The sequence below is a fragment of the Balaenoptera borealis genome, assembly GCF_965194805.1.
Source record: "Balaenoptera borealis genome assembly, chromosome: 1".
In the NCBI taxonomy this organism is placed as follows: Eukaryota; Metazoa; Chordata; class Mammalia; order Artiodactyla; family Balaenopteridae; genus Balaenoptera; species Balaenoptera borealis.
This window is the reverse complement of record NC_138860.1, coordinates 29,807,769-29,879,857: the sequence shown is the minus strand read 5'-3', so window position 1 is coordinate 29,879,857 and position 72,089 is coordinate 29,807,769. Positions and strand designations below refer to the sequence as shown.

At 38.2% G+C, this 72,089-nt stretch overlaps 1 long non-coding RNA gene across 1 annotated transcript; it reads right to left on the bottom strand.

The window, feature by feature from the left end:
• Positions 1-42,802: 42,802 nt before the first annotated feature.
• LOC309605626 lies at positions 42,803-56,452 on the bottom strand. Its single transcript, XR_014231451.1, has 2 exons — positions 49,070-56,452; positions 42,803-48,915 (listed from the first exon to the last, which is right to left on the bottom strand). It is a non-coding gene; the product is annotated as an uncharacterized lncRNA (long non-coding RNA).
• Positions 56,453-72,089: the final 15,637 nt, after the last annotated feature.

Genomic DNA, 72,089 nt, shown 5'->3' with positions numbered 1-72,089 from the left:
ATATATGACAAACCCACAGCTATCATTATACTTAATGGTGAAAAGCTGAAAGCATTTCCTCTAAGATCAGGAACAAGACAAGGATGTCTACTCTCACCACATTTCTTCGACATAGGTATGGAAGAAATCCTAGCCACAGCCACCAGAGAAGAAAAAGAAATAAAAACGATTCAAATTGAAAAAGAAGAAGTAAAACTGTCACTGTTTGCAGATGACATTATACTATGCATAGAAAATCCTAAAAATGCTACCAGAAAACTACTAGGGCTCATCAATCAATTCAGTAAAGTTGGAGGATACAAAATTAATACACAGAAATCTGTTGCATTTCTATACACTAACCAAAAAAGTTCAGAAAGAGAAATTAAGGAAACAATCCCATTTACAATTGCATCAAAAAGAATAAAATACCTAGGAATAAACCTACTTAAGGAGGCAAAAGACCTGTACTCTCAAAACTATGAGGCTGATGAAAGAAATCGAAGATGATACAAACAGACAGAAAGATATACCATGTTCTTGGATTAGAAGAATCAATATTGTCAAAACGACTATACTACTCAAGACAATGTACAGATTCAATGCTATCCCTATTAAATTATCAATGGCATTTTTCACAGAATTAGAACCAAAAATTTAAAACTTTCTGTGGAGACACAAAAGACCCTGAAGAGCCAAAGCACTTCTGAGAAGGAAAAATGAAGCTGTAGGAATCAGGCTCCCAAACTTCAGACTATACTACAAAGCTACAATTATCAAAACAGTATGGTACTGGCACAAAAACAGAAATATGGATCAGTGGAACAGGATAGAAAGCCCAGAAATAAACCCACACATCTGTAGTTAATTAATCTATGACAAAGGGGGCAAGAATATGCAGTGGAGAAAAGACAGTCACTTCAGTAAGTGGTGCTGGGAAACCTGGACAGCTACATGTAGAAGAATGTAATTAGAACATTCGCTAACACCACACACACACACACAAAATTCACAATGGGTTAAAGACCTAAATGTAAGACTGGATACTCCTAGAGGAAAACATTGACAGGACACTTTAACATAAATTGCAACAATATCTTTTTGGATCCTTCTCCTAGAATAATAGAAATGAAAACAAAAATAAACAAATGGGACCTAATTAAACTTAGAAGCTTTTGCACAGCAAAGGAAACCATAAACAAAATAAAAAGCCAACCTACAGAACGGGAGAAAATATTTGCATATGAAGGGACTGACAAGAGATTAATCTCCAAAATATACAAACCAGTCATATAGCTTTATATCAAAAAAGCGAAGACATTTCTCCAAAGAAGACATACAGATGGCCAAAAGGCACATGAAAAGGTGCTCAATATTGCTAATTATTAGAGAAATGCAAATCAAACTACAATGAGGTATCACCTCACAATGGTCAGAATGGCCGTCATCAAAAAGTCTACAAATAATAAATGCTGGAGAGAGTATGGAGAAAAAGGAACCCTCCTACACTGTTGGTGGGAATGTAAATTGGTACAGCCACTATGGAGAAGAGTGACTAAAAATAGAGCTACCATATGATCCTGCAATCTCCTGGGCATATATATGGAGAAAAACATAAGTTGGAAAGATACATACCCCCAATGTTCACTGAAGCACTATTTACAATAGCCAAGACATTTGCCTTATGCATTGAGGTGCTCCTATGTTGGGTGCATAAATATTTACAATTGCTATATCTTCGTCTTGGATTGATCCCTTTATCATTATGTAATGTCCTTCTTTGTCTCCTGTAATAGTCTTTGTTTTAAAGTCTATTTTGTCTGATATGAGAATTGCTACTCCAGCTTTCTTTTGATTTCCATTTGCATGGAATATCTTTTCCCATCCCCTCACTTTCACTCTGTATGTGTCCCTAGGTCTGAAGTGGGTCTCTTGTAGACCGCATATATTCAGGTCTTCTTTTGCATCCATTCAGCCAGTCTGTGTCTTTTGGTTGGAGCATTTAATCCATTTACATTAAAGGTAATTATCAATATGTATGTTCCTATTACCTTTTTCATAAAGTTTTGTGTTTGTTTTTGTAGGTCTTTTCCTTCTCTTGTGTTCCCAGCCTAGAGAAGTTCCTTTAGCATTTGTTGTAAAGCTGGTTTGGTGGTACTGAATTCTCTTAATTTTTCTATGTCTGTGAAGATTTTTATTTCTGTGTCGAATCTGAATGAGATCCTTGCTGAGTAGAATAATCTTGGTTGTAGGTTTTTCCCTTTCATCACTTTAAATATGTCCTGCCACTCCCTTCTGGCTTGCAGAGTTTCTGCTGAAAAATCAGCTGTTAACCTTATTGGGATTCCCTTGTATGTTATCTGTTGCTTTTCCCTTGCTGCTTTTATTATTTTTTCTTTGTATTTAACTTTTGATAGTTTGATTAATATGTGTCTTGGCATGTTTCTCCTTGGATTTATACTGTACGGGACTCTCTGCGCTTCCCGGACTTGAGTAGCTATTTCCTTTCCCATGTTAGGTAAGTTTTCAACTATAATCTCTTCAAATATTTTCTCAGACCCTTTCTTTTTCTCTTCTTATTCTGGGACCCTTATAATTTGAATGTTGGTGCGTTTAATGCTGTTCCAGATGTCTCTGAAACTGTCCTTAATTTTTTTCTTTCTATTTTCATTATTCTGCTCTGTGGAAGTTATTTCCTTTATTCTATCTTCCAGGTCACTTATCCATTCTTCTGCCTCAGTTATTCTGCTATTGACTTCTAGAGTATTTTTAATTTCATTTATTGTGTCGTTCATCATTGTTTGTATGCTCCTTACTTTTTTAGGTCCTTGTTAAACGTTTCTTGTATTTTCTCCATTCTATTTCTGAGATTTTGGATCATCCTTACTATCACTATTCTGAATACTTTTTCAGGTTGACTGCCTATTTTCTCTTCATTTGTTTGGTCTGGTGGGTTTTTACCTTGCTCCTTCATCTGATGTATATTTCTCTGTCTTCTCCCTTTGCTTAACTTACTGTGTTTGCGGTCTCCTTTTCGCAGCCTGCAGGTTCGTAGTTCCTCTTATTTTTGGTGTCTGCCCCCAGTAGGTGAGGTTGGTTCAGTGGCTCTTGTAGGCTTTCTGGTGGGGGAGACTGGTGCCTGTGTTCTGGTGGGTGGGGCTGAATCTTGTCCCTCTGGTGGGCAGGGCCATGTCCAGTGGTTTGTTTTGGAGTGTCTGTGAACTTCGTATGACCTTAGATAGCCCCTCTGCTAATGGGTGGGGTTGTGTTTGTGTGTTGCTTGTTGTTTGGCATGGGGCATCCAGCACTGGAACTTGCTGGCCATTGGGTGGAGCTGGGTCTTAGCTTTGAGACGGAGATCTCTGGGAAAGCTGTCACCAACTAATACTATGTCGGGCTGGAAGTTCTCTGGTTGTCCAGTGTCCTGGACTTGTCTCTTCCACATTGGAGACTCAGGCCCGACACCTGGCTGGATCACCAAGTCCCTGCCAGCCATGTTGCATGGAAGAAAAGTAAGAAATAGAAAACCCAAAGAACCCCCCAAAAATGAACAGACAGAACTCCAAGACAAATGGTTAAAGCAAAAGTAAACAGACAAAATCCACAAAGAAACGTACACACACACACTCACAAAAAGAGGAACAAAAATAAAGGAAGAGAGTAACCAAACCAAAAAACAAACCCATCATTGAAAACAGGCACTAAAAACTAAACTAAGGGGCTTCCCTGGTGGCGCAGTGGTTGGGAGTCTGCCTGCCAATGCAGGGGACACGGGTTCGAGCCCTGGTCTGGGAGGATCCCACATGCCGCGGAGCGGCTGGGCCCGTGAGCCACAACTGCTGAGCCTGCGCGTCTGGAGCCTGTGCTCCGCAACAAGAGAGGCCGCGATAATGAGAGGCCCGCGCACCGCAATGAAGAGTGGCCCCCGCTTGCCACAACTAGAGAAAGCCCTCGCACAGAAACGAAGACCCAACACAGCCAAAAAAAAATAAATAAATATATAATAAAAATAAGTAAATTAAAAAAAAAAAAAGGAAAAAACTAAACTAAGATAAACATAAAACCAGAAACAAATCACATGCAGAAACCAAATCCCGAGTCTAAAGTTGTTCCCAAAGTCCACTGCCTCAATTTTGGGAACAATCATTGTTTATTCGGGTATTCCGCAATTGCAGGGTTTATCAAGCCGATTGCAAGGATTTAATCTGCTGCTCCTGAGGCTGCACAGAGAAATTTCCCGTTCTCTTCTTTGTTTACACAGCTCCTGGGGTTCAGCATTGGTTTTGGCCCCACCCTGCATGTAGGCTGCCCTCAGGCATCTGTTCCCTGCCCAAAGAGGAGGGAGTTAAAGCAGCGGCTGCTTAGGGCTCTCTTGGTCACTGAGGCTGGGGATAGGGAGGGGTATGGTAGTCATAATTGGAATGCAGCGTGTGTCTGTGGAGGCTGGTGTGACATTGCAACAGCCTGAGGCACACCGTGTGTTCTCCCGTGGAAGTTGGCCCTCGATCACGGGACCGTGGAAGTGGCATGCTGCACAGGCTTCAGGGGGTGGACAGTGTGGGTAGTGACCTGCGCTTGCACATCAGATTCTTGGTGGCAGCAGCGGCAGCGGTAGCGGTCCATGCGCACCTCTGGGGTCCAAGATGATAGCCGCAGCTCGCACCTGTCTCTGGAGCTTGCTTAGGTGGTGCTCTACCTTCTGTGTGCACACAGAGCAGGAAGCCCTCTCCTCATGCACCCTGAAACAATGGTCCCTTGCCTCTCCGGCAAGTCCAGAATTTTTCCCAGACTCCCTCCCGGCTAGCTGTGGCGCACTTGCCCCCTTCAGGCTGTCTTCATGCAGCCAACCCCAGTCCTCTCCCTGGGGTCTGACCTCCGAAGCCCAAGCCTCAGCTCCCAGCCCCCACCCACCCCAGCAGGTGAGCAGACAAGCGTCTCAGGCTGGTGGGTGCTGGTTGGCACCAATCCTCTGTATGGGAATCTCTCTGCTTTGCCCTCTGCACCCCTGTTGCTGTGCTCTCCTCTGTGGCTCCAAAGCTTCCCCACCAGTGACTCCTGTCCCCACCAGTGAAGGGCCTTCCTAGTGTGTGGAAATTTTCCTCCTTCACAGCTCCCTCCCAGAGGTGCAGGTCCTGTCCCTATTCTTTTGTCTGTTTTTTCTTTTGCCCTACCCAGGTATGTGGGGATTTTCTTGCCTTTTGGGAAGTCTGAGGTCTTCTGCCAGCGTTCAGTAGGTGTTCTGTAGGTGTTGTTCCACATGTAGATGTATTTTTGATGTATTTGTTGAGAGGAAGCTAATCTCCCCTTCTTACTCCTCTACCATCTTGAAGGTCTTCTCAGGAACTGAATTCTGCCAATAACCAGAATGAGCCTGGAAGAGAACACCAAGCTCCATATGAGAAACTAGCCCTTGCCATCACCTTGACTGCAATCTTGTCCTGGGCAGAGGACCCAGTTAAGCCATTCTCAACTTCCTGATCCACAGAAACTGTGAGATAATAAATGGATGTTGTTTAAGCAATAAGTAATTTATGGTAATTTGTCATGTAGCACCTGAAAAATAACACATCATATTGTTCAATAATAAGACAAACAATTCAAGTTTTTAAAAATCAGCAAAAAATTTAACAGATATTTCACAAAAGAAGACATACAATGGCCATAAGCACATGAGAAGATGCTCAATATCATTAGGCATCAGTGAAATAAAGATTAAAATGAAAATTAGGTATTATTACATGCCCACAAAACACCACTTTTTAAAAAAATAGATTAACTGGGAATGTATGAATATAAAACATTACAACCACTTTGGATAATGGTTTGACAGTTTCTGATAGAGTTAAACATGAACCTATTCTATGATCAGCCAATTCCACTCCTAGGTATATATTTCCAAGAGAAATGAAAACATATGTCCACAAAAAGATTTATAAATAACTATTCATAAAAAGTTTATTCACATTAGTGAAAACCTGGAAATAATATCCACCAGTAGGAGAATGGATTTAAAAAATTGTGAATACTACTCAGCAATAAAAAAAGTCACATACTACAGATACATGCAATAATGTGGATGAATCCCAAACACATTATATTGGGCAGAGAAATCATACACAAATGAGCTCATATCATGTAATTTCTTACATAAGAAATTCAATAATAGGTGGAAGGAATATATGGTGATAGAAATCAGAATCATAGTTGCCCCTAGGAGAAGAAAGGCTAACTGGAAAGTTGCACAAGAGAATTTTCAAGAGTGATGGAAATGTTCCATATCTTGATTGGCTACCTAGGTAAATACATTTGAAAAAATATTTGCCTTTGTGTACATTATACTTTTATTTTTTTTAATGTTTAAAAAACTATGAAAGGAAAAAGAATGAGTAGCAATGATCATTGATGTTTTATTGAAAAAGAGAATAAGGAAAGTAGAAAGTAGCTGTAGCAAGACATGGGGCCTAGTGAGGAATTTTTTTAATGTTTACAAATAGAGCAGCGTATTTGTATGCTGACTGCAGTGCTCCAGTAGATGGGGGAAATCGATAATGCAGGAGAGAAAGGGGAGATCAGCTGGAATCATGGCCTTGAGTGGGTGAGAGAGAAGGGGATCTAATGCCCAAAGGGAAGTTTGGCTTTAGACAGAAACATAATTCATCTGAAGTAAGAAGGCAGAAGGCAGGGAATATATTAAAGAATGAGGGAGAGTGGTGCGGGGCCCAGGGTGCTAGTTTTGGAGTCAATACTCCAGGATTTCTGCAATTTACAGTTACTAGATGGATAAAGTAATTACTGCCCTACTTTCCTCACAAGAATGTAGTGATTATTAAATGAGACTAAGTTTGTGAAGTAATAGTGCCTATAAAAATAATAAAACTTGCTACAAATGTTATAATAGATAATGAGACTTGCACTGGAGTAGACGGGCTTATCAGGTCATGGACTCTGCATCTTGGATTGTTTACAGAGGGGATCCCTTTGATGTGTGGAAGGTTGGACTAGGTGATTTCTAAGGTACCTTACCCATCTTGGCTGTTATGAGTAATGCTGCAATAAACATTGGAATGCACATATCTCTTAGAGATCCTGATTTCACTCCTTTTGGGTATATACCCAGAAGTGGAATTGCTGGATCATATGGTAGTTCTATTTTTAACTTTTTGAGGAACCTCCATAATATGTTTTCCATGGTAGCTGCACCAATTTACATTGCCTCCAACTGTGCACAATAGTTCCCTTTTCTCCACATCCTAGCCATCACTTGTTATTTATTATCTTTTTGATAATAGATATTCTAAGAGGTATCAGGTGATATCTCATTATGATTTTGATTTGTATTTCCTTGATGATTATTGAGGTTGAGCACTTTTTCATATACCTGTTGGCCATTCATATGTCTTCTTTGTAAAAATGTCTATTCAGTTTCTCTGCCCATTTTTAATTGGATTTTTTTTTTTTTGGCTGTTGAGTTGTATGAGTTCCTTTTATATTTTTGATATATGTTTGGCAAATATTTTCTCCTATTCCATATATTGTCTTTTCGTTTTGCTGATGGTTTCCTTTGCTGTGCACTACCTAAGTGTCCATCAATGAATGAATGAATTAATGAAGAAAATGTAGTACACACACACACACACACACACACACACAAAATAGAATACTCTTCAGCCATAAAAAGGAAATCCTGCCATTTGTGATGACATAGATGAAGCCAGAGGACTATCCTAAGTGAATTAAGCTAGACAGAGAAAGACAAAAGGCTATATGATCTCACTTATATGTGGAATTTTAAAAAGTCAGACTCATTTAATCAGAGAGTAGAACAGTAGTTTCCAGGAGTTGCGGGGGTGTGGGGTGGGAAAAGGTATTGATCAGTTAAAAGATGAATAAGTTCTGGGAATCTAATGTACAGCATGGTGATTATAGTTAATAATACTCTATTGTATAGTCACTGAGAGTGGATTTTAAGTGTTCTTACCACACACACACACAAAATGGTAATTATGTGAGGTGATGGATATATTAATGAACTTCATTGTGGTATCATTTCACAATGTGTATATTTGTTAAATCATCACACTGTACACCTTAAAGTTAAAAATAAATAAAATTTTTAAAAGGATAGAATTTGAAAAAATTTTTTTAAATAAATAAATAAATAAGATACCTCACTGATCAAAATGAAAAAAAGCAAGACCTAAAATGCTAAAATGATGTAAGAGTTTGGTGTGACCACTAACCTTCCTGTGAGGCATCATTTCAAGTAGTCCTGCACATGGCTGGAAGACTTCAGGCTGTATATGTCATGGGTTAAACACCCATTCCTCCTGTGCATTATGGCTTTGTCATTCACCAGCTCTATAAGTTTTGAAGAACTTTTGTTTCCTCATTTATAACCTAAATAAATAAATGGATAAATCTCTCTCTCTCTCTCTCTCTCTCTCTCTATATATATATATATACACACACACACTTATAAATATATTAAATATAAAACAAATAAATCCCAAGTGTTGTAAAGGTTAAGCAGTGCAGTGTTCATAAAGTGTTTGGATTAGAGTTCAGCACAACTAGACCTCAGCATGGGTCGTGATGTTGGAGAGAATATAGGAGGACCTGGGGGAGGAAAACTTATAATAAGGTGAAGGAAAGACTAGCAGCTCCCACTCCTTTTTCATTCAGATTCAGCTCCTTGTGATAAATTGCAGAAAAGCATCTTATTGTGAGGTGAAATCTCAAAAGTGGTGGGAAAAATATTCATAAAATTTTATAATCTCCCTTCCTCAGAGAATCTTCTCTATCCACAGCCATACACATCAGAAATTCAACTCCACTGAAGTTTCTGTAAGTCCCAGCTTACAGTTGGTTCTGAGGAAGAAATAAATTCAAAATATTACCTTTGTTATAAATATTGTTCAACAATTTTCATTTATAAAAAGTAGCTATATAAGCATCTGTCTGAAAATAACTCTCACCTTCTTGAGTAAAGAAGAAGGGAAAGAAGTAAAATTGATCAATGGATGAATGTAAGTGTGTATATTTATATTAACGATGAGTTGAGGAAAGTGTAGGCAGATAGGAGAAATACATTATTAATAACTCAGTTACTAAACCAGGTTCCTATTGGCCCTAGCATCGCTCTAAGCCAGGGGTCTACAAATGTTTTCCAAAAAGGGCCAGATAGTAAATATTTCAAGCTTAGTGAGCCACAGAACCTGGGGTGCAAGTATTTAACTCTGTCTTGCAGCAAGAGAACAGCCATAGACAGTAGGAAATGAATGGGTGTGACTGTGTTCTAATAAAACTTGATTTACAAAAATAGATGGCAAGCCTGGTCTAAGCTTTGGTGATAAGCACCAAGGTCAAAGACTGTTTCTGCTATGTGAAGCTTAGACTATTGATAAAGAAGGTGAGGAAATGAGGGTAACTCAAGTCCCTGATAACAAAGGTGTTTTGTAATAAAGCTGGCTTTAAAAAAGTCAGATCTTCAGAGGAACATTGTGAGGGTAAACAGAAACAATGCATATGAAGAGCTTAGCTTCATCCTTACTATTCATAAAATTATCCATGTGACCTCAGGTAAGTGAAAAATCCTTTTCAAACCTCATAATATTTATCAGTATAAGTAAATATCTCCAGGTTGCAGGAAAGATAAAAAGTGATGACATAAACAAGAGTCACTTTTTGTTAGAAGAAAACTTTTGAAAAAAGAAAATGAATAAACTTCAATATATATGCATCCATATGGTATCTGTGATTACTGTTTGATAAACATTTGTAAAAGTGGTGATCTGTGCAAAACACTTGATAAAATACAAAATTATATATAAATATTTAGTGTCGTTTTTATTCTCACATTCACCATGACTATTTCCAACATGAAGATGTCCATAAAAAAGATGATCAGAGAAGGACACAGAGTAAGATGATCAGGGACAACATAAGGGCTGAATCCAAGGGAGAGGAGTTTCAAAAAAATAGCAAGTACAGTTGACGTTTAAACAACATGGGTTGAACAGTGGGGATCCATGCATACATGGATTTTTTTCGATGAATACGTGCTACAGTACTACAAGATGGGCAGTTGGTTGAGTCTTTGTATATGGAACCACCTATATGTAGGGTCAACTGTGAAGTTATGTGGATTTTCAGATGTGTGGGAGTTGGCACCCCTAACCCCTGTGTTGTCCAAGAGTCAACTGGACGTGCGTGTGTATGTATGTACGTAGGTATTTATTTTGGTTTTCAACTAATTTTATTTTTTAATTGAAATGTAGTTGACTTGTGATGTTGGATTGGTTTAGGGTGTACAATATAGTGATTCAACATTTAAATACATTACAAAATGATGACTGTGATAAGTCTACTCACCATCTGCCTTCATACAAAGTTATTACAATAATATTGACTATATTCCTTGTGCTATGTGTATTTAATTTTATCAGTCACATTAAGTAATACTAGAAAAAAACAGATTGCATTGCTACAAATGTATTTGTTCATTTATACTACTCTACTGAATGGTCTCTGTTAAAAAATATAAACAAATTATTCCACATGGCAAAATAGTATTGAAAAGAGAGAGAACAAGAAAAAAAGAGGAGGAAACTTAGAATTCTGGGAAAAGACTTCTTCCAAATTTTTATTTTAGAAAAAAAAAAGAGAGGTACTTTCTTTAAAAAAAAAAAAAAAATCATATAGAGCAGAGTTCCTCCATTATCTGGGCAATGTTCTGCTCCAGGACAAAAATACCTTCCAATGGAGCCTCCACTGAGGTATGCCAGTGGAGGGCAAGGGCAAAATCAAGAGGCCCAGGGAGGGTGCTCAGTGTTTCCACTTCCCTAGTAGACATTTCTTTGTGTTCAGGGTCCTGGTTCTTTCCTTACCCACTTCAATTTCCCCTATGAAAAGAAGCCAATGTCTGGTATTGGTTGCTTTTTCCTTATGTTTTCAGTGGCCACCGGCTCCCTTTCATGCCATCTTCCTCTGCCAAGATGACCTTATGGACCTTAAGGCCTTACTTCCTAACTCATTGCCCCAGAAAGATGAAAATTACCTGATATCAGTCAGTCATGGCTGTTGATCCATGTCCAAATTCACTTTAAGATCCACGTGATACCTCAACAGGCACCATCATTTTAAGTTATTTTGTCAAACTGTAGATTTCAACAGCCACCTAATAAATATTTGTTATCCCTCACCTAGAAATACCAGGAATCAGTGAACAAGTAGGATTTGAGGGGAATAGGTACTAGGGATAGAATAAGATAGTTACACAGCTAGAAATCCCACTAGGGGAAGATAGAGAGGAACTTCAGGACATCACCATAAGCTAGACACCAACCAGAAAATGCCCAGAACATCTGGTAGCTAAGCAACTATCAGAAACTAAGCAGACTTACTTAGGCCACTATCACAGAAAAATGGATACAAGACCTGCATTTGGCCTTGGGAGGTCTAGAAGATAACAGACCCTGAAAAAAACTGCATTCCTGCATGTAACCAAGACAGGAATATCAGTGAAAGGTGACAAAACTAGGGGAATTGGGGGCATTATACCAAAACCTGAAATGGATTACCATATTTTAGTATATGTTGTCACGCTTGTGCTAATACATATATGATTTAAATAGCACTACAACAGTCCCTGTTAGACCATCTAGGGTTAAAGGAGGAACTAATGATGTGAGCCTTGACATCTGCCCAAGAATGAGGAAGAAGGTGGTCTTCTCCCCTTCCTACTTTTTCTTTGATTATAAAAATGAAGCCCTCTTTGTTCCTGGGGCTGCATCCCCCTGACAGCCCACTTGTATCTCTCATGATGCTAATAAACTCACTCTTTGCCTGTCACTTTGCCTCACACTGAATTCTTTTTTGCATCGGGACAAAAGAACCTGAGCTTCAGAAAGTCCTGACAACAGGTGAGTGGTTTCAATTAAAAGACAGTGGGTACGAGACCCCTCCTAAGTCAGGGATTATGGGTTCAAGTCCCAATCTGAGGTGCGGCTGTGTTGGAATCCCAACCGAAGGAGTGCAGTTTCATAGGTAAGTCCTTAAATTTACAATGCTGATTTCCTTCAGACCTTAGAGATGTGAGTGGGAGAGGTAAGGCAGTATTGAAAAGGGAGAGGGTGGAGTACAAATGAATAATCCTTGACACCTCTGAACCCAGTTTCTCCAGAGGAGCATGGGTGAGGAATGGGACCTGAGCAAACAGAGCTCTGGTAGCTGCAGACATGGAGGGGACACCGAGCTTGAAATTGACAACTGATTTAGCTCAGGTCTAACTAAAGGCCCGCTGCCTCTATATGAGAGGCTGGACTGGCCCAAATGGTCCCTTCCAGGCTTAACATCTTCTGGTACTGCCTAAGGAGAGGTTGAGCCACCATCCTTGATGTTTCTTCTGCTTCAGGACTCCCTGGCATATAGGAGTTAATTTGGGGTGCTGGCAGTGTGATGCAGAGAAGACTACACCTCCTTTTACTGCCTGTCCCTTAACGCCTCACCACCCTCCGACACAAGGCTGTACTGGCTGGAACTTTCCTTCATGTTTGGGGTTCTCACCTAGGAAATGGGGGAGTGGTGTAAAAAGAGCAGAGCCCAGGCCAGGAGACAACTTAAACTGCAGACATTGCACTTCTGGAAATTTCCTCAGGTATCCCCTTCCCTTCTGGAAATGTTTCCCTGACTAGCTTTTCTCCTCTGTCTCTGATCTGCTGCCATGCTGCTGGCCTCTCTCTCTCCTGGGACTTTCTTCTTATGCTTATCTCTGAAAGTGTTATTAGATTTATCAGAGCCATTCCTAGTGATCCTGAATCTGTCTGTAAACATTCAGAGGCAGGTATCCATAACTGAACCCATATAGAGCATATAACCAACTCCTGTCCACTGAGCAAAGGTTGACTAAAACTGTCAGTTATCATAGATGACCCCCATAAGGTAATACAAAGTATAATTATGATTAATGGAGAATCAGTTTCACCTAAAGCAACCTGCTCCTAATGAACATGGAAGCCCCAAAGTTTCAGACTTCAATTTATGACAAAGGACTCTCACACATAATATAAATGGAATGTCTAGTAAGCTAAATAAAAGCCGTGTAAAGGGGGTGGGCCAGAGAAATGCCCCTTAAAATAATTGGTTTGACCACATTGTGGTTCTAACCAGTGGTGAATACATCCATAGATGGACTTTATGGTGATAAGCAATTTGTCAAGGGTTAAAGTTCATCACTTAGAACAACTAATGTAGGACTTGCGTAGAGGAAGAAAATCTTCCTCGGGTTCTTTACTTCATCTGTACTTCTAGTCAAATGTCCAATAATGTTCAGAGTAGGTGGCCTTGATGTCTAAATCTAAGAAAAATAACCCCCTTTTGGCATCAAATGTAATCTAGGTTTGTAGGACCTTGACTACCAGATTTAAAATTGGTAACCACGTCCCCTGCTTTACCAACATTATGGGGTCTGAAAGCATAATTCAAATTTTCCCTCTAGGAGTGATACCATTAGTAAGCTGGAAGGGTTAAGGATATTAAAGCCTTCAGGGTAGAGATATACGTAAAATTTTCCCAAGATTTACACACTTGCTACTTTCTGCACTACTAGGGATCGCTCGTATATAAATCTGGTAGAGAAATTTCCATCGTTGTTGACAAACACGTCCCTAGAGGAATGGCCCATGGGAAAACAATACTACTCCTCCATGACTCCAGGCAGTACCCATCAATTGTGCTGCCAGCCCGGAAATTGGGGTCCCAGAAATAATTAATTGCACTGCCAGAGTACACCGAATAAATAAAGGCTAAAATTAATCAAAATGATCAGAGTCTCAATCAGGCAGCACAAGACTTGACAAGAGGGATGTAAATGTTGCTGCAAAGTCACACCAAACCTGTCAGCAAATGAAATCCACATCCAAAGAAACTGATTCCTTCCAGAGAAGAAGCTGGAGGAGGGCCCCTGAGGCTGAGGAAGCTCAGAGCAGTCCATCTACTCTCACCTCTAAGATGTTTCAGTGAGAAAAAAAATCAAATCTTTACACGTGCGGGAATTTTTAAAAAATTCTTAGATATATATAATGTACAATGCTACACTCTTTCAAGCTCCCCTTTAGAGGGATTCATCTTCAGGGTCCCAGCCAATCCTACTCTAGGAGAGAAATCGTGGACATGACAAAACGTACAGAACATTTTGTCTGTCTTGAGGGCAGGATCTGCAGTGTCTTATTTGCGCTTACACACAGGAGGCACTTGATGCATGATTGTGAAATAAATGAACCGGTTCAAGGACTTAATAAATCACAAAAAGTCCCTCAAGCACGGAACATTTTGTTAGGTTCTATGGATCAGTTACCACCTTACTAGAATAACACACCACACTAGCGGATGAAAACTATTAAGCTTGAGAATTAAATCTCCTACTTAAAACAAGGATAAACAGGATTAACAAATTCGGGTGCACAGGTGCACCACAGTCTTAAAAGCCAGACTGCATCAGTGTTCCGCGTGAGGTAGTTTCGCTGCCTGTTTCCCTGCTCGTCCCCGTGTTCAGGTGGCGGCCAGTAGAAGCTCCTCACAGGCCTTGGCTGACATCATCTGGGAGTCACACCCCCACCACCGGCTGCTCCCAGCCAATGCTTGAGCTCTCCAGAACCTGAACTCAGAGGGAGAAACACTCGACCAGAGATAAGGGACTCCTCTGATGACTGACTTTGGCTTTATTGCTTCCCAAGGCTTTGCCGAGCCTTCCTCAGACAGCAAGGCAACAGTCAGGGCGCTTCTACCTCCCTGCCTTCCTCCTTTTCACTTCACTCGGGATCAGACTGATAATTCTCCCAGCTTCTCTGCCTCCCTGTTTTCCTTCCCACCGGCATTACACCTAATCGCATCCCTGCACATTTAATCCCACCTTGGCATGCAGGCTAACACACCAAAATGAAGGGAAGACTCTTCGGTAGTGCAGCAGGCATAGCCCATGAGCCTTTTCTCTGACCCTAATAATTACCCAGGCTTCCACATGCCCTGCTGTCCCTATAAAGAGATATCAGTTGCTCTTTGATAAAGGAAGATCTATTGCTTTAAGGAAAGACAGGAACAATATAACTATTAACATATTATTATATGCATAATATTCATAAAGGCAGAAATTAATGAAATTTACTTAAAGTATAAAATCTGAGCACTACCATATAAAACAAGAGAGAACACATTTTACATTTAAAAAGGGAACAGATAATTAGAGATTAATATTCATTGCACTGTCTGTGTCACTGTGCTAATTCATGAAAGTACTTGAAACCATTTCACTTAATCCTCTCCTCCCCTAGGATTTACTACTGTTATCACCTCAAGTTTACAGATAAAGACACTGAAACACAGATAGGTTAAGGGACTTGTCCCGGGCCCTACACAGCCTGTAATTTTGGATTCCGCAATTCTGGCTCCAGGAGCTGCACTCTGAACTCCTCTCCTCTCCAGCCTCCTGTTTTATTATCTGCATCAAGCCGGGTAAATGCTTACCTGAGCAACTCTCCAATTCCCAATCTTGGCTTGCTTATCCAATTCCAATTTCCTGATTGGCCCTGGCCATTTATGCCTTAGGTTCTGCCTCTCATGATTTATTTCAGTAGCTAAATTTGGAAAGAATAAATTGCAGGGGGATTTTGCTTCTAGGAGTACAGTAGATTCTGAAGCAGTGCCACTGCCCACATAACAGCTAGGTGTATGTGGAGCAGAGACTTTCTAATACATCGCTGAACTGATAGGTGAGGACACACTCCAAGTGCCACATCCCAAATAAAAGGAAATCAAAGGGAGGCAGAGTGCACCTTCATTGGAAACATGAACAACTCTGGAATCAATTCCTCAAAAAAATGGGGATTAGAGATGCTGATGTCTGGAGAATGAGCATTCAGCAGAAGAAATTGCCAGAACAGAGGTCTTGAGGGTGATCTGCCTTGCCTATTCACACTCCATTCTCAACATAGCAGCCAAAGAGATGCTGTTAAAGTTTAAGTCAGATCATCTCTCACCTCTTCACAAACTTCCCCTGGCTGTGCATCTCATACAGAGTAAAATCCAAAGTCCTTTCGGTGGCCTACAAGACCCTATGTTATCTGCTTCCTGCTACCCCGTCCTCCTCTGTCATTGGCAGTCTCTGCCCAGGATAACGTATTCTCATGTCCTTAGCTTGAATGTTGTAGTGGATCCCAAAGGCATTGTGTTAGAAGCTGTTAGCACATTGTGATCTTTTCAACAGTTCCTCTCTTGCAGAGGGTCTGAGTGGCTCACCCCTATGGCTGCCAGAATTGGCCAGGCTGAATTAATCAAACTCAAATGAAGAGCAGATATTTTAACATCTAATTTTTTTGTTTTAGGCTTCATGCATATTCTGTAATCCATTCTCCCATAAATTCAACTTAATTGGGATAAAAGATCTTTTAATTATTAAAAATATAAATTATTAACTATTTTTTAAAAATTAATTTGCGTCTTTCTCTCATACTCACATTAACTAGCCTCAGGGTAACATTATGTTAACAAATAGAGGTGATTAGGGAGAGAACTTAAGAAAAAAATATAGTCTTTTACATTTACCCCATGTTTATGAATTCTAGTACTCTTCATTCCTTCCATTTGAGTTTCTATTTGGTGCCATTTCTATTCAGCCTGAAGAACTTTATTTTAACTTCTTTAATCTTAGAATGTTTTATTCCATCGTCATTTTGTTTCTACATTAATACTTTGAATTTTTAGAGCAGTTCTAGGTTATAGAAAAATTGAGAAGAAAGTAATGGGCGTTCCCATAAACCCCCTCCTCCTTCCCCTCACCTGTTGTTAACATCCTACTTTAGTTCAATACATTTGTTATAGTTAAGCCAAAATTGATACAGTATTCTTAACTAAAGTCCATAGTTTACATTAGGGTTCATTCTTTGTTGTTCGGTCTATGGGTTTTGACAATTGTATAATGACATGTGTCCAAAATTATAGTATCATGTAAAATAGTTTCACTGCCCTAAAAGTATCCTGTGCTCTACCTATTCACTCCTCTCTCCATCCTCCTGAACCCCTGACAATCCTGATCTTTTTACTCTCTCTGTAATTTTGCCTTTCCCAGAATGTCATCCGATTGGAATCATACAATGTGATGGTTAATTTTATATGTCAACCTGACTGGGCCATGGGTTGCCCAGATATTTGGTTAAACATTATTATGGGCGTGTTTGTGAGGATGTTTCTGGATGATATTAACATTTAATTTGATAGACCAAATGAAGCAGATTGCCCTCCCCAGTGTGGGTAGGCCTCATCTAATTCATTGAAGGTCTGAATAGAACAAAAAGACTGAGTGAAGGAGAATTTGCTCTCTCTGCTTACTGTCTTTGAGATGGGACTTTGGTCTTCTCCTGCCTTTGGACTTGGACTTGGACTGGAACTTATATTATCATCTCTCCTGGGTCTCCAGCTTGCTGAATTCAGATCTTGGAACTTGTTATCCTCCATAATTGTATGCGCCATAATTCCTTATAATAAATCTCTTCCTATTTGTGTGTGTGTATATATATATCCTTTTCAGATTGGCTTCTTTCACTTAACAATATGCATTTAAGATTCCTCTTTGTCTACTTGTGGCTTTTTGACAGCTCATTTCTTTTTATCATTAAATAATATTCCATTGTCTGAATGTACCACTGTTGTGCCATTCACATTTTGGTTGCTTTCAAGTTTTGACAACTATGAGTTATATTACTATAAATATCCATGTGTACATTTTTGTGTGGACATATTGGGGTTGGCCAAAAAGCCAAAATGTTCATTTGGGTTTTTCCATAAGATCTTATGGAAAAACCCAAATGAACTTTTTGGCCAACCCAATACATTTCCAACTCCTTTGGGTATATACCAAGGAGTGAGATTGCTGGATCATATGGTAAGAGTATGTTTAGTTTGTAGGAAACTGCCAAACTGTCTTCCAAAGTGGCTGCATCATTTTTCATTCTCACAGCAATGATCACCTTCATTTTGAAAAATACTTTGTTGGACATAGAATTCTGGGTTGAAAAATTTTTTTCTTTGTATGGAAAGATGTCATCCCCCTGTCTCTGTCCTCCATTGTTTCTTACCAGAAGTCAGCAGTCATTCACATTGTTGTTTCTCTGGGTGATTTCAAGACATTTTCTTTATCTTTGGTTTTCAGTAGTTAGGCCATGATGTGGCTAGTTGTAGGTTTCTTTTTATTGCCTGGATAAGTTTCTTGCCTGGATAAACTTCTCCTACAATTAAATGACTAGATAAGAATGTTTTGAAATCATCATGTCAATTATTTTTAGGTAAGTGAATTTATATAAAGCATTTAGAAGCATCCTTGTCACATAGTCCCAGCAGTTATTATAGAAACATGTTTTCAAGTTGCCTTGAAAAATATGCAAAACTAATTATTTCATTTACATATTTTAAACTATAACTAGGAAATATTTATTATGTAATTATTTTTTAAGAAAACATTGTTCCTCATAGAGCAAATGTAAACTATATAAGAAAGCTATAAACTATAAAGGTAAAAGGTAAACTAGAGCAAAAGTAAACTAAGCACTACTCATAATTATTACAAATTCAAAATTAAATGAATATAAATTATATGGATTTTTCTGCATGCTAGTTCCGCAAAGAGAGAGGTGCAAATGTAATGGTTTAGTAAAGACTTTAGATGAATAATCTCAGAAAAGGAGGTGAGTGGAAAAGGGTTAAAGCTCAGGAAGAGGCTGTTCACATTCTTTGAAGTAGAAAATACAGTGGCTTTACTGTGAATTGTAGAACACTTGACAATTAGGTCATGGGAAGCACTATGAGGAAGAGAATATGTTAGTTTTGCTTCTTAGAGGAATGACCTTTCTGACGGCTCCTCCTAGAATTGTTTCCTTTTCTCCAAAATAATGGTTTATTTTAAGACAATAATAACTAATTTATGTGTGGTGCTTTCCTAGTATATGAAGAATTTTTAACACAATTTATCTCAGTTAATCCTTATAAAAGTTAATAAGATCATTATTTCTCATTTATTTGCAGACTCTACACACCCAGTTAGTGGCTGATCTGGGCATTGAAACCATGACTTTCAATCCCAAACCCCATACAGATGAACATCCCACCATATTGCTGTTGCAAATAAATACTAATTAAATAGCCTCCCACATTGTGAAGTGAATCCACAATAACTAAATTCCAAACAAACACCAGAATTCATTGGGTTGAGTTTTAACCGAGGTCTGAAGCACTGAAAGGAGTTCAAGAGACATAGGAGAGAGTTACAGGTTTAGAGTAAACAGCAGCAGGACCTACAGAAGAGAAAGAAAGCACAGTTTTGTGCAGGTACCCTAAGGGTGGATCCAGAGAAAGAAGAAAGTAAACAGGAGAGAGGGAATGTAATGCAGACCAGAGAAAGCAGAGCAGGGGAAGAGAAATTTCAGGAGAAATGACAGAGTGCAAAGAAGTCATCAGGGGAGAGAGAGAGTAACACAAAACATGAAAGAATGATCACAAATACTAGTTATACTGGTACCACAACCACAACAAAGAAACATTTAGTCCATGCCTGTAATATGCATTACTTCCTAATAACACAGAGGGATTGAGTAACAAGTCCCAGAGCCACAGCTTTATAAGAGATGATGCAAAATTTAGAACAGGTCGGACTGACTCCAGAATCCACTCTCGTAACGACTCAGAATTTAGAATTGTTCATGACAATGCCAACAGATTAGGATATTTGGGCATTGAGTACATCACAGAGCAGGCTGTAAATCCATGAGTGGGTACAAGAAGAGAGAAAATGAGGCCCAGGAGGCCAGGGAGGAAGGCACTAGGGACAGCGGAGTAGCACTGACACACTGACCTCTTCACGCCTGACAAAAGCTATTAATTGGGAGAAGCAGGTAGTAAAAAAGTCATTTCAAATCTGGAACTACTGAAACATCTTCAGTAAAGATGTTTCTAGGTTTGCCCAGAGTATGACTGCTACTCTCAAACAACATAATTTTTATTTAAATTTGCAGTAAAAAACCTAGTCTGGTATTATCTGAAGCAGTAATAACATTTAATATTTGTACATTCCTTTTAAAGTTTTCAGAGAGGTTTTGCACACATCATATCATTTGGTTCTCAAAAATTCTGTGAAGAAGTTATTGATCGTTCGAGTTTTTTTAGAAGAAAAAAATAATCATCTCAGTGAGGCACCGTGGTAGAAAAAGCATGGACCAGGTATTAGACAGACTTGTGTTCACATCCCAGCACAGCCTGATAATTATTAATTTGTGACACTGGATGAGTTACTAACTTTTCTAGACCTCAGTGTCCTATATGCAAAATAAAGATTATGGTTTATAGTTTGCAATGTTTCTAGTTAATATCATGTAAGATAATAGGTACAGGTAAAATACCCAACCATGCCTGAAAAAAGGTGGATGCTCAATAAAGATTTTATTTTGATTTGTCAGGATTCTTGGCTTCAAGTGACCAAATTCTAACCCAAATTATTTATTTATTTTTTATCTTAACCAAACTGTAGGAATAGCAGGGATACAGTTGAACCTTAAAAACTACAATCAGCAATATGAAGGCAGCTGAGATATCACTCCATCTTTTCTCCCAACTTTTCTCTGATGTCATTTTCATTCTTTCTTATTACAGATTGTTTTCCTTCACGTGGTGGCAAATATGATGGCTGCTAAGTTCTATATCCTCTGCCACTGAATAGAATTAGAACTTAACTCTCTGGGTCCCTGATCTGGCATCAAGTGCCCCCCCTCCCCACCTCCACCCCCATTCCACTCACCTGTAGCCAGAGGGCAGACATCATGTAAGAACATGGCAGCTCCATGCAGCCATGTGGGTGCAGGGGGCCAGTATGGGGGTGCAGGTGCCCAGGAGAAGGTAGTGATGGAAAGCAACCTCATGGACGTCCACTAAGTAATTACAATTTCCCAAGGTCCCAGATGAAGTGTTAGAGGTGAGCTTAAACTCAAATCTGACTTCAAGTCAACTTTTTTCTACTCTGAGTGCTGAGGAACTGATGACAGCTACCAGCTCTCTGGCGACTGGATGGCATACAGATAAGACAAATGATCATCTGGGATCTGCTCTGCTGCAGTAGTGCATAGGGTGTGGTTCACAAGGCAGTGGTAGAGAAGGGACTGAAGGCTGGGGTATTTGTGCACAAGAGCAAGTACCAAGGGCTCAGCCCACTGGGTGGGGCTGCTCTGCCCTGAACCCGTGTTCTCTACTAGGTGTATCTTTAATGACTCCTCTTCCCCTTCAGGGTTGAAATGTTTATGCATTTTGGGGGTCAGGACTCCTTTTATAGTTGCTGCTGCCCTTTGAGTTCTTGAAGGAACTCACAGATAGATAAAGGCCAATTTGGCTTGCCATAATTTTGGAGGTTTCATTTTTGGCTCTCACCTTTAGGATATGTGACATTGAGCAAAAATCACTTTCTGAGCCCATGTTTCCTTACCTGAAAACTGGGAATAGCAATAGAACCCACTCTGTAGAGTTTCTGTGAGAATTAATGAGTGCAATGCACCCGAAGTGCTGACATCGTGACATTGAGCAATGTCCTTTTGGAGAAGGTGGTGACTGACTGGCTTGTGCTTTTGGCCACAGCTAACAATCAACTTAAGACACATTCTTTGAGAGCCTATAATCTCTGTGCTTTGTTCTTCTCTCCTAAATCCTGCCCAAGGGGCACAGGAGGGAAGAAGAAAAATAGACATTAAAGGGACTTTCCACATCGAAGGAAGCTCTGTGGAGAACGTAAGACAACCAGTATCATGTTAGCTGGTGAAATATGTTTTTCCCTGATTAGAAGGCTTAAGAATGAATTCTACTTGGATGGTTTCTTACTATGCTCAGGGGGACCACTTTCTTCAAAGAGATGTGTTGCCAATTCACTTTATTCTCAGCTCTTGGGAATTCAAGAAACAGATTTCTTCTAGGAAAATTTCCAAGGTAATGCTTGGAATTTCTTGAATAAACAAATAGTGCTGGGATATCTGTGTGTGTGTGTCCTTGTTTTTTTAATCTATTTAATGTCACATTTTTGAAAATGTGTCAGCCTCTTTTTCACCTGTTTGTTTAAGCCAAGTTTGTCTTTGATGTCAGGAATGTACAAGAAGTAAAATACACAGCATGAGCATTTGGCATATCTGGCACACATCACTATTCAACTTCAACAAAGGAAAATGTATTCTTTGTGATAAGAAAGCTCTATTTCTATATACTAAATATTATTAAGGAATGTTCTTGGGAAAATATGTGTTTCCATGTGTTGTTTTCACTTTGGATAGTGTGCTTGTAGAGCTGACTCCCACAGATAGCATTTCCTAAGGAACAATGGTGGTTAGAACAATAGACATTATCTTGGTGGCAGTTACAATGAGAAATGCATTAACTTCTTTATTCCAATGAAGTTTAGTAAATGAAAACTCTTCCATTTGTACTATTCATGACAATGCAGAAAAGAGAAGTTATGTGAAGCAGAAAGAGATTAAATATAGGGAAGTAGAAAGGAGCTGATTCCATCTGGGTCTTCAGGACTGTCCTGCTAGAGGGGATGCTACCTCTGAGGACATCCCTGGAGCTGTGCTGGCAGTAAGAGGCTGCTGCCGCCTCAACTGTTTCTCATCTAGTAGGGAGATGGAGAATGAGCACCTAAATCCAATCCAGGGATTAAGGAGCCAGATCTTGAAACTGTTGCTGCTTCCACGACTTCCCGACACCCAGGAAACTGGAGAATGCACACAGGGACACTGCTATAGGGAAACCTTCCACTTTCTTGATCTCACGGTCATACCAGTAGAAAGGGCCAATAATTGCAAAAGAAGGTCCCACCCAATTCTGCCTTCCACATCTCATGAATGCATCTAATTGAGAGTCTAATTTGCATTCAGAATCCTTGTTGCAAGGGAGTCTGAAAAGTGTAGTTTTTAGATGTTTAATTTCTCTAACTACCACGAGTGTGGTGTAGTGGTAGAATGAGTTAATTCAGAGTCTCCAGCACTCTATTTACATAGCAGGTGCATCATAGCTACTTCTTTTCCCAATTGCATTGTTCACCTATTTCTGGAATAGCATTTATATTCCAATGTGATTATTTAAGTATGCCTTTCCAGGATTGTATGTATACTCTCTGAAAAGGTTACTTATATCTCTAGTACCTGGCACATAGTAGAGATCAAACAAATGTTTGTTTAATGAATAAATGAGTGAATGAATTATCTCTTTTGCTAGAATTTAGCTTCAAAGGCAGGGTCTATGTCTTATCCACTTCGGTATAACCAGCTCGCAGCACTGGACTTTGTCTATATTTAAGAAAAAGGAAGGTGACTTAAATAAATATTAAATATATGTTTTATTATTTCAATACCCAATTGGAATGACATTCTAACTTCTTTGTTCCAAGATTACCATTTCTTTGAACAGATTCCAATTTAAATTCTTGTTATGTACTACCACTACCAGTTGCTAGTCTGTGCTTACTATATTCCAAGCATGTTACTATATTCCAAGCATGAAAGAGCTTTTCATGTATTATCAATATTTAGCCTCATCCTGGGAGGTAGGGGCTATTATTGACCACAGACCCTTATATACAATTATCTGAAAACCAAATATTCAGCTTAATGAAATATAAACTCCTGTCTAACCACAGCCAAGGTCAAGAAATAGATCATTGTCTGCATCACAGAGGCACACCCTTCTTTCCACCCACTGCCCATTCCTAACCACAGCCCCCCTTTTCACCCCTGATTCAACTGCTCCTCCAATATCCATGGTTATCACTTCCTTGCTTTTCTTCAGACTTTTATCTCCTTAATTTGCATTCCTGTAAACTATAGTTCAGCTTTAACTAATTTTGAACTTTATATAAATGGAATCATACTATAGAAATACTATTGTGTTTTTCAAAGTGTTTGGCTGTTTTATTATTGTTGTTGTTCAATATTATGTTTGAGAGAGTTGTCCATGTTGCTGTGTGTAGTTCTAATTTGTTCATTTAATTGCATTGCATTGTATTAATATTTACAAACTACTTATGCATGCTACCCTTGAACGACACTTGGATGATTTCTGTTTTGGCATATTATAAATAATGTTTCTAAGAACATTTTTGTAAGTCAGTAAGAACTTGTAAGAACTTTCCTGAAGTCAGCAGTATGTTGGTAAATATTTAACAACTGGCTCTCCAGGGAGAAAAGCCCTGATTGTAGAGTCTGCCTATTTCCATCGTGTAAATACTTCCACCATGGCCAATTTCAAGCTACCAATGTCACTGAATGTGGCACTGGAGAGAGCTGCACATCAACAGCTCTCTTGAACTGGTGCAAGCTGGTTCCAGCACACCCCTACCTGGAGCTTAATGTGCCTCTATGTCTTTTGGGTGTATACGTAGGAGTGAATTGCTGGAAGGAGTGTATATTTAGCTCTAGAAGATAATGTCAGACTGTTTCCAAAGTGATATTGTACCCATTTAGCCTCCTTTTGGCAGTGGGTGACAGGTCCAGTTATGCTACATCTTTGCCAAAAATGTGTTATTTCCATTCATTTTCTTTTTGCAATTTCTGTCATCTCATGGTGGTTTTAATTCACATTTTCCTGATATTAATAAGGTTGATATCTTATCATATGATTGTTGGCTATTTGAACATCCTCGTTTAGGAAGTTCTATTCAAATCTCTTGCCAAATTTTCTATTGGATGTCTGACTTTTCTTATTAAATTGTAATTGTTTATATGTTCAGGATATTAGCCATTTAGTTGGTTATATATTTTGCAAAAGTTTTTCTCATTCAGTAGGCTTGCCATTTCTCTTAATGATTAATTTTGATTAATAGAACTACCTTATTTTAATGTATTCAGTTAATTTTTCCCATTATGTTTAGTACTTTTGTTTAACAATATCTCTTTATCATGAGATTCTAAAGATGTTCTCCTATATTATTCTCCAAAAATTTTATTGTTTTGCTTTTCACCCTTGGTTCTGGACCTGATTTTTAGAGTGAAGTAGAGGTCTAGATGGATGATTGTTTCAGCACCATTTATTTTTATTTTTTCAGCACCATTTATTAAAGAGAGTTATTCTCTCTCAACCGCTCTGCCATCCTGCATTTGTCATAAATCAAGTGTCAATATATTAAGTGACATTGTGTTTGGGCCTTCTGCCCTTTTCTATTATTTTATTTGTCTATCCATACAATAAGAGATTGCCCCACTTTTAAAGAACGTTGCTATCTACTGGAACAATTTCTCTCATACTGTTGTTCTTCGGTTTAGTTTATTCTTGGCTGTGTATTTCCCCATGTACTTTCATATTAGTTGATCAAGATATGCAAAGAAACTTTAAATATTAGTTGGGGTTACACTGAGTTTATAGGTTAATTTATGGATAATTAATGTCTCTAAAATACTGAGATTTCAATACAGGGAGGTGGTGTATCTCTCAATTTATTCAGATCATTTAAATTTTACCTTAAAAACATTTACAGTTTTCTACATAGAAAGTTTGCCCAACTTTTGTAAAATTTACTTGTAGGTATATGATATTTTCAGTGTTCTTGAAAACATTTAAAAATTTTATATTCGTTGATAGTACTAATACAATTGAGTTTTATATTGACCATGAACCCATAAATTTTGCTAAACTCACTAATTTAAGAATTTGTCAGTTTTTATATTTTTTCTATGTGCCCAGTCATATCATTTGTGAATAATATATGGAGTTAGTCTAACTTGAGGTTAAGACTAAGAAGTCCTCCAGACTGCTAAGTCTGGCCAAGATCTCTGACACCTAGTAAAAGTTCAGGAGTTTCCCAAAACCAGCTGCAGGTTTGAAAATTTGTAGAAAGACTCAAAACTCACTGAAAGCTATTCTACTGACAGTCATTAAGGTTAAGGATACAAATTAGAAGCATTTAAAGGAAAAGACACAATGCGTGAAGGTCTGGGAAGGTGTAGAGCTTCTGGCTGTCAGGAGAGCCCTGTGGAGCCATTGATGGCATTACCTCCTCCTGGCCATATGAGTAGCAACATGTACAGAGTATTCCTGCCAACCAGGGAAGCTCACCTGAGCTTCTGTGTCCAGAACTTTTGTTGAGGCTTCATTGCATAGGCATGATTGATTGAATCATTCCCATGCGGTTGAACTCAATCTCCAGCCTTCCCTCCTCAGAGACTGAGCTGGCATTACATGGCCCAAAGGGCCCATCAAGAATCATCACATTAGCACAAATTATCATGTGGTATCTGAGGAGCTCACCATGAATAACGAAGACACTCAAGCACTCAGGAAATTCCAAGTGTTTAGAACTTACCTCTCAAGAGTCTGGGCAAAGGCCAGACCTCTCTTTGGAAGACAAATTCCTTACTACGATTTTTTTTCTTTCTTCTTTATCTTTATTCATGTTTATTTCTTTTTCTTGATACACTGCACTGGATTCCAGTATACTGTAAAATAGTAGTGCTAATCGTGGGTACTACTGTTTTCTCCCTGATCTTAAAGAGGATGTTTTCGATATCACCATTAAGATATCCTGTATCAGGTTAGGAAACATTTCTTCTATTCCTAGTTTGTTAAAAATGGGGATTTTGTGAAAAACAAAGTAGAATTTTTTACTTTATTTGCATCTGATAAGATAGTTGTATAGTTCTCCTTTAGTCTGTCAATGTATATAATTACATTGATTTTCTAATGTCAAAAACATGTGCATTGACAGAATAAACACAATTTGGTTATGATTCATCCTTTTTAAATGTTATTAAATTCTGTTTGCTGATTTTTTCCATTTTATTCATGAATTAAAATTTTCTGGAATGTTTTTACATGTCCTTGTTGGGTTTTAGAAACAAAGTTCTGCTAGCTTCAAAATACAAGTTTGTGAGTGTTCCCTTTTAAAAATTTTTCTGGGAGAGTTTATGTATTATTGGTATTAGTTGATCCTGAAATGTTTGGCAGAATTCCGTAGTGAAATGATTTGGAACAAATTTCAATTATGGATGCAATGTCTTTAATCATGATAGGAACACAGATTTTCTATTTCCTTTTATGTCACTTCTATTAAGTTGGCGCTTTAATATGCATATTTGTTACTTTTAATTTAAGTCCCTAATGCATTGGTATAAAGTTGTTCATAGTATCCTCTTACTATTTTTCAGTGACTGCATGATCTATAGTTATATCTCTTAAGTTAGCAGTTATTTTCTCCCACCATTTTGAAGATCTCAGTTCGTTATCTTTTGACTTCAGTTTCTTTAGTTGAGAAGTCAGGTGACAGTTTTTACTCTTTTTCATGAAATCTGAATTTTTTTCTCTGGCTGCTTTTTACATTTTCTCTTTAACTTTGTTGCACTTCAGTTTTACTGTGATGTGTCTAGATTGTGTGTATTTGTGTGTGTGTGTGTGTTTGTGTGTGTGTTTATCTTGCTAGGGGGTTACTGGGTCCTTTGTCTTTCAATAATTTTGGAAAATTTTCTCAAATATTTCTTCTCCTCCATTCTTTGTCTTATTTCTTTCAGGAAGTACTATTTTGTATATATTATACCATTATTACTGTATTCTCTCTGTCTCTGTCTCTCTGTTGTGTGTGTGTGTGTGTGTGTGTGTGTGTGTGTATGTGTGTGTGAATTCTTTTTGTCTCCCTATGAGTCATTCTGGATATTTTCCTCTGACCCAACTTCCAGCCTATTCTCTCTCTAGCCATGTACGGATTGTAATCTGCAGTTAAACCCACTCATCATTTTTAATTTCTGTTACTATATTTTTTTAATTTCAAAGTTTCTATTTGATTCTTTTTCAAATCTATATCACTTTTTATTGTTTTCAGTTCTTGGCTAAAATAGTCTACCTAAACAAGAACATAGTAAGTATAGTTTAAAAATGTGTGTGTGTGTGTGTATGTTTTGATGTGCCTGGTTATGCTTTGTTGTGTCTTAGGTATAGTTATTGGAATTTTATTTGTAAGAAAAATTTAAGGACTAGGATAAATGTGAAGGTTTGGTTTACTTGTAGTTCAGGTAGTTTGTCTAAATTACCTAGTCTGCTATTACTGGAAAAAGACGAGCTAGAGTGATCTTTTAAATATATAATTATGCCACTTCCCACTTTAAATCTTTCCAAAGGCTTCCCATGAAGCTTAGAATGAAATCTAAGTTCTGTTCGTAGTTAGGATAACTTCTTCTTCAACCTCATTATGTTTATCAGTTTTTCGCAATTCAGGGAGCTTATTTTTGTTTCCATTCATCCCTGGCTCTTTGAATGGCTTGTTCTAACTTATCTTTTAGTTTTCAGTGAAATATGACTTCCTCATGGGGAAACCAGACCTAACTAAATTAGCTTGTTCAACTTAATATTCTCTTTCACTCTGTTTACTTTCTTGATAACATTTACCAAAATCAGTAATTATTTGATTATTATTATTATCTGCTTATTTATTATTTTTCCCCTACCACTTGAATGTACACTTTGAGAACTGGGACTGCTTCTCCAGTAGCTAGCATGAAGCCTTCCACATAATTCAGTAAACAGAGTTTTAATGAATGAAGGTCGTATTAAGTGCTGAGAATATATTTAAAAACAGAAGTAATCATTGTTTTTGTCATCTTTGTAGTATAGTAGTAGTAGTAGTAGCAATAGTAGTTGTATTATGGTTAAAAATAGTAATATGACCTTGAAAAGCAGTTAGAGTCATACTGACTGACTTTGAATCTTACTCTGGCAATTACTACCTGTGTAAACTTGGACAAGTTAACTAACTTCTCTGTCCTTCAGTTTCCTCAACTTTAGAAGAGTGATAATCAAGTCTTCATCCCTTATCCAAATCTTGAGGCTGAATATGTTTTGGAATTCAGAATTTTCCTTATTTTAGAAAAGTAATGTGGTACATATACCATGTATTCTATAACAATCACAGCAGTGTCTTAGGCAGCTGCCATAATTCAACACATTAATATTTTTGCAGTAAAACATATTAATCATAAGTGAAATAACTAGACTATGAGTGGGTTTATATCAGTAAAGATCAGATTTTACTACGCAAACTTTGAAAACTTAGTTTTCAGAGCTGATCTTTGGGAACACAAATGCACAGAGAACCATAGAACTCTAAAAATGGGAAGAATCCTGGTGGTCTTTTTTTACAACTTCTCCAAATTTAATGATGAGGAAACCTAAGACACAGAGATATCAGACAACCTCCCTAAGATCACATAGCTAGTTTCTTGTAGTGTTGGAGACTGACTTTCAGTTTAGTGTCCTTTTTGCTACACCATGTTATAAAAAAAAAATAGAAGATAATTTTATTTCAGACTTGAAAACTAGAACTAATGGATTGTTCACGTGATTCTTTCCAATCTTGAAATTCTAAAATGTGGACTGACTTTCTCATGATCAGTGGATAATTTTTTTGATCAACAAAAAATATGTTTCTTAGTAGATGGTGATAATGGGAAGAAGAAATGCCCTTGCATCAGTACTTACAAGACAGTGAAGAAGACATCTACAGAAAAGATGAGTAACAAATAGAAGTTAGCATGTGATTTTCCCAATGGATAATAAATGTGATATTATTGATTTCGTATAGAGAATATTATGATAACCTAATAGGGACACTAGAGTTGGTGAATTGAAATATCTGTAAAATTCTATGGATAAACCCCTTTTTCAAAATGGTAAAAGAGCTTCCAGTCTTTTTACTCATTATCTCATATAGCAAATGATATTCTGAAAAATGTGCAGAGTTGACTGACATTTACTTTAGCTATTGAGAATCAAGTCATTATTAGTGGTAAGCATATCAAGTACTAGATAATCTTCATTCAATGAAAATACTAAAATTGCCTATGCGGGAAGTTAGTGTATGTTTTTGTAAAGATAAAACTGAATCTCAATTTACTTATAAAAATTTCAGAACCCACCATTCTACAGAGAAAGATTTTAAAGTTTAACCTGAAATTGCATTTATTGGCATGAACATGGAGCTATAACCTCTTAATTAGCAGTGGCAGTCATAGGACAATTGAAACACTAATGCCACACAGACTGCAGAAATATTTTTCTCTTAGATTCCTTAGAAGCAGAAAATTCTCTGAAGACAGTACCACATACTGTCTGAGAAGTGCCTGAAGCAGCTGTTCAGAGAAGGTGTTGGTAGAAAGAAGGGGCAGTAGGGTTCCAGAATGACATTGCAATTAAAAAAGAAAAATGGATGCAATTCTGCCTTACAAGTACATTTTTTTTCCTTTTTAAATAATCCATGAGACTTGCCAAAGGCCTCCTGGCATGAGCAGTATGTATATTTGCTTGCATGGAAGGCTGGTTTCTTGAACACAGAATTTCTCATTTTTGTAAGTGTAACTGAAGACATAGTTTCAGTCTCCCTGATGAGCTACAGGAGCATAAAACTCTAGGACAAGTAAAGACTCATCTATAAGCGATTTGGCTCATGCTGTACATCTAATCTAAGTTTAACTGTTATCTTTTCTTGATAGAATTGTATTTTATTATACAAAAATCCAGAAAAGCATACATTGAAGGTTATCATTGTCTACATTTTGTTGTACCTTCCAGATTTTTCTATGCATATATTTGTGATTTTTAAATAATAAACCTTTATTATACCAAGCAAAGAGTTTTGAAGCTTCTTTTTCATTCAAAATAATAATGTGAATAGCTTTCTATGTCAGTATATATTTTTATGCATGATTTAATGGCTGAAAAAAGTAAAATGTTTTCTAGAGCCAGCCATGTGCTAAGCATTTTAAATTATCTTTTCAAAATTTAATCCTCATAACAACCTTAAAAGGTCAGTATTATTATTATCCTCATTATACAGTTAAAGAAATCAAAGTCTAGCTTAAGTAATATATCCAAGTACACATATCTAGAAAGTAAGAGAAACAAGGTACCTGGGCACTCTAACTCCAAGAGTTTATGCCCTGAATCATATCACTCAGTTTTTCCTTTGCATGCACAATCTGCAATATATTTAACGCTTCTCTAACTGTTAGACCTCTAAATCATTTCCTTTTTTTCTTCTTTTCTTCTTTCCCTCTCTTCCTCCACCCCTCCCCTCCTTTCTTTCTATTATAAACAGCTCTTTGATGAGCATCTGTGTAGCAAAATCTTAGGGACATGACCTCAAAGTTCAAATGTGAGTTAACAACTGGTTCACAAATATCTGGGATCCATTGTCCTCCAAATTCTCACCCTCTGATGTTCAGTAGGTTCACGTGACAAGTTCTGGTCAATGGGCAATGTCACTTCGTGGACAAGTGACAGAAGACTCAACTCAGAAGACTGGCTGAGTTCTCCATGAGCTCTCTTGCCCATCTCGTGAAATTTGAGTGTTGAGATGGCAGAAGCACAGAGCACACAGCTCCCATCAGCCTGGGTCCCTGAGTGATGACACAGCTCAGCATACCCATCTCCCACTGATCTGTTTTGAACCTGAAGCTTGAACTACAAAACAAAAATATCTTTATGTTAAGTCTCTGAGTTATTAGGTTTAAACTGTTACCACACATAATAGGAATTAGGTGATATGTAGTAAAAATTATATCCATTTGCCTTCTGACTCAGCAATCCTATTTCAAGGAATCTTCCCCAGTCATGCTGGCCAAAATGAGAAATAATGTAGGCACAAGGCTATTAACTGCAGAGGAAATGACTTCTGAATATTTTTGAACAAACACACATCAAGAACACTTACTTCATCTTTTACTTTTGCTTTTTAGGGATTGTTCTGTCCTCTACTTGAAAAATGAAAATACTATCTACTGAATTCAAGTTACGTTCTTGTTGACATTTGTGTTTATGCTTGCCTGTTTGCTCATTCATGCATACATGCATGCATCTTCCTGATTCTGAGGGAGGTCAGAGCAGTTTCCTAAAGTTCATTCACGGATGTTCAGATGGCATCAAGGTGAGGTGCATAAGAAGTAGATCAGATCCTGAATTATCTGTGGGAAAAGCAGGTTTTATCATTAGGAACCTAGGAGTGCAGGATAATTTGAAGATAAAAGGGGAGGGAGAAACATTTGTCCAAAGTCCTTTCATGTGAATGCTTAGTTTCAAGCAAAGGGAGATGTTTGAAGCAAGTTAGAACACTTAACTGAGGGGCCTTAAAATGCTTAAGAGGACCCTAGAGACTGTGGAGGACTGTACATTTTGGTTGTTGACACAAAGTAAGATCTCTTTATTTTTACGTATACAGCATATAGTATTTTAATTTACTCAAGGGATTTAGCTTCATTTGCATTTGAGAGAGTGCAATTTTGCAAGATCTCTTCTTTCCCTTTTGGGTAAATATTCGGCGCAAGTGCATTTCTTGAGAACCTTCTGAAAGATAAAGTGCTTTTCATGTTTCTCTCAAGGTCTCAATAAACGAAGCATCTGAGGAAATGGGAATCTATAATGACACCCACCTCCTAGCACTCGTGTGTGTGTGAACATTTTTCAGTGAACTACTGCTTTCAGGGGCCGTTTCCACGTGAGTGGCCACACCTGGGCCTTGTACTGCATTCAGAAAGGGACCCGTGACCGGCACACTGAACTGGAAACGTCGCCAGTGTGATGAGAATGCCTAATGTCCCAGAGCGGCCATGCGGCAGAAGCAGCCCTGACAAATCAAAACGTTACTCTGCTGAGCACAGCGACATGGAAATTTTTGAAGAGGGAATCTCTGTCTTACGCAGTTAGTGGCTGGGGCGTGAGCGCAATGCACAAGGAGCCTGCAGCGCGGAGCCGAGGCCGTGCCACGCCCTGTGCCTGTACTGCTATCCATCTTTTCCTGGGCAAAGCTGGTAGCTGAAATGGTAACCATAGGGCAATAATCAAAACGCAGAACGTAAACAGTAAGGCTGCTACCACACGTTTGTAATAAATTATCCAACGCTGGTCACAGAAGGTGTTGTATAAATGGGGATGAATGAAAGAAGGAAACTGCCACCCCAGAAACGGCTGCAGGAGGGCAATCTGCAGACTGCAGAAGAGAAACTTAATCGGTGGAGGACACTTGGGTCATTTAATCACGTGGGAGTCAGCAGAGATAGAAAGGTGTTGGGAAAAGCTGTGTTTCTCTGCCTCTGCCACGTTTCTGGACAGTCTAATGATTTGCATGCAGAGAAGGAAGCCACCAGGTTACTGCAGGTCGACTGGGGGTCCTGGACAATTCCCAGGTTTGAAGCACAGCACATTGGAGTGTCATCCAGTGATGGGGAAATTAGAAAGGAGGAATTAGTAATGAGCATCATTTTGGACGTGTCCGTTTTAAACTTATTAGGGGACATTCCAACGGAGAGAGGTGTGTTAAAGGGATAGGATCAAAGAGAGGGGGAGAGATCTGAGCTGGAAGTGCCTCAAAGTGAGCTCCTTAGGACTTAGAACTAGAGCTCTAGGCTGGTTCCTGAACATAAAGAAGCAATGGTTTTCCAAAGGAAGAGAGTCAAGGAAAGGAAGAAAATACAGACAGGGGGAGATTTCTGAGAGAGGGAAGGGGCAGTGTATTTACAGGAGTGAAAAAGGCTGGAGGTGGAGGTTGTATAGATTCACAGTCAGGGGACAGGCTTTGGAGAGTGACAACCTGGAGTCAAATCTTCTCATTCTCACCAAGCCTCAGTTTCCTCATTTGCCAATTGGACAATAATAATAGCTCCTTCATAGAGTTTGGGAAAAGAAATTGAGAAAATATATAAAAAACACTTAGCACAGCGCCTAGAATATAGTAATCCCTCAATAAATAGTAGCTGTTTATTTATTAAAACATAAAAAATAGAAATAAAAAATAGAAGCTAATGGCATTATTTTAGAATGTAGAAGGGAGATTAAGTGTGAAAAGGAGAATTCTGGGTAAGGATAAATCCACGGTTGAAGGCATAGGAATACATCAATGGGCTTTGGAAGGAGCAGAGGAATTTCCATATATACATTCTATAGTTCTTTATATATATGTATCTTATAACCTCTTGAAAACATTCTGTCTGCTATCAAAGGGAGAAATATTTTTATACACCTTTTCTATATCCAGGTATTCAACCAAGATTAACTGGAGAGATTAAGTTTTCTTAATCTGCACACTGCACATTTTGCATTTCCAATGATATCTAGACTGCTTCAAGATTGAGGAAGAGGAGTGTTGGAGTAGCTACATTGCAGCAATATTCCCTGGAAAATTGGTTTTTCATGCACATGGGTGGACCCTGAGCCCTATTCTGTTCTTTTATCAGCCCTAGAATGAAGTCTTTCACCCACACAGTGCCACTCACTCATGCTCAGGGATGTCCCCCAACACTTCTGCACAGATGATGCCCCTTTCTTGGTTTATGTGGGCTATTCTGATTCATGATTTATTTGGGGTTTCTGTCACCTACTGGAAGAAAATATTAGAGCTGTTGTGTAAAAAAAATGGGTTTGAATGATGGATCTACAGTTTATTAGCTTTGTTATGTTAATTAGACAAGGAGGCCATTAAACTGAGGTGGCTTTACTGTGTTAGCAGCCTGTGTATGCAAACCCAAACCTAAGTCTATAATGCCTCAAGTTTATGAGAAACCCAGGAACAACCAATCACAGACAACCAATGAGGCTTTCCCAAATAAGACAACCACTTAAACTATAGCTAGTCAAATAATTTCCTTGCTTTGTTTCTGCCTTTTCTCTTCAAAAGTCTTTCCCTGCGCTCCTGTCAGCTGAGTGTCCTGAACCACTTCTGGTTTGGTGCTGCCCTATTTGAATCAATTTATGCCCAAATAAACTCTTAAAAATTTTAGTATGCCTCAGCTTATCTTTTAACAGCTTTATGACCTAAACTTTCACTTTCCCACTCTAATATAGGCATAATTCACAGAATTGTAAAAATAAAATTAGTGTACATAAGGCTCTTTATAAATTATAATATATCATACAAGTACATGGTGGTGTTATTAACCTTTTTCTCTTTAATAAGTTAATTCTTTCTTACTCTCTCTCTACACACTTGTAGCTACTGAAGAAATGGCAGCATCTAGCAATCAAGTGCATTACCAAATTCATATTCAACAGCCACTAATTCCCAAGATCATGAACCTGTCTTGTATTCTTCTAGAGGAGAAAATTTTGTGTGGCTGAGACTATGAGCAGAAACTTTCCTCCCCAAACACACACTTACATTTACCCAACACATTTTGTTAGACTAGGAGTCAAATAAAGTCTATTCAATAACCAAGTGTTGCAAGTTAAAAAGAGGGGACAGAGAGAGATAATAAAGTCTGTGGTATTCCTTCCTCACCAACAACCAATTCTCCAATTCTTTGATACCAACTGGATGTCCAACGATTCAATCTTGACACTATCTAAATAAAACTAGTGTCAGATCCCATGAGTTAAAGAGCTCAGTCCAACAGGACTGCCCCTACTTCAAATGCCAGCTGCAAATGGGCTTCCCAGTCTACCCACTCTTCTGTCCAACAACCTACAAGTTTAGGGGGGTGTGTCCTATGACTCCCCTCTCAGGTTTGATAATTTGCTAGAATAGCTCACAGAACCTAATCTGAAGTAATCCTTTTTTCTTTTTATGTTCTGTTTTTAAAAACCTTTTCCTTTCTGTAGCCCTTTGGAGTTCCCATCTACTTGCTAAATAGGATGCTTGTCAAATCATGAATCATTCAATAAAGTCAGTTAGATCTTTAAAATTTATTTGGTTGGTTTTTGTTTTTTAACACTGATTTATTTTAAAGAATACAACTCAAGAATAGCCAAATGGAAGAGATAAATAGAGCAGGGCATGGAACGGCGGGCACATAACTTCTATGCCCTCTCAGGGCGCACCACCTTCCCAGCACCTCCATGTGTTCAGCAACCCAGGAACTTCCCAAACCTCATTGTTTAGGGATTTTTATGGAGGTTTCATTATGTAGGCATGATTATTAAATCACTGGCCATTGGTAATTGAACTCAATCTCCAGCTCTTCTCCTTTCCTTGGAGGTCAGGAGATGGGGTGGAAAGTTCTAACCCTCTAATCGTGGCTTGGTCTTTCTGGTTACCAGCCCACCCTGAAGCAATCTAGGGACCCCAGCCAGGAGTCATCTCATTGCCTTACAAAAGACACTCATCACTCAGGAAATTCCAACAGTTTTAGGAGCTCTATGCCAGGAACCAGGGACAAAAACCAGATGTTTATATTTTATTGTATCACACAATCAAACCCACAGCTTCTCTTTCCCTGATACAGAGGCTTCTTGGCTAGGCTATTCAATTCAATCTGTCCTTTCAGGCTTCATTGTCTAAACAAAGACCATATATATTTCTATTATACCATACAAGGTTATAAGACTTCTACCAACATATTGCTCAGAAGGGCAATTTCTTATTGAGTTTACCCTGAAAATCTTGTCTCTCTGCCTCTTCAGTGCAGTAGATGTGGTTGGTCCTAGTCAAAGTCTAGACAAGCTATGTATTAATTTACAGAAGAAAGTTTTCTTTTTCTGTGATATGAATGAACATGTCTTCCATCCTGATATCATCTTATAATGTCAGAATACATAGAAAGCCAAAATAACAATCAAAAGATTGCTTTGAGGGCGAGAAATTGGAACAAAAGAAATGGATAGCCTTCAGGGCTATTTTCCTGGTTCTGGTGGTTTCTGGAGAATCACCTCTGCTCCATTATGGAGTGCATTTCCCCAGTGACTGAAAAATTCATGTATCCAGGATTTATTGTCTCTCTTTCTAGGTGGTACTGAATAAACACTGCCAGCATCAGGCTTTTGTACTTTATTCTTCTATGCTGACCAGCCACACCTTCTCTTCTTATGCTCTTTATCCAAACAGGGTAATTTATAATTTGTGTTGCTATAATTAAGAAATTACAGACTGTCGACTGAAAAAAATGCACAACCTAAAAGTTGAGAATTATGTTTTGTTCGGCGGCTTTATTGAGGACTAAAGCCTGAGATGGCAGCCTCTCAGATAGCTCTGAGGGACTGTTCCAAAGAGGTAAGGGAGGAGCCGGGGATATATATAGGAGTTTTTGTTAAAAAAAAAAAAGAACACAAACATGTAGTTGAACATCAAAAGATTACTGCTAATCACAAAAATCAGACATCTCAAGTTAATGAATTTAGTGCCTTTCTACGTAGGGGAAGATGCAAGAGTCTGGGCTCAATGAAATCATTCCTTTGATATGCATCTTAACTACCTAGCGCCAGTATCCTGTTTTTCTCCTTCCTGTATTTCCCTCAGGGTGCACCATTGGGGTGGGGGACAGCTGCAGCGACTGATGACTTGACTGCAGGCAACAGTCTTTGTCCACAAATCTTATTACTAATACTGTTTTCCTGAGATATCATCCTACCCACCTTGGAGTCTTGAGTGTTCCTAACTCTTAAACTATAGACTTAAACACAGTCTCATGGAGTTGCCCTTCAGTTGTCTCACCATATCTTCTAGTTGTGGGTTCACAGTGCTTCATGCATTTCCAAGTTAATAATAATAGGCATTGCTTATTGAGGGTCTCCCATATGCCTGTGTTTCAGTTAGACACTTTCAGCCTAAGGGAATAGAGATACACAGATTAGCTCAAGAAAGGACGGGTGAGAAGAGAAGGACTACTGTAGATAAGGGATGAGAGGGCTGCTTGGGAGCCAAGGATGGAAACCAAACTTTGACACAGTCTCAGAAAGAAGATGCTCTAAGGAGCTCAGTAGCAAAACGCTGAGAATCTTCTCTCAAGTATTCCACCATTAAAGAAACTCAAATACTTTCAAAATGTTTTTTCTACTCTCCTCTTGCTGGCCTCTTTGGCTTGTATTTCATGTATTGTTTCCCTTGATCATAGTTTGTGGTATTCATAACTTAATTTTGTAATGTTCCCTCATTATCTGGACTATATCTCATTATCTCTCCCAATTCTGTTATTCCACTGCTGACAGTTAAATCTCTTGATATTTTCCAAATTAAAATTTCCAAAAGCAAGTACTTGATTGGTTCAAACCATCTTTCTTAGGCATGTTTCTTTTACACCAAGCTAATTTCTGGGTGCTTTGATTCAGATGCTTGCTCACAATCCCAGGAGCCTCAGCCAATGACGATATTGCTATAAGGTATGTATATCTTGGCTGCTGAAGACCAATTCATCTACAGGGACAATGAGAAGAACCATCTTCCTTGGCAAAGCAGGAGCCATGGTCAGCCAACTTATTTAAGTATCTTGATAAGGAAATTGCATGCATTAACTCACTTAATCATCCCAACAAATATCTATGGGGTAGATATTATTATCCTCACTTTGCAGAAAGCCCCAAATCATGCAGCTTGTAAGTGGCAGAAAAAAGTACTCCCATAGAGATTATTATGCTTTAAATGTCCCCAAAGCCCATAGTTTAATAGCTCAAGTATTTTTTGAGGATAAAGATTGGTATCATCTAAGGGTAGAAACAAGGTGTTCTCATGGCCTTTGAACACACAGTAAAAGTGCATTCTATAACAAAAGTTAACATTTTCTAAGTGCTTTCTATGGACCAGGTTATTGTTCCTAGTGTTATAAATAGATTATTTCCTTGAATCTTCCTAATAACCCTATGACATAGATGGAATTATCATCCTCATTTTATGGCTGAAAACTGATACACAAAAGGAAACAGGTTCAGACAAAGAAAGTGACCCATTGTTAATGACACCTGTGACTCCAATCCAGGTTGATTAAATTCAAACACTTATAAGAGGCAAGAGTGAATGAGAAGGACTTCTCAAAGTTTGCCCCTTTTCCACTGAAGGCAGGACAGTGGTAATGTTTTTTTATTAAGGGAAGGATTACATATTAGCGATAACTTCATGGCCATAAAAACTGAGCTAAATAGAATCACACAAGAAGTTTGAAAATCACTTTTTCTGTATATATTCTCCTCCACCTTTTCTTCTCCCTTTATCCAAAAACCACCCCACCCCCCGCAAAGGGTAGCTAATTATTTTTCTGAGAAGGTTTTAATGTATTTTCATATGTATCAGGGTCTGCTTCTGAAATGATAAGAAAAGTCTGATGCCCAGGGGGCACAGATACTGACCACGAATCAGGAAGAGGACATGACTTGCACAAGAGTGATGACAGCTGCTGGAGAGCAGAACCTGTGTGAAATTTTGGTGGAAAGGGATTTCCATTCTCTCACTGTCCATCACATTCCCTGTAAGATTCATCCAACGTCATCTGTGATCAGAAATGACAGTCAGTCAGTTCAGTCTTTATTGATCATCAACAGGTTGCCTGCCAATGACTAGGTATTGAAAGAGAAAGACAAATGACCCAAAATCTGAAAAAGACATATTTCATCCCAGAAAATCCAGCAGATAATGGGAAAAAGTTATCCTGTCACAGAAAGGAGAAAGAGAAAGGCTATGCTAAATAGTCTCTCCTTCCTCTGGCTCCCAGTGCTTTGCTGTGCCTTTAACTTAATTCTTGTTACTGGCTGTCTTAGTGCCTAGTTGCTCATGTGCATATCTGTCACCCTCACTAGACTGTGAGCTCCTTAAGACCAATGTCCATGTGCCTAGATCAGAGCAGATATTCAATTAATATTTTCTGAATAGAAGTTTTAGTATTTTCTCTTGATATATAGGAAGCAAAATCAGGATATAGAGAATAGTCTTACCCATGATTGTTCGAAGAGTCAATGAAACTCCAGTCTGCTTGCAATAAAATATCCTACACTTCCCAGTTTGGGAAGTCTTTATCTCGCCTTGAGGAGCTGAGTTCTAAGGCATCCGCATTGCTGGGCTCTTTCTTAGTTCCTTCCTCCTGACTTCTCCTTTTCCAGAGTGTGACAGTAAAATATGAGCAATGTGGGGACAACTTTCCTGGGTTTCCTTTCTCCATTTCATACATTTCATATGAGGCCATCTGCTGGTGGGGAGGTAATGACTTCTGCCTTAGACACTTTTTCTATGTTTCTTATGGATCTGAATATGACCTGTGGCAGGAAGGGAGAAGGAATGAAATGAAGCCAGTTATTGTTCCAATTTTTTTGCTGATTTTAAACCTGAATAGGTTTCACTTCATCTTCCACTTCTTTTCCCCATCTTCCTTTCACAATCTTTCCCGTTTCTAAAATGCAATGAAACAGGTGCCAAAGAGAAGGTGGTCATGGGTGGGGTCAACGTTGGTAGCATTTTAGATGTTTCTAGTACGAATAGCAATGGGAGAGTTTATCTAGTCTAATAACCTCATTTTGCATATAAGACTGCCAAAGCCCAGGGTGTTCAAATGACTTGCCCAAGATTATTCTCATGGTGAGAATAGGTTGGAGAGAAGAAAATAAAACCATTGTCTTTTGTTCTCAGTTCAGTGCCTTGTTGCTATGGAACACTTTGTTGCGGAAAATAAAATGAGTGGTAGATATATCAGTTTTATTGCCACCTCAGATCTACCACAGAGCTTTGGACAAACAGAGGTTAATAATACTTTACTTGTATAAAGGCAATATCCCTTGTTCATCTGGAGTTTTAGCAAAGATTTATTTGTCATAATCTGGGGTGGGGAACATTTTACTTGTCAGTATTTTAACGAGTTGAACACAGCAGGATTAATTTTCTTGCATGATAAAAACTGCTTCAGCTTTCATACACAGAGTTAATTGGTCAGTGTTTTCTTCCTGAGGTTTCACTGTATGATTGTTTCCATTTTTAGCTTTTTATACCTTGGGTTCAGTAATGATGGTAATAAATGCTTCCCATGACTTTGCAGAGTTACCTACATATCCCTGGAGCTGTACTCTGAGAAGGGAATTTAATTAGCTATTATACATTCAAGTAATGGACAGTTGAGCAGTAAAAGCAAGTCTCAAGCCATGAATGGCCTCATCTAGTGTCATCTAGTGAAGTTAATTTAGTAGACATATGGGATGAGCAAGCTTTGGTAAGTTGTGTTAACTTTGATATGTTATGTAGGTGTTTTATTCACAGGTACTTAGCATCCTTAGCTATGGTAGACAGAATAGTGAAGGTATTTCACTTTCAGCCTTTCTAGGAGTTTAGATTAAGAAGAACTAGAAATTAAATATTAAAGCAAAATTCAAATGGCTTGATCGCTCTCTTCTTATATTCTAAAGTTTGCTCCTGAGCTGAGAGAGTTGCTCTGAAGCAACAGTTTTCAAACTACGTACTGTTCAGTCCCAGAGGTTGCTTGAATGGGGCTCAGAGGTGAAAGTTAGTAGGAGGATGTGGAATGAAGAGACCTGAATGGGTAGGGCTTCAGGGCTCTAACCTGTGCTTTAAGCAGATAGAGCTGTTCCTTTCCTTCTTTCCTCCCTCCCTTCCTCCCTTCTTTCCTTCCTTCCTTCCTTCCTTCCTTCATTCCTTCCTTCCTTTTCCTCCCTTTCTTCCTTCTTACCCTCCTTCCCTCCTTCTCTCCTTCCCTTTTTCCCTCCCTCTTTAACTATTTTCCAAAGTGGCTGATTGTATCTTATTGTGATTTTAATTTGCATGTCCATATTCATTAAGCATCTCTTCATGAGTCTATTTGCTTTCAGGAAGTGTCTACTAATATATTTTGTTCATTTTAAATTGAATTATTCAAATTATTATTATTGACTTATATGAGTTGGCAGATATATGTATAAATAATATTTTCACCCCTTCTTAAGCTTGACTTTTCATTTTCTTAAGAGTGCCTTTTGAAGAGGAGGTGTTTTTAAATTTTATGAAGTTCAGTACATCAATATTTTTTCTTTTATGATTCATACTTTTCGTGTCCTCCTTAAGAAAAACCTTACCTAACTTAAAATCACAAAAACTTTACATTTTCCTTTGCTTACTTCTAGATGTTTTATAGCTTTATGATCCATTTTTCTATGTAAGGTGAGGTAAGGGTTGAAGGTTCTCTTTTTTTTTCTATAGGTATATCTAATTTTTCCAGCACTATTTCTTGAAAAAACTGTCCCTTCCCAATTGAATCACCTTAACGTCTTTGTCCAAAACCAATTGGCTTTATACATAGAGTCTATTTCTTGATTTTCTACTGTTCTACTAGCCTTACACCAGTATCACACAATCTTCATCATTGTCACTTTACAGTAAGTCTTGAAATCAGGTAGTATAAGTATCCAACTTTGGTCTTAAAAATTTTAGGACTACTCTGGATCTTTTTTATATTCATATGCATTTTAGAATCAGCTAGGCAATTTCTACAGAGATGCCTGCTGAGATTTTTATTTTGATTGCTTTGAATCTATAGGTCACTTTGGAGAGAAATGGTATCTTAACATTACTGAATCATCCTATCCATAACCATGGTATATCTATCTTCTTTAATTTCTCTAGGCAATGTTTTTTAGTTTTCACTATGTAGGCCTTACACATATTTTTGTTAAATTTTACCCTAAGTACTTTTTGTTTTTTAATGTTACTGTAGATGATGTTTTAAAATTTTCCATTTCTAAGTGTTTATAGTTACTATATAGAAATATTATTTATTTTTGCTTGGAGACCTTGTATTCTGCAACCTTAATAAATTCACATATTTGTTCTGGTAGTTTTTATATAGATTCTCTAGGATTTTATATGTACATGCTTTTGTCATCTGCAAATAAATACAGTTTTATTTTTTCCTTTCCATCATTAATTTCTTTTGTTTCCTTTTCTTGCCTTCTTGTACTAGCTAGTTCTTCCAACCATTGTTGAATAGAAGTGGAAAGAGTGGAAGTTCTTGCCATGTTTCTTATCTTAGGGGGAAAGCATTCATTCTCTCACCATTAAGTATGATGTTAAGTTTTTTATAGATGCTTGCTATCAGTTTGAGGAAGTTTCCATCTATTCTTAATTTGCTGAGAGGGTTTAACATGAGTAGGATTGGATTTTATTGAATACTTCTTTAGATCTATTTAAGTGGTCATATATTTTTTCTTTTATTCTGTTAACATAGTGAATTGCAATGATTTTTTTTTTGTATGTTAAACCAACCTCACATTCCTAGAACTACTTCCTTTGATCACTATGACTATATATATATATATATATGATATATATGATATATTTATAATTTTAATATATATATTTTGTTAATGATTTTTGCATGTATTTTCATGAGAGATATTGGTCTTTGATTTTGTCTGTTTATAATATTGTTTTCTGGGTTTTGGTATCACGGTAACATTGGATGAATAGAATGTGTTGGGAATTATTCATTCTCTTCTATTTTCTGGAAGAATTTGTGTTAAATTGGCATTATATCTACCTTAAATGTGTGACATATTTCACTAATTGAAGCCTCCTAGGTCTGAAGTTTTCTGTGTGGAAATGTTTTTCATTAAAAATTCAATTTCTTTAAAAATATAGGACTATTCAGAAATTAAATATGTGCCATCACTATCTCATTTTCCCATACAATACTTATGGCATAAACTCTGTTTCTTCTTTAGTGAGCTTTGGTAGTTTATTTCTTTCAAGATATATGTCTATTTCATATAAGTTGTCAAAGTAATTATAGTGCAGTTATTTATAATATGTCCTTATTATCCGCTTAATATCTTTGGATGAATATTTATAAATTCTTCATTCAGCACATGCTTCATGCAGAGTACTTAACTATGGGGTACAGAACTAACATTTCTCATCACGAATCCCCTAATAATTCCAATTTTTTGCCAATAAAAAATATCTGGTCATAAGTCAAGCTAATGACTCACCTTTTGAACTAATAGGGAAGAGGAGGAAGCCAGGCTCTAAGAAGTAAGGAACTCCCAACCAGGAATTGTTAAGACCTGGCCTGTGGAAGAGATGGCGCACTAGTGGAACCATGTACAGTACAATGGTTAGTGGTAAGGAGGGTGTGCTTAATCCAAGTTGTTTATATCAGTGAAAGGTTCTAGGTGGACAGTGATATTACAAGTGGGTGGGCCTCTGTTTTATGAATTACAGGATCTGTCTTTTCAGGAGAGATTTTTAGACAGAGACTGACAGGTAGAAGGGTAAGACAAGTTCCAGGCAAGTTGTCAGGATCCTAGTCCAGTGGGTTTAGATGAGGGTAGGAAACTGAATCCAGCATGAAATGGCTCAGAGATTAGTCATGGCCGGAACTTATACATACCAGCTTCTAAGGTTCATTTCATGTCAGAGTCCCCTTAATTATTCAACATCTCTTATTAGTCTCCTTCAGTGGCAGAAATAGAATTAAGTATAAATCCAAGTGATCTTCTATTATGTGAAAACCGTACCAAATACAAGAGATTGCCCTAGATCACATCAGTCTCTCCTACCTTCCAGCTTGTCTGAATTTTTGTCTAAGCCATTTGTCCAGGACTTCATGTTTGCTGTTCCCTATGTTGTTAGCTCTTTATATACATTTTGTTGCTTCAGAAGGATTGTGAACCTGGTTTGTGTTGTATAACCATAGAATGTCCAGTTTGGGAGCAATTTTAATAGCCACATAGTCCCTGAATTATTCATCGTTATGGATATGTTCTTTTTCACCCTTCCTTTTCCTACCCTCTCAGTCAAGCAGAGGAAGATGTGTAACCTTGAGGAGAATCATCATTGTTAAAGCTGGAATGAAAAAGTAAATTCAAAATTATTGTTCTGTTTTTCTGACCTCCAGAATTGATTCTTGAAATTCAAAATAGGAGGCTCTGAAAGGATCATGAAACGGAGTTTATGCCATAAGTATTTGATGTGAAAATGATATGGTGATGGCACATATTCTTGGAGGAGGTTGGAGGGTGCAGCGATAAGAGAATCAGAACTAGGGGGACCACATAGAGAGAAATGAAGACAGTATTGTGTGCCAGCTGAGCACCATGAGGGACTGACTCTGGTTATAGAAAAGTCGAGTTAATACTTGAAGTCCACTCATTGCCATTGAATGAACCTCCCTTACACACCACCCACAATAAGGAGCTACTTTTGGTTCCTATGAGGTGAGGATCTCCCATTGACAGATGTGTGTGCATGGCTAGGAGATGTTCCACACCATTGTCCAAGATGTTGCTGAGAATCGTCTAAACATCCTACTGTTACTTCTGTCTCAGTGGCCCAGGATACCTATAAATTAACCGCCCCCCCCCAAAAAAAAGACTGTGGCATCTTGAAGAAGCCACATTTGTGTTACTGAACCAAACTTGGGTTCACTCGCCTGGACACAGTAAAGCCAGTCTACTGACAGTGGGTTTTGGTGAAAGAAACTGCAGTGTTTATTGCAGGGTGCCAAAGCAAGGAATCCAGGGCAGCTAGTGCTCAAAATACCTGAACTTCCCAGTGGGTTTCAGGAAATAATTTTTAAAGGCAAGATAAAGAAGGGGAGTCACATGGTATGAGACCAGCTCATGCACAATTCTCTGATTGGTTGATGGTGAGGTAACAGAGCAGTGTCACACTATCAATCTTCAGGCTCCAGTAGGTCTGGGGGCTATGTGCTCATGGTCATCAGATAGTTAATTCCTTCCATTTGGTGAGAGTTTTAGCATCTGCGAAACAACTCAAGAAGCATACATCAGATACTGTTATCTAGGTATTTCAGAGAGGAGTTAAAGCAGAGGATATGTGGGAGGGGGGTCTGTCCATGGTAGGCCCCACAGGACTCTGCTTGGTTACAATTGGATGGGAAAATCTGTCTATTCATTCCCTTCTCCTGATTAAACTGCTCCAGTTCCTTCAGTGATGCTTATGGTGGGGGAGGGGAAGGCAGGGTGAAATAAGCATTTATTGAATACTATAAGACAGGCACAAAGTGTTTTAAGTGAATTTTTAAATTTAATCCTGAGAACAAGTTCATGATTTAAGAAATTAAAAAAAGAAATATATATGTATGTATATATGTACACATACATACATATACAGATATCCATTCTAGTTAATTACCTATAAATATGTTCCTCTGGGTATATTGTTTTTAAAGTGGAATATTAATACTTTTATTGTTATTTTTTACAGCCCAAGTGACTATCGGTGTCCTAAGTGTCATGACACTCAAATACATTGTTGTTATTGTTGTTGATGATGATAATGATGATGAAGACATTGAAGAATCCACAGTAGGACCATCATGACTTTTATGGTATGTATGTCTCAGTTTTATCACTTAACATTGTACCTCTAATGAACACTGATTGCAGTCAACTCTGCAATTATGTTAGAACTCTTTAGAATAATCCTAAATAGTATCAAGAACTACTATAGAGAGTCTTCTGATGATCTATATAAAAGGCAGAAGGCTGGTTAGGGATTTTTTTCCACTTGATTGTTACCAGTGCTGTCTTATTCAAAGGGTGACATGAAGAATTTGTTTTGAGGAGCAGATCTTAACCTAAATCGATGGCTAAATTATGCCTTTGCTTCGTTGCTGTTGTCAACTGAAAAAAAATTCACAACCTAAAAGGTGAGAATTATGTTTTATTTGGTGGACAAAACTAAGGGCTTAAGCCTAGGACACAGCCTCTCAGATAGCTGAGATACTCCAAAAAGGTAAGGGAGGAGCCAGGATACATAGGAGCTTTTGCAAGAAAGACCAGGTAGTTGGAACTTCAAAAGATTACCATTAATTAAAGAAAACCAGATATTTCAAGTTAAGGAATTTAGTGCTTTTCTGTGTATGGGAAGATGCAAGAGTCTGGGCTCACTGTAATCATTCCTTCGATAACGTTGCACCTTAGCTATCTAGGGCCAGTATCCACATTTTTTCCCATCCTGAGTCCTCTCAGGGTGTAACACTGGGGGTGGCTGCAGCGGCTGAGGACTTGGCAGTGGGCAGCTCGTTTATCTCCATCCTGAGTTCCCTCAGGGCTCACTGTCAGTGGTGGCTATAGTGGCTTGATGGCTGTAACATCCTTTGTTTACTGATATGGCAGGTAATATTTTTTTTCCATTGAAACCACAATCTATCCAATCATGGGAAGCTATTGCTTTACCCCAACTAAGTCCAGAGTAAATAAGACTATCCACTGAAGATGGCAATATTAAATACATGATTTGAGCGAGTTTCTTTTCATGTTGTGTGTGTGTTGTTTTGTTTCCAAGGTGTGCCAGGCAGCTCTAACAATCATCCTATCTAATGAACAGAAGTAGGTTAGAGATTTAAATTAAAATCAATATTGCACTTAGCTCTCCCTATTCTAGTCCTTACTTCCTGATGTTTGTTTTTAAGCAATGTGGTGGGGCAGCTTCTGTTGTTTTCAGGAAGGACTAGATCTGGGCAAAATTGTGAAGTAGGCTTAATGTGAAATTCCTTCAGAGGCCCCAAGCTTCCCTTCAGAGCTCCTGGATCCTGCTACCTTCTGTCATTTTACAACCACAAGCCCCTACTGTAGGGCTCTATTAGGCTTTACTTACTTAAAATTATCTCAGACTCAAGAGAGAATGTTGACATTTCCTCCCCCTGCCCCATCAAAATCTTCTCCTTCGGGCCCACTGCATTACAGCCTAATCAATTTGATGAAGTAAATGAAACAGAGGTATTAGTGGCTGGGAATGACCTAAATTAACCTTCTCAGGTAATTTTGTGCATTTTGGGATTGATACATATACACTATTGATACTATGTATGAAATAGACAACTGATGGGAATATACTGCATAGCACAGGGAGCTCTACTTAATGTACTGTGGTGTCCTAAATGGAGGGGATATATGTATATGTATGGCTGATTCATTTTGCTGTTCAGTAGAAGCTAACAGAACATTGTAAAGCAACTATACTCCAGTAAAAATTATTTTTTTAAAAAAAGAATGCTATTGCTTTTATCAGTGAGAAAATTGAGCTACCAAAATGTGATTCTGTATGGAGAGAGTGAACTTTCCTCAGGGACACCTAACACTCATACTGTGTAGGTGTCCTCATGCCGGCCAGGAGAAAGTCATGTCGGCGTAGGTCAGCACCTTAACTTTATTCTGAGGCCACAGACCACAGTCTTAAATTAAGCTAGCTTTTTGACAAATGAGGTGCCAATCCTTTACCACTTTAGTGTTTTCAAGAAATAGGAGGAAAATGATAAATATGCCAAACTTTAGTTCTGAGAAACATGTCAGAATAAACAATTTTGAAAATAAAAGTATCATTGTGCTTGCATTGCTGGGCTGCTATTTCTAAAAAGCACAGTTTACACAGGTAATGTGTTACAGCGTGACACAAAAGTTCTGGCCCTGAGGCCTTCTTTAGGGTGCTGGGGAAAGAATCAAAGAGCTCTGTTTGAAGAAGAAGAACTTCATTGTCAAGAAAATGAAAAAAAGGCACAGAACTAAGATTAAAAAGAGGAGAATTAAGAAGTAACATTACTTCCACAAATTTAGTTCAAGCCACTTACCCAAAATACCACTGGGAATGTCAAAATATTTATGCTTTATATTTCTTTTTACTAGTCTAGAAAAAATAGTAATTTTCAGTTGTTTTATCTCACTCATTCAGCAACAATTACCCTAACTTGACAGAGAAACAGGCCTACCTGCATTTATATTCTTAATTTAGGGATTAGGAAAAAGGAATATTAATTAATCCAGGCATCACACACTTGAAGCCTGCTATGTAGAGTATGGTTGGCTTTATCATGAGGATCAGAGGCATGGGGTTGACTAGAAATATGAAGAAGACAATTCTCACTTTTGAAGAGCCATAATCTAATGAGAGAGGAATAGACAAAAACAAAGAGTTCTAGCACCGTGAGGTGAGTGTCATGATAAAGACAGGTAGAATATGAATGAGAATGTAGGGGAGGAACAGGGAATCTCTAGGAAATGACTGTGGTACTTCAGTGACCAACCAGGTTTCATGTACAATCTCTAGAGAAGCATTATGTAACAGCTTGACCTCCTTTTATTCAACTTAAATTTCATTTAGAACTTTAAGGAAGCTGATGCAAATTGGCAAGACATAACCAGCACCTGCTTGGCACTTTGTTAACTGGGGAAAGAGTTAGGTAATCTAATTTATTTTGGTTATACCACCTATATTTTTTGCCTTTTGGGAGGTCTGACGTTCTCTGCCAGCGTTCAGTGGGTGTTCTGTAGGAGCAGTTCCATGTGTAGATGTATTTCTAATGTATCTGTGGGAAGGAAGGTGATCTCTGCGTCTTACTCTTCCACCATCTTCTTCTCCCACCTATATTTTTTGCAATAGGATGGAAATGGATAAAACAAGTTTCCTTACTTGTGTATGTTTTCATTGAATTCAGAGTTATTTCCATGTGTACTTTTTCAGGATTGGCATTTTCAAATGGGTAGCTCTGGGATCATGCTTTTCTTTAAAGCCTGACACCCAAGTAGAAGTCAACTCTAGAACTAATGGGCAGAAGGTACAAAAAAAGAGCAGATTTTTGTCCTAATGTAAGAAAGAAATTTCCATAGACTGTGTCCTCCATAATGGAATGAATGGACTCTCCAGGAAATAATCCCTGTATTAGACATGCCCAAACATGTGAAAGAAAGTTTCCTCTGCTGGGTGAGAGTTTGAGCTTGATTGTCTTTAAAGACCCTTTCAATTCTAAGTTTTATGAACAGTTCTCTCTTCTAAGTTTAGGTCTCTGGCTTAACCTGGGTTCCATAGCAAACAAAGGCTGAGACGAAGCTTATTTACCAAGGTTTTACTGTAAGGTGCATTTCCACGGCCATCAGTGAGAGGGAAAAAGGGATGTAATCCAAGAAAGAGGGAAAAGCATATTCAAGGTGTTGCCCTACCAAGCTGGCCACATCTTCACAAGAAACACAGCTGTGGCTTGACTAGGTAAAATGTCTTCCAGAGAGGCTGGGCAGAAACACCATGCCTCACTTCACTCTGATGGAGGGTGGGAGGAAGAGGCTGGCTTCTTCCCATGTCCTAGTTCTTACTAATCAAAGTTTGTCCCATGGGATGTTGACCTTCCTGCACTTTTAGGTTGTGTTTCCTGGCCCTTCAGAATAGCTGCTAGAAAAACTAGTGTAGTTATTTCTTTGTATCTAGAAGTTGTTGGGGGAGCCATAGTCTGTCTCGCTGGGTGAGGTCAGGTGAGATGGAGACTTTGCCTCTCCTGGCCCTCACCCCCAAGGGAAGCTGAAAAAGCCTAAAATACTAAGAGGCTAGGCTAGGTGGCAGCAGTCAGAGCTCTCCATTGAGCAAGTGGTCAACCAGTGGAGCTGAGCAAATCTGAGGAGGCACATAACCTAGATTCAGCAGAGTATCCTATCTTAAAGCCTATTTCCAATGCAGACTTTCTCCTGAGTTTGAGCTTTTTCCTCTACATTAAAACTTAGGCATATGTTGTAGAGACAGGAGCAGAAATGAGAAAAACAGCATGAATTAACCAAACACAAAGAAAGAAGTACTGAATAGAAAGATTTTTATAAGACAGAAACAAAAAAGTATTTAAAACAAGGAACAGTTTTGGAAGTGCAGCTTTATCTGAACCCTTTCTCTTCATTCTTCTCTATCCTCCCATGAATGTCACAATTCCAAGGGAAATGCATTTTTCATGTACTGAGGTGCCTGTGAACTTTAGTTCCTGGTGTTGGAGTGCAGTACCTCCAGGACTCCACCAGGATCACAGCATGGGATCTGCATGCCTGAAGTGGGTTGGGACTCCGAGGGCTTTTCCAGGGAACTTTTGAGCTGCTCTTGCAGAGTTGTGGTTGGGCAGGAAGGTTGGCTGACTGGCTAAGATCTTACTTTTTCACAGTTTAAAAAAGTTTCTAAGCCTCTCGTACCTCCCACTTCAGAGATGCTTCTGCTTTGTGACAGTTGCACAATTCTCTTCCACAGCCCAAACAGAAAACTGGCTATGAGCGAGGAATAAAAATAACTCTGTTTAGTATGGAGAACGAAACTACAGGGTAAATTCTTGTGTTGCAAGCTTCTGGCCTCTTCAATCTCAATTCCCATTCACTCCTCAACTCAGTGTCACTGAGCTCTGTCCTCACCACAGATTGAAATAGTTCTGTGACAGTCATTTAGAGCCTCCATGTTACCAAATCAGTTGGCTTCTTCTTAGTATTCATCTCCTTCAACTATTCATGGTCCTTAATATCTCTGACTATTCTTTTCAGGAATATATTTTCTCTTGTTTGGACATTATCTCTTTTTTCAGATTCTCCTCTCTCCCCTTGGAGTCCTTCATTAACTCTTCAGATGGTTTCTCTTCTTCCAGTAGCTTCTCAAGTGTTAGTTCTCCAGAAATGGTCCATGGCTCACTTTTCCTCAACTGTAGTTATAGCTTCAATGACTAGTTGAATGTCGGTGGCTCCCACATCTGCTTTTCTATCCCAGCCCTCTCTCTTGAGCTCTGGAAACTTATTATTGCACACTATTAACTGGACATTATCTCCTGGAAGCCCCATTAGATACCTCAAATTTAAGGTGTAACAAGGTCAATTCTGTCTACATCTTGCCTCCCAGATGTCTTTCCTTTCTTTCATTGTGCAGGTAAGTAAATGATATATCATCATCCACCTAACTGCCCTCAAAAATTGAGGGTCATCCTACACTTTTTTCCCTTATTCAAACATTTCTTGACCCAGGAGATAATGGAATCACTTCCCCCTTTCCTTGTCCCCATACAGTTGATGCCCTGATGCTGGCCCTCAAAATTGCCCAAATGAACCTTGAACCTTCCGCTCTGCTAAAATTTGTCCAACCTCCACACTCCTGAGATCTCCTTCTAAAACATAAATCTGATCACCTTATTCCCTGGTGCCTTTAGTCAGGTTCTTTATAGAAGTGGAGCCTGGAACAGGAGGTGAGGTGCTTGTGATTTACTGAAGGGTCCTCTCAGGAAAAACCTGTCAGGGAGGGAGCAAAGAAGATAGGAAAGGGAGAAGGGTGTGTTGTCAGATGAAGTCTAGCCTTGGTCCCATCCACAGGGGAAGGGCTCATAAGCATAAATCACAACACAGAGTTGTTCTCTCTTAAGGTAAAGGGGTTAGCCTCTTGTACCTTCAGTTAACTCCATCTTTGGCTGTGGATTGCCTGAGATTTTGGTAGGGGAGGAGGAGTGACTTCCAAGCCAAAGTGACTTGTCAGCTGAAGACAATTTTCCAAAGAGAGGCAGTTGTTAGTATTCAGCAGCCAACACGTACAGCAGCTGGAGGGAGTGAGTGCTGATTCAGTAAAAGGAACACAAAGCAGCTACTATACCATGGTTGAAGGCCTATTTTAGCTCTCCATTCAAGTAGAAGAAAATAAAAAACACTCAGCATGACCCTTCTCTGCTTGACCCTTGCCATCCTTATATCTTACCATATCTCCTCTCTGCCATTCTGATTTGAATTTTCCGTGTAGGCTGAATCTACTATATATATTCATACCCTTGCTCTTTTGCTCCTGCTGTTCCCTCTGCATGGAATTCCCTTCCTACTTTTCTGAAAAACTCCAGCTCAAATGTCACATTTGAGAAGCCATCATTGAAATTCCTAGGCAGAATTGATTACTCCTATGTCTGGTTGCCATTGTATTTTTTGTATAGCTTTGTTATAACATCTTTGAATTGTAGATATTTGTCAGAGTGCTTGTTTCTTCACTAGGTTTTTGGAAGACAAGGAATATATGTCTTTGAACCCCTAGATAATGGTCCAGCACTTTTGAACTAGCCAAAGGTCTAGTTTTTTGTAAAGACTTCATAAATGTTGGTTGAATTGAATTGCATATTTGTACACATTATGTAAGTGGCAATTGGTACATCTTTGAGGCATATAATGCCTCATAAGGTCTTCAACTATGAGATAGTTGCTGAGTTGTTTGCACTTTTGCTTACTGTTATGAATTCCTTTGATCTTGTAATGTTTATTGCACATCCTCACTCTTTTATTTCCACCTCCATTTCTTTTGTTATTCTCACTTCAAAAATATTAAAAATAGACAAGGTTCAGATTTTATGAATTAAACTTGAATGCTCCATAGAATATTGGCTACATAAATCCAAAAGACAAATCAATAATGACTGATTAAAGCAAAGAAGTATCTTTTCTGAAAGTCATATCAATCACGTGATACTGATACTGAGGGGAAAAGTTAATGAAACCTCTTGATTCTGTGACTTTGGCATAGTCAAGGCATCCAAACAATAGCTCTTTTCTTTATAGTAATTTTCATATATCTATTCACTTTTTCCCAGCTTATTCAGGCATAACTTATGTACAATAAAATTCATTCTTTTTAAGCGTACATTTTGTACACAGTCATGTAACCACCATCCCCTTCCACAACCCCTTTCCCGAAGCCCTCAATGACCTGCATTTCTAGTATCTCATATAAATACAATCATATAAGATACTTTTTGTGTTTCATTTCTTTCACTTAGCACAAAATTTTTTAGGTTAGTTCATGTTGCTGTGTGTTTAACATCTTATTCCTTTGCTGTGTGAGTATTCCACAACTTGTTTACCCATTTGACAGTTGATAAACATTTGGGTTATTTTCATTTTCTGGCTAGGATGAATAATGATACTATGAACAATCATGTACAAGTCTTTTTTGAGAACACATATTTTCATTTCTCTTGGATAAATACCTAGGAGTGAGTGAGATTGCTGTTGTCTGATCAGTGTATGCTTAACTTTGTAAAATATTGCCAAATTGTTTTCCAAAGTGCAACACCATTTTGCATTCTCAGCAGCAGTGTGGAGAATTCAAGTTGCTCAACATCGTTGTCAACACTTGGTGTGCTCAATATTTTTGACTTTGATTATTCTAGTGAGGGTATGGTTGTTTTAATTTGCATTTCTCTGATGACTAATGATGTTTCATGTACTTCATAACTATGTATATATCTTCTTGTGTGAAATGTCTGTTCAAATATTTTATCCATTTCTTGGTGGAGTAGAGAGGTTGTTTGTCTTCCTGTAATTGAGTGGCTTTTAAAATATATTTTGGACAAAAGCCCTTTGTCAGATATCTGTTTTGCAGAAGTTCTCAATTTTGATGAAGTTCTTTTTGTTGTTGTTGTTTGGTTTGATTTATGGTTTTTGTGTCTTGCTTAAGAAAACTTTGCCTAAGATGAGATCACAAAGATTTTCTCCTATGTTTTCTTCTAAAAATATTATGAAAAATTTTAGTCAAACAATAGCCATCTTTTTAATGGTTACTTTCATTTATCTATCTTCAGTTTTTAAGTATAGTGTCATTCAGAAGTACCTATTTTAAATGATCAAAAACCATATTATATAGACATACAGGGAAAGAATTTACTATTTGTTTTACAGTTGTCAAGGTTATAAAATAATATATGTGTTAAGGTAGGATTACTGAAAACAGAGTCCAGAAAGATATACATCAAAATGGAAGTGTTCATCTCTGAGTGGTAGAATTATGAGTGATATTTATTTTCTTATTTTGCTTTCCTATATTTTTTTGATTGTTTTCAGAATGTATGTATGTATATAAGTTGTATATTTTAAAATACTATTAGTATGCATAAATAATAAATAATGAAAAGGAGAGGGTAAGTTTACAGAATTAAGCTCATTTCTTGCTGCGCCTTATTTATCTGGAAAATTCAAGAAAAACAAAAAATTGTCTATGGAGCTGCAGATTTCATCTTAATATATCCATTTCTTTGACATGCCCATAGTTACTACATAGAGTTTTCATTTGTATTTTACTGAAATATCTGAAAACTATCTTCATTAACTTTGCCTTATGCTCTAAATTTTTATTCAAGTCATTATATCATAGAGAAGTGAAATAGGAAGATTTGGTTATTCTTGACTCCCTCCTCAATCTATCCTTACTCATTTCCTCCAGCTCACCCTCCTTGGAAGTAGCAAAGGCCAATGAACATTATTAAGGTTCTAAGTGGCTACAACTGTAAGAAACATAAACCATTTAATAAAAAGCCACTATACCAGGAGAGTGAGTTCTACTATCTTCCATGAGTTTTCTTCTGTGTAGATGTAGACTCCACTAGGATAGTTGATGCAATGTGATTCCTTGAACACTTGGTTTATCTATTCTATGACCACATCTGCAGGAAGAACAAAAGAATCACAGTACCAGGGAATGTCTTGATCTAGCAGTGCAATGCAATTCCCTTTATTTACAACTCAAGACAAAGTCTAAATGATCTTGAGCTTCTTCTATTGCATACATTTATTCCAAACTCCCAACAAACCTTCTTCGCATGTTCATCTGGTTAGAACATAGCTACTAACTATTATTTTCTTCATTCACATGTGGCTTTTCTCCTAACATAAGTAACAGGACTTAAGCCTGGTAACCAGCTATAGTGACTGCACAGTATAGCCTCAAAAGGGAACTCTCACTTTTGAGCTCACAGGCAGGTAATCACTCTGCAGCACCTTCTTTATCTCGTCAGCATCTCCCACTGTCTTCACTGAATTAAAACCTATTTCCACTAACTAAATCTAGTGCATTCTCCTCCAGTTCAATAGTTTTCCATTAAGGTCAATGCCAGACAATAGTTTCTAGAGGAAGGCAAGGAGAAATTGTGGGTCATGATTAGCCTCATTCTATATCTTGCAGTTCTGTAGAAGCTGGCCACAGGCCTGCAATGCCTCTCCCATTGCTGGTGGTTGAAAGGGAGAAGCACCCATACACTGCTTCAGGGAAAACAGACCTTGGCCCATCCTGCTCAGTCCATGCCTTGGCTCTTAACAAGAACATATGTTAGTAAGTATGATCTGTTTCCAAATCATTCATTCAATGGCAATGAATATCACTCATAGTGAAGGCAACCTCTAGTTACCCAAAATGCACATTAAAATTTATAGCAAGAATGCATCAAAGCAAATAAATTACCCTTTCTTCCTGCTCTGCTCTACTTCCTTAAGCATTTGTAAAAGAGCTCATTAAAACTCTTTGAAGTTGTTTATCATCTGCCTTTCTCTTCAGTTTGGAATGTATGTTTTGGTTCTATAGATTCAAGCTATGCTTTTGAAACATATACAAGCTCTCCTTGAGCAAATCCAGCTACCCAGGTTGACTTGGTCCTCCTAAACAGAGTCTGCAGTCTCGTATAGCCACATTGACCACTGAATTAAGCACTGCAACACCCCACACCGTTCCATGTCCCACACTCCTGAGCCCCTTCACTGGCCCCTTCTACTTCTATTTTCTCTAGAGAATTTATGCCCTTTAAACACACTATATAATTTAACTACTAGACATATAATTTAACTATCTACTGCTATTGTATCCTGTAAAAGGTAACCTCTAGAAGGGCATAAATCTTTGTCTTGTTCATTGATATATCCTAGGTGCCCACAGCAGCCCTGGTATGTAGCAAGCCCTCAATAAATATTTGTGGAATGAACAAACTCAAAAAATTTTGGAATGAACAAGGTCAAAGGCCCTCAGAAAGCCTCATTAGCCCTCTAGAGTCTATCTGCCTCTCAGGTGGCACAGTGTCTGAATTTCCATCATTAGAGATGTCTGCTTTGGGGTTTCTTTGTCTGTGGCTTTCTTTAGGTTATGATGCATATACATACTTCTATGTGGAAAAACATTCATCTGTCCATTCAATGACTATTTGCTGATTATACACTATGCATAAAACACTGTGTTAGGTATTTGGGGGCACAGAACTGGGTCACACTCCTTCCACCCTAAAGGCTGGCTTACATTTACTGTGTACATGATATGGTGTCACTCAAGAAAGATGCACAGAGCACTTCTCTGAGGCCAAGGACTGGTGACAGTGGCTACCTCCATCCCTAGGAGGCTCAGTGTCTCTCTGACCCTGATGATAGTACTTCTGAAAACAGGAAGAGTGATGGATGGAGGCTTCCACCCACCCATTATTCATCTTTTCATTAATTCAACATATATTGAATTTCTTCTATGTGCCAGACATTTGCTGAGTCCTGGGTATATGGCAGTGAACAAACAGGAGAGTCCTTGTCTCAAGGAGGTCATGGTTGGTATGTTGAGAACTTATATACTAAACAAGAAATGATTTCTTTTACATGTGACAAGGGTTTTGATAGGGGATATACAGGAAGATATAGAAGTATATAGAAAGGGCCCCAACTCTAATCTAGCCTAGGGGAGTAGGGCTGGTCATATGATCTATCTCCAAGAGAACCCCAGGGAACTGTGCAGGTCTGTACCTGAGCCCCAGATTTTACCGGGACAATGCAGAGGTAAATGTGTGAATGTGAGACTACTGGGTTTTGTATATTGCTATCTTTGTTAGGTTGGTTTTCATGGTTGTAGTTGTGGTGGTTGTTACCTGCTACATTTTGCTTTGTTGTGTCTGATCGCACAATTGCCCTGAGATCCTGGTCTTCCTTGATGTGGTGTGGTGGCCAGGGTTCGGTCTGAAGGTCATGACACACATGCTGGGCTGTGCCTTAGAATCACATGGGAGATATAAAAGTACTGTTTCTTGGGGACCACCTCAGAGTGTTGGAATTCCCAGCCATGGTAAACAACCTCTCCTACATCCTCATCTTCCTTGTGGTATCCTTTTTCACCACTAGGACTCAAAATAAACATTTCCCCTCAGCACTTACTAGTCTCCCTCTCAAGAGGTTGCTGCTTATTCTCCCAAGTCCCAAATATCAAAGGGCCTATCAGGTAAAAAACTTATGATTTAAGGTTTATCCTTTTTTTGAGGTTCTTTTTATATTGAAGTATAGTTGATGCATAATATAAGTTAGGGGTGTACAATATAGTGATTAACAATTTTTAAAAGTTTTACTCCATTTATAGTTATTATAAAATATTTGCTATATTCCCTGGGTAGTACAATATATCCTTGTAGCTTATTTTATACATAATAGTTTGTACCTCTTAATTCCCTACCCCTATATTACCCCTTCCCCTTCCCTCTCCCCACTGGTAACCACTAGTCTGTTCTCTATATCTGTGAGTCTACTTCTTTTTAGTTATATTCACTAGTTTGTTGTATTTTTTTAGATTCCACATATAAGTGATGTCATACGTAGCATTTGTCTTTCTCTGTCTGACTTATTTCACTTTGCCTAATACCCTCCATGTTGCTGCAAATGGCAACATTTCATTCCTTTTTTAATGGCTGAGTAGTACTCCTGTGTGTGTGTGTGTGTGTGTGTGTGTGTGTGTGTAACACATCTTCTTTATCCATTCATCTGTTGATGGACACTTAGGTTGCTTCCATATCTTGGCAATTGTAAATAATGCTGCTATGAATATTGGGGTGCATGTATTTTTTGAATTAGTGGTTTTTTTTTTTTTTTTTTAGATATATACCCAGGCATGGAATTTCCAGGTCATACAGTAGTTCTATTTTTAGTTTTTTGAGAAACCTCTATACTGTCTTCCACAGTGGCTGTACCAACTTACTTGATATATCATCCTTCTTCATTGCTGACATCTTTCAACTTTTGGGAAGCCTCCCAAATTTATAAGTTTTGTCCTAAGTCTTCATACATTCATTTAATCAAATGATGTTAATTCATATAAATTAAGTGCCTATAATGTGCCTAGGACTCTTCTGGGTGCTTGGGACACACAAGTGAAATAAACTGGCAACATACCTATCCAAAGTAATCACCTAATATTCTAGTGAAGGGAGGACAAAATGCAAAATAAATAAATTACATAATTAGTAAGAGGTGATCATAGTTCTGAGGAGGAAATAGAGCAGGGTCAGGAGGGCTGGGAGTATGAGAGGAGGAAGCAGTTTGCATGGTAAATAGATGGTCAGCACAGCCCTCATCTAGAAAAAGATACATGAGAAAAGATGTCACTTTTCTCCAGCCTCACTGCCACCACTTTAGGAAAAGCCTTCTTATTTTCATGTGGATGCTACCTGTAAACTAGGTTGCCTGCTTCCAAACCAGCCCCCTCAACGCATTCTCCACACTGAAGCCTAAGTAGTGTTTCTAAGCCCCCTGTCAGGTCAGATCACTCTGCTCCCCTGCTTAAATCCCTTCAGTAACTCCCCATTCATAGCTCCTGTGCAGCCTAGCATGCAGGTTCTTCATCCATATTCTTAGCTCTACTGTCATTATCTTTGCCACATCTTGACTCAAAAAACACAGACTACTGTCTCCAGGTTTTTGCACATGTAACCATGTCTGCCTCAAACGTGTGCCCCACAGCTCGCTCCTGCTCCCCGCTCAATAACCCACTCAGTGGTCCTCTCCCCAGAGGAATGTTTCCCAGGTCCTTCCAGTCTGGCTCAGGTGCCCTTCCATACGCTTCCCTGACAACTTGTGCTTCCCTCTGCGGTAGCCTGTGTTCAGTGTCCTGAATCAACAGCCTCATGTCAGACTGCTCTTTTGGACTTCTATGAGTAGAGACTGCTTTCTTTCACCTTTGTGCTCTCAGGACCTAGCAGAGTGTCTGATCAATGAATAATTGGAGAAAATGTGGTCCCCTCACTGGGAACAATACAGTGCAGGGAGACACATCTGAAGGGGCAACTTGTGGAAGAGAGATTTGACTAAACATGTGTACCTCCAGAGGGCAAGCACATACAAGTTGTTGCAAGTTACAAAGAGATTTCAGCTTGGTCATCCTTGCTTTGGATAAAACAGTAATGGTAACTAACATTGATTTAGTTTAGCTCTCTGTCAGGCACTGTGCTAAGTGTTCAACAAACATCATCTTTATTTATTTATTTATTTATAATTTTTATTGGAGTATAGTTGATTTACAATGTTGTGTTACCTTCTGCTGTACAGCAAAGTGAATCAGTTATACATATACATATATCCACTTTTTTAAAGATTCTTTTCCCATATAGGTCATTACAGAGTATTGAGTAGAGTTAGCTGTGCTATACAGTACGTCCTTATTAGTTATCTATCTTATATATAGTAGTGTGTATCTGGTAATCCCAATCTCCCAATTTATTCCTGCCTCCCTTTCCCCCTTGTAACCATAAGATTGTTAGTGCTGCAATGAACATTGTGGTGCATGTATCTCTTCTAATTATGGTTTTCTCTGGATATATGTCCAAGAGTGGGATTGCTGGAGCATATGATAGCTCTATTTTTAGTTTTTTAAGGAACCTCCATACTGTTCTCCATAGTGACTGTACCAATTTACATTCCCACCAAGGTTCCCTTTTGTCCACACCCTATCCAGAATTTATTGTTTCTGGATTTTTTGATAATGGCCATTGTGAATGTTGTGAGGTGACACCTCATTGTAGTTTTGATTTGCATTTCCCTAATAATTACTGATGTTGAGCATCTTTTCATGTGCCTCTTGCTGTCTGTATGTCTTCTTTGGAGAAATGTCTGTTTAGATCTTCTGCCCATTTTTTGATTGGCTTTGTTTTTTTGTTATTGAGCTGCATGACCTGTTTATATATTTTGGAGATTAATCCCTTGTTGATCAATTCATTTGCAAATATTTTCTCCAATTCTGTGTGTTGTCCTTTTGTTTTGTTTATTATTTCCTTTGCTGTGCAAAAGCTTTCAAGTGTAATTAGGTCCCATTTGTTTATTTTTGTTTTTAATTTTTATTACTCTAGGAGTAATAAAAAGATCAAAAAAGATCTTCCTGCGATTTACATCAGAGAGTGTTCTGCCTATGTTTTCCTCTAAGAGTTTTGTAGTATTCAGCCTTACATTTGGGTCTTTAATCTACTTTGAGTTTATTTTTGTGCATGGTATTAAGGAGTGTTTTAATTTCATTCTTTTACACGTAGCTGTCAACATCATCTAGTTTACTCCTTAGAACAACCCTATGAACTCAGAACACCTCATGTACTTCCTTTCCTTGTTCCTAGATATTTAATGCCTACAAAGTAATTTGAGACTCAAAGAGATTCATTGCATTATACAAAATGATATGAAGTGACAATAACATTTTTTAAAATTTTAAAACAAATTACCATTGTTTTTCTCTTCAGTGTTATCAATTCTTGGAAAATTTAGATCTGCAGAAAAATTCTCAAGTTTTTCAAACAGAACTCCTTTTCATTTCTGTGAGCAACTAGCAAAAGTCCTGTTAATAGCTCACCATGGACGTAGTAAGCTCTTAGGACTCTCTTAGAACTTAGAATTAAACAAGAAACAGCTAATTCCATTATGCCTTCGGAATCAAGGTTTTGCTGTCATCTATTTGGAATAGATGAGAATGCAAGAAGAATATTTATATTTGTGTATTTCATTGTAAAACTTTAAAAATTTCAACCTGTCATAAATTCCATTCAGAAAGACAGGGGATGGGAGGTGTTGTGTGAGGTGACCCAGGAAAGGTAATGAATTGTTTCTGATTTGTAAACTCTAAGGCATGATGTGGATGTAAGCATGGGTTCATTTCTGGGTTCTCTATTCTGTTCCATTGATCTATGTGTCTGTTTTTGTGCCAGTACCATACTGTTTTGATTACTGTAGCTTTGTAGTATAGCTTGAAATCAGGGAGCATGATACCTCCAGCTCTGTCCCTCTTGCTCAAGATTGCTTTGACTATTTGGGGTCTTTTGTGTTTCCATGCAAATTTTAGAATTATTTCTTCTAGTTCTGTGGAAAATGCCATTGGTATTTGATAGGGATTGTACTACATCCATAGATTGCCTTGGATAGTATGGTCATGTTAACAATATTAGTTCTTCCAATCCATGAACATGGTACATCTTTCCATCTGTGTCATCTTCAATTTCTTTCAACAGTGTCTTATAGTTTCCTGAATATAGATCTTTTACCTCCTTAGGTAGATTATTCCTAGGTATTCTATTCTTTTTGATATGATTATAGATGGACTTGTTTTTTTAACATCTCTTTCTGATAGTTTGTTGTTAGTGTATAGAAATGCAACAGATTTTTGTATATTAATTTTGTATCCTATAACTTTACTGAATTCACTGATGAATTCTAGTAGTTTTTTGGTTGTATCTTTAGGGTTTTCTATGTATAGTATCATGTCCTTTGCAAACAGAGATAGTTTTACTTTTTCCTTTCAAACTGGATTTCTTCTATTTATTTTTCTTGTCTGATTTCTGTGGCTAGAACTTCCAATACTATGTTAAATAAAAGTGTTGACAGTGGGCATCCTTGTCTTATTCCTGATCTTAGAAGAAATGCTTTCAGCTTTTCACTGTCAAGTATGTTTGCCGTTGGCTTTTCATATATATGATGCTAAGGTATGTTCCCTTTATACCCACTTTGTTGAGAGTTTTTATCGTAAATGGATGTTGAACTTTATCAAAAGTTTTTCTGCATTTATTGGGAGAATCATATGATTTTGATTCTTCAATTTGTTAATGTGGTGTAGCACATTGATCTGTGGAGATTGAACCATTCTTGCATCCCTGGGATAAATCCCACTTGACCTTGGTGCATGATCCTTCTAATGCATTGTTGGATTTGTATAATTGTTGTATAATTGTTCATAGTAATCTCTTATGATCCTCCACATTTCTGTGATGTCTGTTGTAACTTCTCCTTTTTCATTTCTTATGTTATTGTTTTGGGCCCTTATTTTTTTTTTTTCCCCTCAATGATTCTGGCTAAAGGTTTATCAATTTTGTTTATCTTTTCAAAGAGCAAACTCTTAGTTTCATTGATATTTTCTATTGTTTTTTTAATCTCTATTTCATTTATTTCCACTCTGATCTTTATGCTTCCTTTCCTTCTACTGACTTTGGGTTTTGTTTGTTCTTTCTCTACTTCCTTTCACTGTAAGGTTAGGTTGTTTATTTGAGGTTTTTCTTGTTTTTTTAGGGTAGGCTTCTATCACTATAAACTCTCTTCTTAGAACTGCTTTTGCTGCACCCCATAGATTTTGGATCATTGTGCTTTTGTTTTCATTTGTCTCCAAGTATATTTTTTTGTTTCCCCTGAGATTTCTTCAGTAACCCATTGGTTGTTTACTAGCATATTGTTAAGCCTCCACGTGTTTGTTTTTTTTGCAGTTTTTTTCTTGCAGTTCATTTCTAGTCTCATAGAGTTGTAGTTGGAAAAGGTGCTTAATATGATTTCAATTTCCTTAAATTTATTGAGACTTGTTTTGTGGCCTGGCATGTGATCTATCCTGGAGAATGTTCCATGTGCACTTGAAATAATGGTGTTTTGCTAACTTTGGATGGGATGTTCTTTATACACATACCTATTATGTCCATTTTGTCTAATGTGTCATTTAATGCCAGTAATTCCTTATTAATTTTCTGTCCAGATGATCTGTCCATTGATGTAAGTAGGGTGTTAAAGTCCCCTACTATTACTGTGCTACTGTCAATTTCTCCCTTTGTGTCTGTTGATATTTGCTTTATGTATTTAGGTGGTCATATGTTGGATGCATATACATTTACAGTTGTTACATCTTCTTCTTGTATTGATACCCTGATCATTATGTAATGTCCTTCTTTGTCTATTGTTACAGTCTTTGTTTTAAAGTCTATTTTGTCTGATATAACTATGGCTACCCCAGCTTTGTTTTGATTTCCATTTGCATGGAATACCTTTTTCCATCCCCTCACTTCCAGACTGTGGGTGTCTTTAGATCTGAAATGAGTCTTTTGTAGGTAGCATATATGTGGGTTTTGTTTTTGTATCTATTGATTGGAACATTTAGTCCATTTACATTTAAAATAATTATCAAAAGGTATGTAGTTATTGCTATTTTATTAATTGTTTTGGTGTTGTTTTATAGTTATATTGTTCCTTTCTTTTTCTTTTGCTCTCTTCCCTTGTGATTTGATGATTATCTTTAGTGTTATGTTTGGATTCCTTTCTCTTTTGTGTGTGTGTATTTATTATAGATTTTTGATTTGTGGTTACCATGAGGCTTATATATATTATATATGTGTATAAATTATAATATGTAAGATTAATATAAAAATATATGTAATATATATGATTATTTTAAGTTGCTGATCTCTTAAGTTCAAACACATTTTAACAACCCTGCATTTTCACTCATTCCCCTACATTGACTGTTTTTGACCTCATATTTTACAACTTTTGGTTTTGTGTATCCCTTAATTAGTTATTGTAGATGTAGATAATTTTACTACTTTTCTCTTTTAATGTTCCTACTAGCTTTATACATGGTTGATACTAACTTTACTGTATATTTGCCTTTACCAATGAGATTTTCGCTTTTATAATATTCATATTTCTAATTGTGGTCTTTTCTTTTCCACTTAGAGAAGTCCCTTTAACACTTCTTGTAAAGCTCATTTTATGGTGTGAACTCTTTTTAGCTTTTGCTTGTCTGTAAAACTTTTGATCTCTCCTTCAAATATGAATGAAAGACTTGTCAGGTAAAGTATTCTTGGCTGTAGCTTTTTTCCTTTCATCACTTTAAATATATTGTGTCAGTCCCTTCTGGAATGCAGAGGTTCTGCTGAAAAGTTAGCTGATAGCCTTAAGGATGTTCCTTTGTATGTAACTTGTTGTTTTTCCTTTTCTGCTTTTAATAGTTTCTCTTAATTTTTGATATTTTAATTACAAGTGTTTTAATGTGGTCCTCTTTGGGTTGATCATGTTTGGGACTCTCTGTGCTTCCTGGACCTGGATGTCTATTCCTTTCTCAGGTTAGGGAAGCTTTCAGCTATTATGTCTTCAACTATGTTCTCTGCCCCATTCTCACTCTCTTATTCTTCTTCTGAGATTCCTATAGTGTGAACAATAGTATGCTTGGTGTTGTCACTCAGGTGTCTTAAACATACTCAATTTTAAAATTCTTTTTCTTTTTTCCATTCATCTTCAGTGATTTCCACTACTCTTTCAGTTCACTGACCCATTCCTCTGTATCATCTAATCTATTGTTGATTTCTTCTAGTGTATTTTTAATTTCAGTTAGTGTATTCTTCAGCTCTCTTTGGTTCTTCTTTATATTCTCTAACTCTTGTTAAAAACTTCTAACTTCTCAATCTGTTTATACTTTCTTCTCCCAAGTTCTTTGAGCACCTTTATTATCATTGCCTTGAACTGTTTATTGGTTAGATTGCTTATGTCCACTTCACTTAGTTCTTTTTCTTGGGTATTATCTTGTCCTTTGTTTGGAACATATTCCTCTGTTGCCTCATTTTACCTAATTTGCTATATTTCTTTCTATGTATTTCATAAGTTGATTATGTTTCCCAGTCTTGGGTAAGTGGCCTTTTATAGGAGACATCTATGCATCCCAGCAGTGCACTCCCCTCTGGTCACTAGAGCTATATGCTTTAGTGGTTTCCCCTATGTGGGCTGCATGGACCCTTCTGTTGTAGTGGGCTCACTACTGTGGGTGGTCTGGTAGGTGTGGCTGACTCCCAGTCCAGTTGGTTGCCAGGCCCTGCCTTGTATGGAGTCTGCTGTGCACTGGTGGGCAGGTCCAGGTCATGAAGCAGCTGGCTGCTGAGCCCCAAGCTTGCCTGGGTCTTGTGCTGTCCTACTTGTGGGCAGAGCAGGGTTCCAGGGTAGGTGATTGTGGAGGTCCTGGATCTAGTGTCAGCCTGCTGGTGTGTGGGGCCGTTTACTGACATGGTTGGCTGTGGTGTCTGGTGTGTCCCAAAGCTTGTGGTGGCCTGCTGGTGTATGGGGGCTCTAAACCAGAGAGGCCTGTCTGGGGGCCTGAGGTGTCCCAGCGCTGGTGCTGCCCTACTGATGGGTAGGATGGATTCTGACACAGAAGGTTGTGGGGCTGCAGTGGTCCTGGAGCTGGTAACCACCCACTGGCAGGTGTGGCTGAGGCCTCAGTGATCTCAGGGCTGGGGCCTGCTCACTGGTGTGTAAGGTCTGGTCCTGGGGATAGTATTGGCTCATTGGTTGGTGGAGCTGTGTCCTGGATTCTCTGGCTGTAAGGCCCAGGGTTCTCAAAGCTGATGTCAGCCTACTGGTGAGTGGGGTAGGGCCACAGATGGTCCTGGGGCTAGTGCCACAGTCTCTGGCTATAGGATCCTGGGGGCCCTGGTGTCTTCCCCACTGCCGGGTGAGGCTGGGTCCTGGGCCCTCTGGTGGATGGAGAAGGGGCCCAGGGTCTCTGGCTGCAAGGTCCTAGGGGTCCTGGGACTTGTGCCATCTCTCTAGTGTGTGGGTCACTAGGGCCCAGGTAGTCCCAGGGCTGGTGCCTACCCACTGGTGGGTGGAGCTCGGTCCCTGGTTCTCTGACTGCAGGGCCCAGGGTGTCCTGGGGCTAGTTCTGGCATATTGGTGGGCAGGGCTGGGTTCTGGGCTCTCTAGTGGCAGTCAGCCTGTGGGTGGTGGGTCTGTGTCCACAAGCAACTAGCTGCTTGGTCAGGGGTATCCCAGTACCGTTGTCCACAGCCTAGTGGGTGGGGCCAGGTCTTATTGCTAATAAACTAGACGGCAGACTCCAAAATGGTGCTTTCTAACACCAGTGTCCTCCTGGTAGAAGAGTTCCCAGAAATGGCTGACCCAGAGTCTATGTCCCCAGTGTGAGCTCTAGTTGCCTCCTGCCTCTCTGGAAGGCTCTCCAAGACCAGCAGGCAGTTCTGGCTCAGCCTCCTTTCAAATTATTGCTTCTGCCCTGGGCTTGGAGGGTATGAGATTTTACGTGCACCCTTAGGAGTGGAGTCTCTATTTTCATAGCATGCTGGCTCTCCCAAAAGTAAGTCCTGTTGGCCTTCACAGCCAAATGCTCTGGAGGCTTATCTTCCCGGTGCAGAGTCCAACGTGGGGTACAGATCCCTTGCTTCTTGGGGACAACCTCTGCAATTGTAAGTATCCTCCAACTTGTGGGTTGCCCACACTTAGGTATAGGTCTTGACTATACTGTGTCCCTGCCTTTCCTAACAGTCTTGTGGTTTCTTCTATATAAAGTTGTAGAAGATCTTTTCTGCTAGTCTTCAGGTCTTTCTCATCAATAGTTGCTCTGTAGATAGTTGTAATTTAGGTGTGCCTGTGGGAGGAGTTGAGCTCAGTGGCCCTCTTGGCCACTCCTCCAGCCATTATTTTAAAATAAAACCTATCATCATCTTGCAAGTATCACATACATTGCATTAATTTTTTGTTAAAATACTAGTTTGGTAAATATAATTATTTGAAATACATTGTTACTTCATAACCCTATTTTAGCTTTTCTTAACTTTATCTTTTTCTCTGTTCTTTCCTAGAAGCCTCAAAACAAAAATAGTCCAGGCCTCACTGGATATCTGAGAGGCTCTGCTGGTGCTCACTACAGATGATCTTCAGGGTTAACCCCATTCATGGGAAGCACCTGACCCTCTTCATGTCTCATCTGCCCCTGTTCTGTGCTCCTTGTTCTGCTCCCCTCATGTCAAGTTTCTGATCCACTCTCTCTCCATGGACCAGACAACAGGTCAGGTTTTCTGCTCTGGACACTTGGTGTCCTAAGTCACAGACTGAACTTACCCTTAGATTTTTCTGCTCCACTCATCCACACAACTCCATCCTCCAGAACGCTCTGCAGGTTTTTCCAGACCTTTCCTCCACCCACCTCAGATGGACACTCTTACTTCAAACCTGGTAACAAAACATGCCCATTACTCTGACAACACAGATGCTGTAGTGGTTACATAGCAATCACTTCATCTAGGAAACAGTACTGAGGGAAGAAAATGCCAGTCCTCATGTGGAGAGGTCATTGGAAAGACAGAGGTCACCCCTGCTCCATGGCTCTGCCTGACACAATCTCCACCAACCATTCTGGGACATTTCTGCTCATGTCAAATTTCCCAAAGGAAATTTGAGAGAATCCAATACAACTTTCAGACTTTCTGATGTGATTTTGAATCCACATGGAATATTAGACCATGAAATTTGATTGGGTAGCTGGGAAGAGGCCATGTTTTAGCTGGCATTAATTATCTATTGATGTGTAGCAAATTACATCAAGGTTTAGAAGCTTAAAATGACAAAAATATTTCCTTGCAGGTTTTTTGGTTCAGGAATTTGGGAGTGTCTTCGCTGGGTTGTTCTGGCTCAGGATTTACCATCAACTCATGGTCAAGATATGAACTGAGGCTGTAGACATCTGAAAATTGGACTGAAATTGGGTGTGTGCTCTCAAGCTGGTTCCCATGCATGGATGAAAGTTAGTGCTGGCTGCTGGTGGAAGGCCTCAAATATTTACCATGTGGACATCGCTGTGGGGTTGCTGGAGTGTCCTCACAACATGTTGGCTGGCTTTCCCAGATGAATAATTCCAAAGAGAGCACAGTGAAAGGTGCAGCAGCCTCAGAGGTCACACTTCATTGTTATTGCAATATCCTTTGGTTATACAGGTCAGCCTTATTTTTGTGGGAGGAACTTACACAAGGGAGTAAATAAACATCAGGAGAGGAGCATCACTGAGGCCATATTGGAGTCTGGTTACCACAAAAAGAGAGATACAAAGAGGGATTACAGCCCAGCAGCTCATTTTAGGGTTTTCCAGATGGAACACAGGATGTGAATTTTTGGTAACCTTATGACCACTTCCTGGCATAAAGCCCTGAACTCTCCCACACTCAAAGCCCCCAAGAATCCTCTATGCTGCAGCTTTCCAAATGAGCCGTGTATACTGGCAACACCTTAATTAGTTAATGGTGCTTTGAGATACTGATCTCCTCAACCCATGGGGAAATTGAGCAGGGCTTGAGGTAGATGCAAAAAAAAGAGCAAATATTATTATTTTCTATTTGTTCTGTGGCTATATGCAAATTATATATGTTTATTATATGAAAATCTACTTTTGCCTGTTAGAAAAATCAAAATCAGGATTCCAAAAAGAGCATTAGGCTCTCATGCTGTGCATGCTGCAATGTTTAACATAAGTCTATTAGGCCAGTGAGTTAATAATGTAGTTCAAATGTTCTATAAATTAGTAATCTGTTTCCTGTCTATGCTAAAAAGTAGTAGAAGATGTGTACTTTAATCTACTACTGTGGTTGTAGATTTTTTTAGTTCTGGTAATTTTTCTTTGTCTATTTTGAAGGTATGTTATTTGCTGTTTATAAGTTTAAACCAATTATATCTTCATGGTAAATGGAAACTTTTACCTTTCTGAAGTGAACCTCTTTATCAGTAGGAATGTTCTTTGGCTTCAAGTTTAGTTTCACAGATTCTTCATTAGTGTAATTTCTTTGGTTTTACATTTAACCTTTCTGAATGTATCTGGTTTAGTATGTCTTTTTTTTATAGATAGAATATTGTCAAATTTTATTATGTTGTGCTTTGTTTTAAAATACTGACAAGAATAATGTTTTAATTCAACATTATGTTTACATATAATTAATGACAAATATATTTGGATTTATTTTGCTATTCTATTTCAGAGTTTCTATTTGTTCCATATGTTTGGTGTTTATTTAACTATCATTTCTTGCCTTTTTTGGATTGACTAAGCATGTTTTATCTTTTGATTTTTACTTCCACCGGTTTGGAAGTTTTATCCTGTTTTTATTATTTTAGTGGTTACCCTAGAAGTATCAATATTCTTACTTATTTATCTAAATCTAAGATTAATACAGACATTTACTCTCCTCTGAGATAATGCAAGTCCATTAGAATATTTTAATTTTTTACCTTCCTCTCACCTTATGTTATTTATAGCTGATGTTCATAATCTATCTTATTTTTATTGCTGTCTTTTAATTATACATTATTATTACTGTTTTATACAACTCCAGGAGGACGGAGACCTGAAGCCACACAACTCAAAATTTTTCATTTCTTTTCTTTTCCCTCGTCTTCTACTTTGCTCGGCCCCAACATGGCCTTATCTGCTGTCCTCTGGGGATAGGGTATGATTTATATCTGGTTTTCCCTTACTCAGAGGGATTCTAGTCCCTTTATCTTTGGTAATCTCTGGGCCTTGGCTTCTGCCCTTGCCTGCATATTCCAGGAGCCAGATTCCATATTTCTTGCATCAGCAAATGCACTCAGGGCATGTGCAGCTTTGGGGCTTCAATATTCTGCTTATTTCCCACTTATAGGATTTCATCCAAAATTAATTAGCCTGGGAATTCTCCTGTGTCTTTTAAACTCTCCAAAGTTTATAATCACTTTAAGATGTTGATGATTGTTTGCTATATGAAATTACACATAATTATTTTTAGAAGGATTAATTCAAATAATTCATTGTTATTGAACCTGAAACATCAATAATTATTACATTTGACTTCAAAATGCACAAGGCAATAAGAACTTCCAAGATTTCTTCTAATAATAGCACTAATAATTTAATAATAATAATATATTGAGCATTTATACATGCCAGTCAGGGCATAAGTTTTTTATATGTATTAATTTTTCTAGTCTTCATAATTTAGAACAATGCTTGGCATATGTTAGCATTCAATAAGTATTAGTTATTATATAATAGTTATTTTTACACTCACTTCTCAGTTGAAAAAATTGTCACTTCCACCTTCCTGTGCCATAAATCCACTGTCCAAGGTCCTGTTCTCCCAGTTGGCTAGAGTTCTTTATTAGATTACTGAGGTCAATAAAATATGTTACATTGTTATAGCATAGCTGTTTAGTGTGTTGCCTCCCAAATCATTTTTCATGTTTAGGGAGTCTTTGACATCTTAATGTCTAAAGTGTGATTTTGGCGTTTGTGTGCCCTCATGTTACACCATGTACCACTAGCTCACAGGAAAAGTCTCACCCTTTTTGATGTCTCCCCAAAGAAGAAAGACTCCTCTCTGACTCTGTTTTCTCCCTTCTTTCTGTGCAGACCATATCAAATGTATCACTAGATTAGAATTTGGAGTTTCTCATTTCCATTTCTATCACAGATCTTTGCAAGCATCTTAAAATATAATTATAGCAGGTACAACCAAAGCATTAAGAAAACACACCCTTGACTTTGATTCTGTTTGTTTAAGCTAAATCTCAGTGTCTTTTTAACAGACTTGGACTGTAAATAGTTTAAGTTCTGGTGCCAAGAACCAATTATCTACAGTGAGCAAAAATCAAATGATTTTATACAGAATGAGTCATGCAGGAGCTTCTAAATTCTCAGCAGGCAAATTGGCTCAGATAAGATGTAATATTGTTCCTTGATTAGAGATGAAGCAGCCAACTTAAGGTGACTGTTTTTAGGGGCTAAAGGGGATACAAATCAAATAATACTTATGTGGAATTGCCCAAGTTTCATCATGATGCAGGGATTCAATGTACTTCCCTGATTTGGACCTAATTATTACTCTCAAATACACTTATTTTCACTTGTCACAGTATTTTTTCTTCACAGTTTTTCTAATTAGTCATCACTACTTATGGTGCAGTGTAGTAACAGCATTGTCTGAGACTAAAGAGTAAAGATTATATTCCCGAACAAATAATATTTTTTCTCTTCTGAATTTATGATTCCAAAAGTCCAGTAAGCCCGGAGCCTTCACTGGTCCTTTGTTTTAACTGACTTTCTATATTTACATATAAAAAAATCTATATAATGTGGTTTTTAAACTTATTAGAATTATGAATTTTTTTAGAAGCTGATAAAAACCATGACACATCTTCTGTTTTAACATTTTGTTTTTTGTACTATATCTATCCACATTGGCTTTCCAGATGAAACCTGGCTGACAAAACCAGACAACTCTGATCGGACACTTTAAGAGCATATTTACATGGCATAGTGTCAATAAATACTGATGGGAAACATTGGTCTCAGTGTATTCCCTGAGTGCACAAGAATCCTATTCATAGTTAATTAAGATAGCATCTAGATTTAGTTAATCAATACGTATTATTAAGAGACATTTTAATTATTTTGATCAACTTGTTAGTTCTACATTTATTTATCTCTCAGTTGTTTCAGTCTTATCAATAAACATTATAAAGAACATATTTTCTGTGAAGAATATTTCTGATTTCTGAAATCTCTGTCATGTCACTTAGATTTTCCACTTAAAAAAGAACTTTAACATGGGAGATGTTAGTTTTTGCATTTCAGTCCTTTTGAATGTCTCTTAAAACATGACTACTTTCAGTTTCTATGCAGAGCCCTGCTGCTCTGTTGTGCTGTCTGTATTTGGCTGTGAACTTACCACAGGGTAATGAATGTTTTCTACTAAAGTTTTGCTAAGGAACAAAAGGCTGGCACTGGGGTTCTTCTTGTCCACACAGCTGCTCTGGCAGTGGGCCAGTCTACTCCGCCATGAGAAGAACCAGATGGGATTTGCTGACATAATGCCTGGGTCTGGTTTCAGGTTATTTAACTGGGCATAGACCTATTCTAACTTAAATCAAACACATTTACACTGAGAAAGAAAACACCTTCCTTTTTCATTTCTTTTTAAGCTCACTTAGTGGAAAATTAGACAAGCTCACAGGTTGTTATTCTCACTTTTAAAAAAAAC